Source organism: Electrona antarctica (assembly GCF_951216825.1).
Source record: "Electrona antarctica genome assembly, chromosome: 1".
Taxonomy (NCBI): Eukaryota; Metazoa; Chordata; class Actinopteri; order Myctophiformes; family Myctophidae; genus Electrona; species Electrona antarctica.
Genome location: NC_136806.1, coordinates 7734659 through 7786945, shown reverse-complemented (window position 1 = coordinate 7786945; position 52287 = coordinate 7734659). Strand labels below are relative to the sequence as shown.

General features: G+C 43.6%; 6 protein-coding genes and 1 pseudogene across 7 annotated transcripts; 2 read left to right on the top strand and 5 right to left on the bottom strand.

The window, feature by feature from the left end:
* Positions 1-15648: 15648 nt before the first annotated feature.
* LOC306927599 (histone H2A-like) lies at positions 15649-22684 on the top strand (the record flags this gene model as incomplete). Its single annotated transcript, XM_079507398.1, has 2 exons — positions 15649-15846; positions 22556-22684. The coding sequence occupies 2 exons, from the start codon at positions 15649-15651 to the stop codon at positions 22682-22684; spliced, it is 327 nt and encodes a 108-aa protein (XP_079363524.1).
* Positions 22685-23367: 683 nt separating this feature from the next.
* LOC306921808 (histone H2B-like) lies at positions 23368-23742 on the bottom strand (the record flags this gene model as incomplete). Its single annotated transcript, XM_079499113.1, has 1 exon — positions 23368-23742. One exon carries the CDS (start codon positions 23740-23742, stop codon positions 23368-23370), a length of 375 nt encoding a protein of 124 aa, XP_079355239.1.
* Positions 23743-24902: 1160 nt separating this feature from the next.
* Positions 24903-25231, bottom strand: LOC306921865 (histone H4; the record flags this gene model as incomplete). The annotated part of the gene is made up of 1 exon (XM_079499165.1): positions 24903-25231. Exon 1 carries the CDS (start codon positions 25212-25214, stop codon positions 24903-24905), a length of 312 nt encoding a protein of 103 aa, XP_079355291.1. The 5' UTR covers positions 25215-25231.
* A 988-nt stretch (positions 25232-26219) lies between these two features.
* Positions 26220-26840, bottom strand: LOC306921590 (histone H1-like; the record flags this gene model as incomplete). Its single annotated transcript, XM_079498791.1, has 1 exon — positions 26220-26840. The coding sequence occupies one exon, from the start codon at positions 26838-26840 to the stop codon at positions 26220-26222; it is 621 nt and encodes a 206-aa protein (XP_079354917.1).
* A 3203-nt stretch (positions 26841-30043) lies between these two features.
* LOC306921711 (histone H3.2-like) lies at positions 30044-30471 on the bottom strand. Its single transcript, XM_079498978.1, has one exon. The coding sequence runs from the start codon at positions 30458-30460 to the stop codon at positions 30050-30052; it is 411 nt and encodes a 136-aa protein (XP_079355104.1). The 5' UTR covers positions 30461-30471; the 3' UTR covers positions 30044-30049.
* Positions 30472-38113: 7642 nt separating this feature from the next.
* Positions 38114-38425, top strand: LOC306921883 (histone H4; the record flags this gene model as incomplete). Its single annotated transcript, XM_079499189.1, has 1 exon — positions 38114-38425. One exon carries the CDS (start codon positions 38114-38116, stop codon positions 38423-38425), a length of 312 nt encoding a protein of 103 aa, XP_079355315.1.
* Positions 38426-51340: 12915 nt separating this feature from the next.
* Positions 51341-51969, bottom strand: LOC306921585 (histone H1-like; annotated as a pseudogene). The gene has a single exon. The product of its transcript is annotated as a histone H1-like (transcript).
* Between the last annotated feature and the right edge of the window lie 318 nt (positions 51970-52287).

Below are 52287 nucleotides of genomic sequence, written 5' to 3'. Positions count from 1 at the left end.
TCGAAAATTTGACCGAAAGGTTTTACTTTTCTGAATAGCCCACAATATTAAGGACATCTTTAGTGATCAGAAAAACATAATTTCCCATCTCAGGCATTCAATTAATATTTTTATGTATTTGTATATAGAATAATATAATAACAGGGTTGTGTTGTGTCAACCCCATTATACACAGGGTTGTGATTTTTTACTGAAGATGGCCACTACTCTACCTGTGGTGATTAAGAGGAGACCACATGGCATGAGTTGAGCTGTTATGCTTTACGACCATATGTGAGAGTATAAATTACTCTAAAACATTGTAAAATAAGGTGTGATATTGCCTCTTTCTGTAGCATGTTGTTCAGAAGACTTGTAGAATGACACTTCCTGTTGGTGATGTCACTAAAGGGCCAGTTAATTATTGTTATGGAGGGGAGAATGACTTGTGTAACGGGGTTGAGTGCGATTGGGGGACAGAGATAATGCTATTTTAATGATTAATCATATATTTATTCAAAAACTAAACATGACCAGCAAAAAGCACCGATAAATGTACATGTGAATGGCATCATTTATGGATTTTTGTAAAATTGTAATAGTCATATCTCAAGTCCAATTTCATCGAAGGCCATTGGGGACATGAAAAAATTGACAAAATAGGGGGTGTCTACTGAAAGAAAACAAGATAATTTCTGATATGAAGATAAAGTCCTTTTTTTCACACAATATTAAAGGGAACATTTAAATTGATGAAAAAAGCTTTTAAAAATAAATTTTGGTGACTCAATCGATAAAATACACCTTAACACTTTGATTGCTACAAGATCTCGGCAGGCCTATTTTGATGTTGCTACCGTTTAACATTGCACAAAGGCCTTGTTCGGGGGCCCACAGCAAAATGTTCTCTTATAGCGAGAATCACACGCATACATCAAAAGAAAGCTGAACTTGTCCACTTCAATTAAAAAAAATACATTTTACCATGTTCCATTCTGGAGATATTGACCTTTTTGCAACACCTGCATTTGCCTGGAAGTGGTTATCTTGAACAGCGAGCAGAGTTATGGATGGTTTAAAGTCAGAGACATTGACAGGCAGATATAAAATTGAACCCAATAAATATCCTATACATCCTGTAAAATTTAGTAGCCTAATAGAGGCAGCAAGCTTGTCTATGTTTAGGGGGTGTATGATGCATATGCCCACCACAGGGCTCTGGTCAGGGAGCTTGGACTCAAGGATGACTCTTGATGGTGTTTATGAATTTTATATGTTGTTGATAGTAGTACAGACATACAGGGTTGCTTATAAGTGAATGGTATCTGAAATAGTGACAGAAGTACAAAATGTGGGATATAAAAGAAAGCCAAAATGAATACAGTTTATACTCAGTTAGCCTGTAGCTGAACAATGTAGGCCCTAGTGTAGGTACCAGGCTAGTAATGTAACATTAGCACACTGAACCACATACTATAGGAATTACAGACATATGCAAGTCATGTTTCAAACCTTAGCTTAAGTGGAGCCTCATGAAACTATGGGAAGCAGGAAGCTAATATTAGCAACTTTAGCATGGAAATAACTTAGCAAAAAACGATCTTTTGGACAATATATATATATAAATTCTTTCATCATAAATCTTTACAAATACATTTATACTGTAACCTACTTCTTCAAGAACACATTCTGTTGCTTCTGTTTGTCTGTATTATAGACTGTAAAGGTCTGTATGCATGTAAGATTCACAGTACACACAACTTGGGGTCCTGAACAACTGGGGGTGCCCAAACAGGAGCCTGAACTAAAATATTAGCTGGGTCCTAGAGAATTACTATAGGTGCCTGGAAGGCCTACACACAAAAGGGCAAAAATAAGTGTAACTATAGGGAATTTTCTACAGCCGCCCCCAGATTAGTAGGGCTAATATGAAAAACAAAAAATTCCCTAGTCCTTTAGCCGTCCTCGTCCAGCTTTATGAGGTGGTGCCAGTACGGTCCTTCACCTTCACTGCTGACCTGATACACCCGTCCGTACTGATGATCAATATATCCGCTCCATCATGACGGTGTGTACGTGGCAGTTGCTGGTCAATGGCCGTCACCACTGCACACTGGATAAGATCCTCGGTTGGCTGTTGCCACTTCTGACAAGCTTGTAGTTTAGGAAGGTGATGGCGGAGAATTTGTGACCGGAATTGATCTGCCATATTAGTCTGGCCGTGGTTCCAATGCCGTTTTGAGAATAGGTCTGGAGTATACTGAGGCAAGGAAGCATCTTGCCGCCCCATGAGCAGCATATTGGGTATCACGGGGTCTGTGTCGGCAACATCTGATGAGGCATACCTTAGGGGATTCATAATGCTCTCGACCTCCACTAGTGCAGTGAGCAGGACATCTCCGGCAACAGATTGTCCAGTAGTCGGATCAGGCTCGGGTGCAAGACGGCTACTGGGTCGTACAGGCGTTCCATCTGTAAGGGCTCTTACATCCTCTGGGGAGCAGTCTCTTGGACAGCTCTTCAGGGTGACTGCCTCTGCTTCCCTGTAATCTGGCCCAGGCAGTTTCCCATCTGGCGCTGCCGCCCCGTGAAGGGACTGATACACTGCTTCCACCAAAGCCTTCCGCGAGGTGAGCTGGTTGATTTCAGGCAGGGGGCGGTCTGGAGGAACTGGCCACTGATCCTGTGGATGTTGACGGAATGGTGGGTCCTTGCTCCAACGACTGTGTGTGTCTTTTTCGGTTAGGGTTTTCTCTCTGGTGAGGTCATGTGGTTGTGAGATAAGGGTCGTAAGGAAGCATTGTTGCGTAGGCACTTGGGACTGTAGCAAACTGTCTGGTCCCTGTAGGGCCCACCCGAGCCGAGTATGCACAGCTGCCGGACCTCCATTAGGGCCGAGTCTGATTGGCTCTTTGGCCGTGATTAGACTGGTGTAATCTGCGCCAATCAAGATGAGTGGCCGAACTCGTTCGAACGGCCGTAGGGGAATCGCTTCCAAGTGTGGATAGCGTTTCTGTAGTGCCTCCACAGGGTAGGACTGCTCAGCCAGGGCTAAGCAGTTAGCAGTGAATGCCCCTGTAATGCTGTAGCGCTCCTCTGGTCTGGCTATGGGAGACAGCTGGAAGTCGACTGATGAGCCAGTTAGGTGAGCGACGTCATGACGGATCGTCCTGAGGGCCAATGACTCCATTTTCCCTTGGAGGTTAAGGTGCCGTGCTGCGGCCGGGAGGAGGATAGTTCGCTCTGCACCATCGTCAAGGATGCCGTATGTCTCAAGCAATCTTTCTCCATTCCGCAACAGTACAGGTACAATCTTCAGGTAGACCTTTCCTGTTGGGTTGGGGTTGGTGAGGTAGACTTGGTCTTGTGCTGACGTGAGATGCAAGATAGTGGGGCCTCGTGAGGAGATGCTGTGAAGGACCCTGAGATGCACATCGTCACATTCTCCGCAGGGCTTCTTAAGTGTGCATTCTTGGTACTTATGATTGGTGCGTCCACATTTCCAGCATCGCTTGCCCTCTCTTACCCATTGAATGATCTGCTCTGGTGGACACTCCTGTATCGCCGGGCACTGAGACAAGTAGTGCTCTTCACTGCGGCAATAAACGCAAAGGCGCTTGGACTTCCCATCGTGTTTCGCTGCTTGGGTGGTCGAACTGGGCTGACTCTCCCAGACGTCGGTCTGCTCACCACCGTGATAGACTGCTGTAGGTTGACTCCTCGGCCTGGTAGTAGGCTGATGTTCCTTTTGTGGACTCTGTTGCCTTTCTGTATGGTACCGCTGCACCATCTTTGCGGACAGTCGCTGTGCTGCTGCCTTTACGCCTAACCACTCCGACAAGTCCTTTAAGTTGTAAGGGTTCAGGCAGTTGGTCTGCAGTCTCCCTTTAACCTGGAGATGCTCGATGAAGTTGTCTCTGGAGTGTTTAGGGAGTTTACTAAGAAGCCTATCTACGTGGCCCGTACAAGTCAATTCAGTGCCCTGGGGGCCCTCAAGTGATGTCAGCATACCAACTAACAAGTTGATGCTGAGGGCGAAACTCTGGAACGCCCTTGAGTCGCCATCTCTGACGTCGGGCAGGTTTAGGATGGTGGCTATTTCACTCTGGGCCAGTTGGTGCGGTTGCCCGTATTGACACTGCAAGGCTTTCATGGCTTCAGTGTATGGCTGGGAATGGTGGCGGCAGGCCTGCGCTATCAGCCGTGCTTCGTCCAATAACAAGTGTTCCAACAGTACTCTGTACTTGTAGTGTTCTGACAGCTCAGTGCGATTGTTCAGGAGGTGGTCTAGGGCCATCTTGAGGTCAGCGAACTCCCTTTCACTGTCTGTTGACAAGTTTGGAAGTGCTGGGACAGGGACTGGCTGGCCGGAGGGTAGACCACCTGGCTGGTACGCCTGGATGAAGTGAGAAGTTGGTAGAGGCTGGGTGAACATTGGATCAGAAGGTTGGGGTTGTGAAGAGGATGCCATGGGCCACAGTGACTGGTAAACTTGCGGTGCTGAAGCTGTCGTTGGGTGCAGCTGGTATACTGGTGGCGGTGCGGCTGTAACCTGGTGGTGCTGGTAGGCTGGCTGCACAGAGGCTGGAGACTGGTGATGCTGGTAGGCTGGCTGCGCAGAGGCTGGAAGCTGGTGATGCTGGTAGGCTGGCTGCGCAGAGGCTGGAGACTGGTGATGCTGGTAGGCTGGCTGCGCAGAGGCTGGAAGCTGGTGATGCTGGTAGGCTGGCTGCACAGAGGCTGGAGACTGGTGATGCTGGTAGGCTGGCTGCGCAGAGGCTGGAGACTGGTGATGCTGGTAGGCTGGCTGCGCAGAGGCTGGAGGCTGGTGATGCTGGTAGGCTGGCTGCGCAGAGGCTGGAGGCTGGTGATGTTGGTAGGCTGGCTGCGCAGAGGCTGGAGGCTGGTGATGCTGGTAGGCTGGCTGCGCAGAGGCTGGAGGCTGGTGATGTTGGTAGGCTGGCTGCACAGAGGCTGGAGACTGGTGATGCTGGTAGGCTGGCTGCGCAGAGGCTGGAGGCTGGTGATGCTGGTAGGCTGGCTGCACAGAGGCTGGAGACTGGTGATGCTGGTAGGCTGGCTGCGCAGAGGCTGGAGGCTGGTGATGTTGGTAGGCTGGCTGCGCAGAGGCTGGAGGCTGGTGATGTTGGTAGGCTGGCTGCGCAGAGGCTGGAGGCTGGTGATGTTGGTAGGCTAGCTGCGTAGAAGTTGGAGGCTGGTGATGCTGGTAGGCCAGCTGCACGGAGGCTGGTGGCTGGTGGTGCTGGTACACTGGTTGCATACTAGCTCCTGGCTGATGCTGTTGGTGGGCAGACTGCACTGTGGCTATCGGCTGAATCTGCTGGTAGACCGGCTGCACGGGGGGTAAGGTCGGTTGCAGCTGGTGCCACGATGGTGCTAAGGCTGGCATCGGGTGAGACTGGTACGCCGGCTGGGAGGCTAGCTTCAGGTGCGGCTGGTACGCTGGGGTGGTGTGCGTTGGCTGGTACGCTGGAGTGGCGTGCGCTGGCCGGTATGCTGGTATCGTGTGCGCTGGCTGGTACGCTGGTGACGTGTGCGCTGGCTGGTACGCTGGAATGGTGTGCGTTGGTTGGTACGCTGGTGTCGTGTGTGCTGGCTGGTACGCTGGAGTGGTGTGCGTTGGTTGGTACGCTGGAGTGGTGTGCACTGGTTGGTATGCTGGAGTGGTGTGCGTTGGTTGGTACGCTGGAGTGGTGTGCACTGGTTGGTATGAAGTTGGCATCTGGTGTTGCAGAGGAGAATGGGCCTGTTGTTGCAGAGGAGCAGAGGTCTGGTGTTGCAGAGGAGAATGGACCTGTTGTTGCAGAGGAGCAGAGGTCTGGTGTTGCAGAGGAGAATGGACCTGTTGTTGCAGAGGAGCAGAGGCCTGGTGTTGCAGAGGAGAATGGGCCTGTTGTTGCAGAGGAGCAGAGGTCTGGTGTTGCAGAGGAGAATGGGCCTGTTGTTGCAGAGGAGCAGAGGCCTGGTGTTGCAGAGGAGCAGAGGCCTGATGTTGCAGAGGAGCAGAGGCCTGGTGTTGCAGAGGAGAATGGGCCTGTTGTTGCAGAGGAGCAGAGGTCTGGTGTTGCAGAGGAGCAGAGGCCTGGTGTTGCAGAGGAGCAGAGGTCTGGTGTTGCAGAGGAGCAGAGGCCTGCTGTTGCAGAGGAGAATGGACCTGTTGTTGCAGAGGAGCAGAGGTCTGGTGTTGCAGAGGAGCAGAGGTCTGGTGTTGCAGAGGAGAATGGGCCTGTTGTTGCAGAGGAGAATGGGCCTGTTGTTGCAGAGGAGCAGAGGTCTGGTGTTGCAGAGGAGCAGAGGCCTGGTGTTGCAGAGGAGAATGAGCCTGTTGTTGCAGAGGAGCAGAGGCCTGGTGTTGCAGAGGAGAATGGGCCTGCTGTTGCAGAGGAGCAGAGGCCTGGTGTTGCAGAGGAGAATGGACCTGTTGTTGCAGAGGAGCAGAGGCCTGGTGTTGCAGAGGAGAATGGACCTGTTGTTGCAGAGGAGCAGATGTCTGGTGTTGCAGAGGAGAATGGACCTGTTGTTGCAGAGGAGCAGAGGCCTGGTGTTGCAGAGGAGAATGGACCTGTTGTTGCAGAGGAGCAGAGGTCTGGTGTTGCAGAGGAGAATGGGCCTGTTGTTGCAGAGGAGCAGAGGCCTGGTGTTGCAGAGGAGCAGAGGCCTGGTGTTGCAGAGGAGAATGGACCTGTTGTTGCAGAGGAGCAGAGGCCTGGTGTTGCAGAGGAGAATGGACCTGTTGTTGCAGAGGAGCAGAGGCCTGGTGTTGCAGAGGAGAATGGGCCTGTTGTTGCAGAGGAGCAGAGGCCTGGTGTTGCAGAGGAGAATGGACCTGTTGTTGCAGAGGAGCAGAGGCCTGGTGTTGCAGAGGAGCAGAGATCTGGTGTTGCAGAGGAGCAGAGGTCTGGTGTTGCAGAGGAGAAGGGGACATAGCTTCGATATTGATGGAGATCTCTTGTATATCTTCCTCATATTGCGTGCTTCCAGGTGACTGATTGTGTGACCGGGGGTTAGGATATGCCATGTTTTGGTTGATGTCAGTTAGGGGGTCTGGTCCACTCTGCCCACTTGGGTGCCTTGGCACAGCTGAGTATTGGTCTGCAGTCGGGGCAAGCTCGGCTTGCCCACTGATTGGCCACATCAGTGCTGTGCTGGTAGGGGCTGGGGGTGGCAGCAAGGAGTGGGGAAGGTCTACCCGGTACTGTAGTAGGTGGGATGGTAATTGGCGTATCCTTTTTGAGTCACCATCTTCTGCCATCTTGCTGTGGTGAGTGTAGCATCCGGCTCCGAAGGACCATGTAAAATTTAGTAGCCTAATAGAGGCAGCAAGCTTGTCTATGTTTAGGGGGTGTATGATGCATATGCCCACCACAGGGCTCTGGTCAGGGAGCTTGGACTCAAGGATGACTCTTGATGGTGTTTATGAATTTTATATGTTGTTGATAGTAGTACAGACATACAGGGTTGCTTATAAGTGAATGGTATCTGAAATAGTGACAGAAGTACAAAATGTGGGATATAAAAGAAAGCCAAAATGAATACAGTTTATACTCAGTTAGCCTGTAGCTGAACAATGTAGGCCCTAGTGTAGGTACCAGGCTAGTAATGTAACATTAGCACACTGAACCACATACTATAGGAATTACAGACATATGCAAGTCATGTTTCAAACCTTAGCTTAAGTGGAGCCTCATGAAACTATGGGAAGCAGGAAGCTAATATTAGCAACTTTAGCATGGAAATAACTTAGCAAAAAACGATCTTTTGGACAATATATATATATAAATTCTTTCATCATAAATCTTTACAAATACATTTATACTGTAACCTACTTCTTCAAGAACACATTCTGTTGCTTCTGTTTGTCTGTATTATAGACTGTAAAGGTCTGTATGCATGTAAGATTCACAGTACACACAACTTGGGGTCCTGAACAACTGGGGGTGCCCAAACAGGAGCCTGAACTAAAATATTAGCTGGGTCCTAGAGAATTACTATAGGTGCCTGGAAGGCCTACACACAAAAGGGCAAAAATAAGTGTAACTATAGGGAATTTTCTACACATCCTATACACCGAATGAAAGCCCTGAATGTGTACTTTTACGAGGAAAACAGTAAACATTGATCCCATCTACAGTTAGACAGTAATTGGTTATTGAATGCAGCTTGTGCCCACCAGATAACTTCAGTGAAGACATGGACGTGAACTCCTCAATATTCACAAAATAAGGCCTATAGCGACATATAAATACTATATACCGTATGAAACAGAAGACTCTCTGCTTTCATAAGAAAAAAACTTCTACTGTAGTAATAATAAAAATCACACCCATGTGAAGTGAGTGGTGCAACTCTGTCCCATATTCTGTTCTCTGCTTATTCAATACAGCTCGCTATATACGGACTGAGGCAGAAAGTCATGTAAACCTTTTATTTACAGTTTGGTCTGTAAACTTCTACTGTAATAATAAAAATCACACCCCTGTGAAGTGAGCGGTGCAACTGTTCTGTACTTATTCACTACAACTCGCTATATACGGACTGAGACAGAAAGTCATGTAAACCTTTTATTTACAGTTTGGTCTGTAAACTTCTACTGTAATAATAAAAATCACACCCCTGTGAAGTGAGCGGTGCAACTGTTCTCTACAGTTGCACCGCGCAACTATTGAATAAGCAGAGAACAGAATATGGGACAGAGTTGCACCACTTATTATTACTACAGTAGAAGTTTTTTTCTTATGAAAGCAGAGTCTTCTGTTTCATACGGTATATAGTATTTATATGTCGCAATAGGCCTTATTTTGTGAATCTTGAGTTCGGGTCCATGTCTTCTCTGCAGTTATATCTGGTGGGCGCAATGTGCATCCAGTAACCAATTTATGACTAACTGTACATGGGATCAATGTTTACTCTTTTCCTCGTAAAAGTACACATTCAGGGCTTTCATTCGGTGCATAGGATGTATAGCATATTTATTGTGTTTATTGTTATATCTGCCTGTCAATGTCTGACTATAAACCTTCATAACTCTGCTTTCTTTAGATGAGGATGATGATGATTGCCTCGCCTAATCTATCACTGCTTTCATTGTCTTGATCGCAGTAACATTGGGGGGGGGGGGGGGGGGGTCATGGGCACATTGGGCAGCAAAAGTCTTGATCGTACGGCTATAAAAAGTCCCATTCCACCGTTCGGTTCAGAACTATAGTATAACGGTGAGACGCGTTGTCATCATCAGCTGATTTTTTTTTCAAGCTAGTATAGGGGAACATGCCTGGGTATGCAGGTTGGGGGCGATGGAGAAAAAAAAAAGCTTCACCCGGCTGTGATGTCGACGACAAGGAAAAAATGACTTCCACAGATCACAACACCACGGTTTAGGACGCGGAAAAGTTCGTTATACATTACACCCGGGTCGATTAAGTCCCTGATGCGTTCATTGCGGTCTTATCACTGCAATTATAATGAATAAAAAGGCGTTACAATCACACGTCCGAGCGATCTCCGATTATGATGGCTCTGCATGGCGATACGTGATCCACCAACGGAACACTGTCTGTTGTCGTGGCGGCCCCTCGATACTGTGGTTAGTTCGTAGTATTGTAGGCTCGGGGATCGTTTGGTCGCTACAGTATGAAGACACAGAGCCCCCATCTCGCAAGATCCTCCTCCTGGAGAAACAGGAGGGGAGGGGGGAATCGAGTATTATAGTGTTGGGTGAAAGCCAATAGGTGGAGGAAAGCCTGGTGAGGCGAGGTTAGGTGAAATTTGATTCTTTTCACACACCGACTAGATCATTGCATGGGCGCGTCCATTTTACACTGGCTTCTACACGTAAATTGGCCCGCCCTCCTGTTTTCAGGAGGGGAGGGTTTTTATTTATTTTTTATTTTTTTTCTGATCACGTGAGCGGGACTAAGCAGCAATGACAGGGGGATGGTTCTTCATTGTCCGGGTGGGTAAAAAGATGAATGAAAGTATGCTATAAAAAAGTGATTAGAACGTATGGATACGTGGTTAGCACCGGACGTTTGATTAATTAATAACGTACGGATACGCGATTAGCGTTGGCTGTGTTAAAAGTTCAGAGGGACTGCAAATCGTACCGGTTTCGTGGAATGTATAATCTTCGACTACGCCACCTTGGGGAATTTAACCCAAGGAAATCAATTAAAGTGCTAAAGTATAAAGTGCAACACAGGTTTGCATTTTATTGTAACAAAAGCTAAAATATCAGTTTTAATTTAATCAAGTTATACAGTACAATTTAATATTTTAAAAGGGTAAACACAAGGTCAACAATCGACTAGGGGGAGGGGAGAAGAAGTTAGTGTGGTGAGGGTTCTGACTACTTCAATCCACAGCAAATCACACAAATACACCACAAAACCACTTGCACACACTGGTGGGTTAGGTGCACTCTAACACAGCCCTCCAGATAGAGCACCGAAGTCCTGACGTCACTGTCAGTAGAGGGCGTCAGTCCACAGGTTCATGTACTTTTTATTTGCATTGTAATCTCCATAGGGGGATTTTAGATCGCCTCATATAAGAACTGTGTTTGAAACCCTGGCCCGGCCTTTTCACTCATATGGATATGAAGCATCGACTGAAGGTGGAAATGTACAAATATACCCAAAGAGTAACAAAATAAGCGTTAGAAACGAGTCAAACAACCCAGAGACTAGATTTCCGGGTAGGCGGGTGGCTGCATCTGCCCGTCGCACAACAGAAACTGAATGTCAATTACGTTTATTTTTATTTTATTGATATTTAATGTTTTGTGGTGTATTGGTACGAGTCGAGTCACCACCAGCTGAGCTTACGTCAACGAGGAATCTCAGGAACGCAATGTGTTGACAGCTGGGCGTGACGTATATTAGCAGCGACATTGCCTTCATATGTAGTTTCAAGGCTTTTGCGGCCACATTAACAGTGGCGTGCACAGATAGACACTAGGGGGTGCTAGAGCACCCCCTGCCCTTTTGGCAATGTGCCCTTTTGAAAAAAAAAAGAAGAAAAAATACTTTTTTTTCTCTTTTTTTTTTTGATTTTTCAAAAATAGCAGACCTACAAGCTCATAGCGCGCCACTCGGTGGCGCGCTATGAGCTTGTAGATCTGCTATTTTTCAATAGCTAAAGCATAACATAATGCTAACACCAAAACGGATTCCCGCCCAAAATGGATTAAGGCAACCGGCCGGTTCCACGCGCTGCACAAGGTGCCCTTTTTTAACTTGAGCACCTGCCCCTCTAAATGTCTGTGCACGCCACTGCACATTAATTCAATTTTCCAGAAACTGGCTGTATCAAATATGAATGGACATCATTAACGACGCACAGCCACTCCCCTGACAGAAAGGCTGGGGTGGTCGGTTTATTTTTCAAACACAGTTCTTATATGAAGCGATCTAAAATCGCCCTATGGAGATTTCAATGCAAATCAAAAAATACATGAACCTGTGTATTGGTGCCCTCTACTGAAAGTCAGACTTCGGTGCTCTATAGATTTCCCCCACAGTATGACATTGCCTCCTGAACACCACAAGAAAGAACAATTAGTGTCAATTAATAGCTAATTGGCAGTTGAATGAGCAACAATTTAGTGGCAGTTGGGTTATCAAACAAAAGTAAAATACAATACAAAAAGATGAATACTAATCTAGAAAAGGGGCAAGCTAGCACAGCAAGGACTAAGCCTATAAAACTTAACTAAACATAACAGTTAGCTCCCACCATGTACCATAATCATACATCAAAACACATGATTAAAATACATACTGTTTTACCTCAACAATTAAGGTCTGGTACATGGCAGGGACTCATCTATAGAAGACATGGCAGGGGGCTCATGGAAGGACCATACGTAGTCTGTAGGCCTCTACACAAAGAGCCTGGTACAGCCTATACTCCCAAGTACAAAATGAACAAACCCAAATCATGACCAAATGAGTACAAAATAAATAGAACCACAATATAAAGTCATATACAAACATTACTTTGAAAATGGCTGATCGACAAGCTCGCGTGAAGCTTGTCGATCAGCCATCAGCCACAAGAACATACCTCCAGATAAGAGTGGTTTTGGCCCTAACTGGGTTACAAACAGCCTCTTGGTCCTCAACACTGGCCTCAGTTACATGCAAACATTAATTCGGAATGAATGGATTCATTCCAGTCATCAGAATAAAAATGCTCATGTAAACACCTCAATTGGAATAGAATATCCCATTCCGAATGAATTTTCATTCCGGTCTGGAGGGGTGGTATATACCGTTTGAATCGGTATAGATCACCATATAAACACTTTATTCAGAATGCTACTGGGAGTTTGGATTACATGTATTATTTTACACATGTCTGCCCTTAGTAGACAATAGTGCTTTATGCCCATGTCCAAGCAGGGATGGCCATTTGGAGTCATTTTATGCGCGCAGAAATGCGCTATTTTACCCATTCGAAAAACACCAGGTTTTTCCCCCCTTAATAAAATGCACTATTTACAAACCCATCGGTGAATTACAGTGCCATTGCCGATTGCAGTGTTTGGGTGTATGGATGCTGTGTTTTTTAGTTCTGGGTTGTTTTGGGTGGAGGTGTGGAATCTGGAAATCATAATTCTAAGTAATGTGTGCTACTGTGCTCATCTTGAAATGTTGGCATTTTGAGGTGTCTGTGACTGTCTTTCCCACACCCAGTCCCATGTGGTGAGGGCCTTGCCATTTGCTATGTGCCTTCCTGTGGCTATTTGTATGACAAAAGGAGTTTGTTGACATGAAGGAACAGACTGATTGATCAAAGGACTTGTCACTAAAATGTATGCATATTTCTGTCGACACCCTACACTCTGTAAACTGCTTAAAAGGTGAATCAAAATGGGACTCTTTGTCAGTCCGGGGCGTCAGTCCATGCGAGCACCAGCCATTTTGGCTGGCGTGAGCATTTAACCTGTATGCTGTGTTGCTGAATAAATCTCTGAGGAACATCTAATCTGCTCTGTCGTGCTGTCTCAATTCTCCGCTCTCCAGCTCTTTGGTTAAGTGTCTCTGTACAGTATTTTTGTATGGTTTCGTGTCTATCAGATACGACAGATGATGCCTTAGAAACCCGTCATGATGGCGTGTTTTTCACGTCAGATGAAGCAGTATCAGCGGCTTTTTTATTCAGTCTAATTAGCGAGTTTTTTTGTGGGCGACAACGACGTGTTCCAGCGGAACGAGGACGAGGATGGCGACGGACCACCGCGATGAGGAGTGTTGCGCTACGACGACATGCATCGCCGGGACCAGCCGCCGGACGGTTGGACAGCGGGGCATTCGACGACGACGCAACAGCCACACGGAGGGGCCTTCGGTCATCACCTCGGCACGGCTGACGGCGAGCAAGAGGAGCAACGCAGCGCAGCGCGGCGGGGACACCGGCGTTCCCGGGGGAGGGGAGACCACTCATCCCGACGCGACGCTTGGCGGGGCGGCGGTGGCTTCCACTTTCCTTGGCCGACTGACAACACAAGCTGAGGGCCTTCGCAGACAGGGGTCTGTGATGACGGTGTTCGGGCCTTTTCCCATCTCTGATGATGATTCAGAGCTGGGAGGGGGAAGGTGATTATGAGAACTTTCAGCGGAAACAGCGGTGAACGGACTCACTCACTTGATCTGCAGCTGAAGCGAACATTGAGGTAACGGAATGCAGCATACAGAAGAATTTCCTTGTTCATATCGGAGGGGAGATGCACATGCCTTCCTTCTGATTACAAATTGTGCGTTCGTTTTGTACTAATCATTTTACCATTATTCACTGTTTGGGATTATTTATTTGTCAGAAAAGTGATTTAAATTGCGGGATGGGAGTTATTAGTGAGGGGTTAAATTTCTGTTGGCTTCTGGGGAATAACGTGTTCTTCCTTATTTGTTCTTATTTTTCATGTGAATTCCAAAGAGAGTTCATGTGATTTGGTGTGTTATTGTCCTGTGAATCTCCAAAAGAGAGGTTCATGTGATATTGGTGTGTTGTTGGTCCTGTGAAACTCCAAAAAGAGAGTTTCATGTGATCTGGTGCTTAAACATGTTATCCTAGATTTGAGTAACAACGGAAATTATCCTCCTAATGATGTAACTTACTGTAAATGAAAATCATCAGTTGTGTAATCTTAAATGTCTGTGTTTGAAAACCATGTTGGGGAATTCTGTACTGTGGTGCTGTTATTCTGGTGTCTTGAATGTATTGTTAAGCTGAGGATCAAGGGGGGTGGTAAGAATTATGGTTCCATATTTTTTTGGTATGACAATCTTGGGATTGTCATAAGGGGGGTTATGTGGAATCTGGAAATCATAATTCTAAGTAATGTGTGCTACTGTGCTCATCTTGAAATGTATGTTGGCATTTTGAGGTGTCTGTGACTGTCTTTCCCACACCCGGTCCCATGTGGTGAGGGCCTTTGACATTTGCTATGTGCCTTCCTGTGGCTATTTGTATGACAAAAGGAGTTTGTTGACATGAAGGAACAGACTGATTGATCAAAGGACTTGTCACTAAAATGTATGCATATTTCTGTCGACACCCTACACTCTGTAAACTGCTTAAAAGGTGAATCAAAATGGGACTCTTTGTCAGTCCGGGGCGTCAGTCCATGCGAGCACCAGCCATTTTGGCTGGCGTGAGCATTTAACCTGTATGCTGTGTTGCTGAATAAATCTCTGAGGAACATCTAATCTGCTCTGTCGTGCTGTCTCAATTCTCCGCTCTCCAGCTCTTTGGTTAAGTGTCTCTGTACAGTATTTTTGTATGGTTATGTGTCTATCAGATACGACAGAGGTCTATGGAGTCATTATTCCATAGAGGTCGCGTGTGGTTGCAGGGACTGCGCTTCAAAATATATATTTATTTTATTTTATCAAATATAGCTGTTAGTGTTTGTCGGTTATTCATTTCTTAAGGGATAACGGTTATGGGTTGTCCATCTCTATAGTCCAAAGTTATATTCCGAATGAATGCTTTGGTCATGTATAAACAATTGAGGAATAGGAATACTTGTATTCAGGTTCCATGTAAACAGTTCCATGTAAACAATACTCATAGACCTCAGAACCTGAGGAACAATAGGACAATAAAATAAAGACCAGAAAAAGCACTAAGACATGCTTACATCAGGTATAAAGTAAAAGGAAAACGTGACAACCATATGGATGGGAGGCGGAGGCCTCCCATGCAGTATTACTTGCAGTATTACTTACAAGAAAAAGTTTATAATAAGAAGCGAGGCTTCTTAAACTTATTTACGAGCGGTCTGCTTGGTTCTTGCCATTTTCTCCCCAAAAGCGCGCAAACTGCTGCAATTTGTCTAATTGGCTCTGAGCAGAGGCTCTGAGACGCAGCACAGATATTTGTTTGTTTGTTGATGCGCGGTCAGGAACCTCCCTCTTTGGGAGGAGTCAGAGTTTAGACTGGGAGGAATCGATCACACCACTAGCAGTGATTGGTGGGAAACTCATACACACTCAGCCCGCGCTCTCATCCGTCTCTATGATTGGTGGGGCGCACAACCCCAAACAGAGTTTACTAAACTGAACATATAAAAGGTCTCGCACATCTCTCCTTCAGCAGCACATTATTTTCATCGAACTGTTATTACTCTACAAATAAATCTACAAAATGAGTGGACGAGGGAAAACCGGAGGAAAGGCCAGGGCGAAGGCTAAGACCCGCTCATCCCGTGCCGGGCTCCAGTTCCCCGTGGGTCGTGTCCACAGGCTTTTGCGTAAAGGCAACTATGCCCAGAGAGTCGGTGCCGGCGCCCCGGTCTATCTGGCGGCTGTCCTCGAGTATCTGACCGCTGGCTCCGTTCTTTTGGCAAATCTAGAACTTCCTGCCAGAGAGCTAGCAAATTTAAGACATCCGGTTGCTTTCAGAATAAAAGCGTGGTTAATTAAATAATTATTACATTACATTATTAGTATTGTTATTACATTACAGTTATTGTGAAGACACACATTATGTTTCTGTGTAAAAATAAGTAATTAAATGTAAAAAAGTTATCTAAATGGATAAATGCCCAAGTCCATGCACTGGAGTGCCCAAGTCCATTCACTGGAGTGCATGGACTTTATAAAGTGGACACTGGACAAAAATCCCTGCTATGTATCGACTAGTGTGACATACGCACATGTCCGGGGAGACCTCCTCTACAACACCACACTGTCCGCTAAGCAGCAGAGGTGTAAAACAAAAATTGGCACACCATACAGCGAGGTGAAAGGTCAAAAAATATCCCATTTCCAGACTAAAGTCAACTAAAGTGGACTCTGGACAAAAATCCCTGCTATGTATCGACTAGTGTGACATACGCACATGTCCGTGGAGACCTCCTCTACAACACCACACTGTCCGCTAAGCAGCAGAGGTGTAAAACAAAAATTGGCACGCCATACAGCGAGGTGAAACATAAAAAAATGTCCCATTTCCAGACTAAAGTCAACTAAAGTGGACACTGGACAAAAATCCCTGCTATGTATCGACTAGTGTGACATATGCACATGTCCGGGGAGACCTCCTCTACAACACCACACTGTCCGCTAAGCAGCAGAGGTGTAAAACAAAAATTGGCACGCCATACAGCGAGGTGAAAGGTAAAAAACTATCCCATTTCCAGACTAAAGTCAACTAAAGTGGACACTGGACAAAAATCCCTGCTATGTATCGACTAGTGTGACATATGCACATGTCCGGGGAGACCTCCTCTACAACACCACACTGTCCGCTAAGCAGCAGAGGTGTAAAACAAAAATTGGCACGCCATACAGCGAGGTGAAAGGTCAAAAACCATCCCATTTCCAGACTAAAGTTAACTAAAGTGGACACTGGACAAAAATCCCTGCTATGTATCGACTAGTGTGACATATGCACATGTCCGGGGAGACCTCCTCTACAACACCACACTGTCCGCTAAGCAGCAGAGGTGTAAAACAAAAATTGGCACGCCATACAGCGAGGTGAAAGGTCAAAAACCATCCCATTTCCAGACTAAAGTTAACTAAAGTGGACACTGGACAAAAATCCCTGCTATGTATCGACTAGTGTGACATATGCACATGTCCGGGGAGACCTCCTCTACAACACCACACTGTCCGCTAAGCAGCAGAGGTGTAAAACAAAAATTGGCACGCCATACAGCGAGGTGAAACATAAAAAAATGTCCCATTTCCAGACTAAAGTCAACTAAAGTGGACACTGGACAAAAATCCCTGCTATGTATCGACTAGTGTGACATATGCACATGTCCGGGGAGACCTCCTCTACAACACCACACTGTCCGCTAAGCAGCAGAGGTGTAAAACAAAAATTGGCACGCCATACAGCGAGGTGAAAGGTAAAAAACTATCCCATTTCCAGACTAAAGTCAACTAAAGTGGACACTGGACAAAAATCCCTGCTATGTATCGACTAGTGTGACATATGCACATGTCCGGGGAGACCTCCTCTACAACACCACACTGTCCGCTAAGCAGCAGAGGTGTAAAACAAAAATTGGCACGCCATACAGCGAGGTGAAAGGTCAAAAACTATCCCATTTCCAGACTAAAGTTAACTAAAGTGGACACTGGACAAAAATCCCTGCTATGTATCGACTAGTGTGACATATGCACATGTCCGGGGAGACCTCCTCTACAACACCACACTGTCCGCTAAGCAGCAGAGGTGTAAAACAAAAATTGGCACGCCATACAGCGAGGTGAAAGGTCAAAAACCATCCCATTTCCAGACTAAAGTCAACTAAAGTGGACACTGGACAAAAATCCCTGCTATGTATCGACTAGTGTGACATATGCACATGTCCGGGGAGACCTCCTCTACAACACCACACTGTCCGCTAAGCAGCAGAGGTGTAAAACAAAAATTGGCACGCCATACAGCGAGGTGAAAGGTCAAAAACTATCCCATTTCCAGACTAAAGTTAACTAAAGTGGACACTGGACAAAAATCCCTGCTATGTATCGACTAGTGTGACATATGCACATGTCCGGGGAGACCTCCTCTACAACACCACACTGTCCGCTAAGCAGCAGAGGTGTAAAACAAAAATGTAACAACAGACATTGTAATTACTGGTGTTGGAACACTAATGTCTGCATGAATGGTAATGGTAGTACTATTACTGTGAAGTACTATGTAGATCGACCATTAACAGTCATAGTTAAGTACTACCACTGGCCTATAACAGACTACTGATATGCAAAGGCTATGTAGATCACTACTATCACACGTGTGCCATACACATACAGTAAATTGATCAAAAGTTACTACTAAACTATTAAAGTAGATTCTCAGTCCACCTTAAGACAAATTACGTTTAAAAACAAATATTGTAGGGATTTGGAAACTTTTGAGTGAATTTTTCTTCTTCTGTGTAACAGTGAATGAGAAACACCGTAAGCAAACTGTATGCCTTTTTCTTTCCATTGAAAGTGTACAATGTTATATTAGCAATGATTAATTAAAAGGTATTTTTTGGTAACTTTCAAAGCCTTGTCTGTATTCTTTTATATTCTATTGTATTTTAGTCCACTTTTTGACCTTTCACCTCGCTGTATGGCGTGCCAATTTTTGTTTTACACCTCTGCTGCTTAGCGGACAGTGTGGTGTTGTAGAGGAGGTCTCCCCGGACATGTGCGTATGTCACACTAGTCGATACATAGCAGGGATTTTTGTCCAGTGTCCACTTTAGTTGACTTTAGTCTGGAAATGGGACATTTTTTTATGTTTCACCTCGCTGTATGGCGTGCCAATTTTTGTTTTACACCTCTGCTGCTTAGCGGACAGTGTGGTGTTGTAGAGGAGGTCTCCCCGGACATGTGCATATGTCACACTAGTCGATACATAGCAGGGATTTTTGTCCAGTGTCCACTTTAGTTGACTTTAGTCTGGAAATGGGATTTTTTTTTATGTTTCACCTCGCTGTATGGCGTGCCAATTTTTGTTTTACACCTCTGCTGCTTAGCGGACAGTGTGGTGTTGTAGAGGAGGTCTCCCCGGACATGTGCATATGTCACACTAGTCGATACATAGCAGGGATTTTAGTCCAGTGTCCACTTTAGTTGACTTTAGTCTGGAAATGGGACATTTTTTATGTTTCACCTCGCTGTATGGCGTGCCAATTTTTGTTTTACACCTCTGCTGCTTAGCGGACAGTGTGGTGTTGTAGAGGAGGTCTCCACGGACATGTGCGTATGTCACACTAGTCGATACATAGCAGGGATTTTTGTCCAGTGTCCACTTTAGTTGACTTTAGTCTGGAAATGGGACATCTTTTTATGTTTCACCTCGCTGTATGGCGTGCCAATTTTTGTTTTACACCTCTGCTGCTTAGCGGAAAGTGTGGTGTTGTAGAGGAGGTCTCCACGGACATGTGCGTATGTCACACTAGTCGATACATAGCAGGGATTTTTGTCCAGTGTCCACTTTAGTTGACTTTAGTCTGGAAATGGGACATCTTTTTATGTTTCACCTCGCTGTATGGCGTGCCAATTTTTGTTTTACACCTCTGCTGCTTAGCGGACAGTGTGGTGTTGTAGAGGAGGTCTTCACGGACATGTGCGTATGTCACACTAGTCGATACATAGCAGGGATTTTTGTCCAGTGTCCACTTTAGTTGACTTTAGTCTGGAAATGGGATAGTTTTTTACCTTTCACCTCGCTGTATGGCGTGCCAATTTTTGTTTTACACCTCTGCTGCTTAGCGGACAGTGTGGTGTTGTAGAGGAGGTCTCCCCGGACATGTGCGTATGTCACACTAGTCGATACATAGCAGGGATTTTTGTCCAGTGTCCACTTTAGTTGACTTTAGTCTGGAAATGGGACATTTTTTTATGTTTCACCTCGCTGTATGGCGTGCCAATTTTTGTTTTACACCTCTGCTGCTTAGCGGACAGTGTGGTGTTGTAGAGGAGGTCTCCACGGACATGTGCGTATGTCACACTAGTCGATACATAGCAGGGATTTTTGTCCAGTGTCCACTTTAGTTGACTTTAGTCTGGAAATGGGATTTTTTTTTATGTTTCACCTCGCTGTATGGCGTGCCAATTTTTGTTTTACACCTCTGCTGCTTAGCGGACAGTGTGGTGTTGTAGAGGAGGTCTCCCCGGACATGTGCATATGTCACACTAGTCGATACATAGCAGGGATTTTAGTCCAGTGTCCACTTTAGTTGACTTTAGTCTGGAAATGGGACATCTTTTTATGTTTCACCTCGCTGTATGGCGTGCCAATTTTTGTTTTACACCTCTGCTGCTTAGCGGACAGTGTGGTGTTGTAGAGGAGGTCTCCACGGACATGTGCGTATGTCACACTAGTCGATACATAGCAGGGATTTTTGTCCAGTGTCCACTTTAGTTGACTTTAGTCTGGAAATGGGACATCTTTTTATGTTTCACCTCGCTGTATGGCGTGCCAATTTTTGTTTTACACCTCTGCTGCTTAGCGGACAGTGTGGTGTTGTAGAGGAGGTCTCCACGGACATGTGCGTATGTCACACTAGTCGATACATAGCAGGGATTTTTGTCCAGTGTCCACTTTAGTTGACTTTAGTCTGGAAATGGGACATCTTTTTATGTTTCACCTCGCTGTATGGCGTGCCAATTTTTGTTTTACACCTCTGCTGCTTAGCGGACAGTGTGGTGTTGTAGAGGAGGTCTTCACGGACATGTGCGTATGTCACACTAGTCGATACATAGCAGGGATTTTTGTCCAGTGTCCACTTTAGTTGACTTTAGTCTGGAAATGGGATAGTTTTTTACCTTTCACCTCGCTGTATGGCGTGCCAATTTTTGTTTTACACCTCTGCTGCTTAGCGGACAGTGTGGTGTTGTAGAGGAGGTCTCCCCGGACATGTGCGTATGTCACACTAGTCGATACATAGCAGGGATTTTTGTCCAGTGTCCACTTTAGTTGACTTTAGTCTGGAAATGGGACATTTTTTTATGTTTCACCTCGCTGTATGGCGTGCCAATTTTTGTTTTACACCTCTGCTGCTTAGCGGACAGTGTGGTGTTGTAGAGGAGGTCTCCACGGACATGTGCGTATGTCACACTAGTCGATACATAGCAGGGATTTTTGTCCAGTGTCCACTTTAGTTGACTTTAGTCTGGAAATGGGATGTTTTTTGACCTTTCACCTCGCTGTATGGTGTGCCAATTTTTGTTTTACACCTCTGCTGCTTAGCGGACAGTGTGGTGTTGTAGAGGAGGTCTCCCCGGACATGTGCGTATGTCACACTAGTCGATACATAGCAGGGATTTTTGTCCAGTGTCCACTTTAGTTGACTTTAGTCTGCAAATGGGATAGTTTTTGACCTTTCACCTCGCTGTATGGCGTGCCAATTTTTGTTTTACACCTCTGCTGCTTAGCGGACAGTGTGGTGTTGTAGAGGAGGTCTCCACGGACATGTGCGTATGTCACACTAGTCGATACATAGCAGGGATTTTTGTCCAGTGTCCACTTTAGTTGACTTTAGTCTGGAAATGGGATGTTTTTTTACCTTTCACCTCGCTGTATGGTGTGCCAATTTTTGTTTTACACCTCTGCTGCTTAGCGGACAGTGTGGTGTTGTAGAGGAGGTCTCCCCGGACATGTGCGTATGTCACACTAGTCGATACATAGCAGGGATTTTTGTCCAGTGTCCACTTTAGTTGACTTTAGTCTGCAAATGGGATAGTTTTTGACCTTTCACCTCGCTGTATGGCGTGCCAATTTTTGTTTTACACCTCTGCTGCTTAGCGGACAGTGTGGTGTTGTAGAGGAGGTCTCCCCGGACATGTGCATATGTCACACTAGTCGATACATAGCAGGGATTTTTGTCCAGTGTCCACTTTAGTTGACTTTAGTCTGGAAATGGGACATCTTTTTATGTTTCACCTCGCTGTATGGCGTGCCAATTTTTGTTTTACACCTCTGCTGCTTAGCGGACAGTGTGGTGTTGTAGAGGAGGTCTCCCCGGACATGTGCGTATGTCACACTAGTCGATACATAGCAGGGATTTTTGTCCAGTGTCCACTTTAGTTGACTTTAGTCTGGAAATGGGACATTTTTTTATGTTTCACCTCGCTGTATGGCGTGCCAATTTTTGTTTTACACCTCTGCTGCTTAGCGGACAGTGTGGTGTTGTAGAGGAGGTCTCCACGGACATGTGCGTATGTCACACTAGTCGATACATAGCAGGGATTTTTGTCCAGTGTCCACTTTATAAAGTCCATGCACTCCAGTGAATAGCATTTATCCATTTAGATAACTTTTTAATTACTTATTTTTACACAGAAACATAATGTGTGTCTTATAGCATCATATAGCATCATTTAAATGCTTCATTTGTAGTTTTAATGTGCAAATTAAACTTTTTTTCAATACTCTAGAGGGTACTCTTATTTTGAAGAGATCGTCCACCGGAAGTCTTATATTTGCTCACTAGATTTGCCAAAAGAACAGTGCTCTGACCGCTGAGATCCTGGAGTTGGCTGGAAACGCTGCCCGTGACAACAAGAAGTCTCGTATCATCCCCCGTCACCTCCAGCTGGCCGTCCGCAACGACGAGGAGCTCAACAAACTGCTGGGTGGAGTGACCATCGCTCAGGGCGGTGTGCTGCCCAACATCCAGGCTGTTCTGCTGCCCAAGAAGACTGAGAAAGCCGCCAAGAAATAAATCTGCTTCATTTCGACTGAATAAACCCCCAAAAAGGCTCTTTTAAGAGCCACCCACTGTTTCTACATAAGAGTGATTTCCAATATTCTAAATGCGCACTTTATAGCTTAACTTTCTATTTATACTGTCTGACCACATGTCAGCCAATCATTAACAGCACAGCGGGTTATCGCTTTCTTCAGTAAATGGAAAAATAATTAGTGAAATGAACCTGTAATGGTGGTAGTTAATGCACTTTTTACCGCTCTATTGTATGGACATTAGGGTCTAAATATACATTTATGCTCTGGTCTAATTGTATGCTTGCATCTAGTAACTTCTATAGCAGCATTTAATTACAATACATGATCGTACGCTACGTATTCACATTGTCAGACTTGGACTAACGGTAGTGGTTTAGCCGACATGCATTGTAATGGCCATGTTGATACATTTAGGGTAAATGTAGTTTGTTTATTTGCATTGACATTCCCCCTTGATAATCCGCAGTCTATATCGACATGAGCGTTTAATCACAATGGGAACGTGCACGTTCACAAAATGAAACAAACCCATTTTAGGGGATCATGGACAGTCGTACTAATAGCCATTTGCCTAGACTAGAGTATTTGGATGAACTCTTTCTTGGAAAAGACGGGTGGTCCTTAAAAGGACCGTTGTGTTTTAATAGCAGATAGAACAGTTTACTTGGAGCTGGTGTACTTGGTCACAGCCTTGGTGCCTTCAGACACGGCGTGCTTGGCCAGCTCACCGGGGAGCAGCAGGCGGACGGCGGTCTGAATCTCCCTGGATGTGATGGTGCGGCGCTTGTTGTAGTTAGCCAGTTTGGAGGCTTCGCCGGCGATGCGTTCAAAGATGTCGTTGACGAAGGAGTTCATGATGCCCATGGCCTTGAAAGAGACACCGGTGTCAGGGTGGACCTGCTTCAGGACCTTGTATATGTAGATGGCGTAGCTCTCCTTCCTGGACTTTCTGCGCTTCTTGCCGCCCTTCACGGCGGTCTTGGTGACGGCTTTCTTGGAGCCCTTCTTGGGCGCTGGCTTTGCTACTTCAGGCATCGTGGTTGTATTCAAAAGAATAGTTCAGTTGCAGTGAGGATGAAGAATGTGTAAGAGGGCTCTCTCGTACCACTATTTATACAGAGCCAATGCAAATGAAGTGTGTGACTCCCAGCATATGATTGGATGATCCTGCCACAAAGGGGTCTTTGTTTTCTGTATGATGTTTTCCCGCTCGTGTGCTCTATTGTCCCTGTAACATTGTGAGGGGCTAAATATACATTTATGGTAGAATGTATAATTTAAAGCCACTTTTTTATATCATAATTTGTTTTGATTTTGCATTGATCCTCCTTTATGACACCCACATTTCCCCATGATAAAGGTATATCTATATCTGCATATTCATTGAGACACAATATTCCCGGCATTAATGTTAATGAATTGTTACTATTATGATAATAATTCTGCTCATCTGGGCTTATAAAGCCAAAATAGAGAGCTCAGGCAGCATGGTGTGTTCTTATGTAATTCCTAAAACGCCATTGACAAAGAGAATTTAATGTTCACCGATCAGCATTACATCACCTAATCATAGCAACATGAGTTAGATGATAAGAGCGCCCCTCACTTCACGGGTGTGATTTGTAATATACAGAGCGGTCCTCTTGTCTGGAATTGTAAGAAACATCAAAATGCAGTTATGCAATGATGTTTCCCAATAAACTTGAGGCTACTGTCTTCTTAACCTCTATATTTGGAAGGTTTATATTGTTCTCCTCCACCCTGTCTGCTCTTAATTCCATGTAGGCCTAAATCTGCTTCAATGTGTTGCACTGGCAGCTTGTAGATCTGCTATAATTGTTTTTATCCTAACTTGTATTCGTCACACCTCAAGGGGCAATGTGTGTGTGTGTGTGTGGTGAAACAGTTTAACAGAATGTAAACGCCTTCATTAAAGGCCGTACAGAGGATTTGTGTCAGTTTCAATCTTTTGCCAAATTCGTTGTTTAACACGAGTCTTTTGTAGGCCTACATAGAGGCTCCAGACAACCAAGTGTCTCACCACTGGATCCTGCACGACCACATGAACAGTAATACATAAATACAATACCAAGTTAACGGTAGCTCATTATAGTATAAAATTGAGTACTCTTTAAAGACAGTGTGGGCGGCTCTTAAAAGAGCCTTTGGGTTGTTGGTAGATCAAGTCAGCATCATTAACCTCCGAAGCCGTACAGAGTGCGTCCCTGTCTCTTCAGAGCATAGACAACATCCATGGCGGTCACAGTCTTTCTCTTGGCGTGCTCGGTGTAGGTGACGGCGTCACGGATCACGTTCTCCAGGAACACCTTGAGGACACCGCGGGTCTCCTCGTAGATCAGACCGGAGATACGCTTCACGCCGCCACGGCGAGCAAGACGGCGGATAGCGGGCTTGGTGATTCCCTGGATGTTATCACGAAGAACCTTGCGATGACGCTTGGCGCCTCCTTTTCCAAGACCTTTTCCTCCCTTGCCTCGACCTGACATTTTGAGTGGTAATGTAGTTGAAGATAGAAAATGGAATGAATTGAGAGCTCAGAGCCTTGCCTTTTATGTGTGTTCTGAGGACGTAAGGGAGGACAGGCAGACACAACTGCGTGGGCGTAACCACACACAAACACACTCCTCCCCCATGGTCACATCACCCTGCCCACACAGTTCGTTTTGGTCACATGATCACACCACATTCTCTATATTCAATATTTTTGTCCTTTTGCCTTTGACAGCATGACACATTCCATGACTTCATGGCTTGCTTATTTGTAATGTGATATTTCTCATTTAATGCACACTTAGATGAGGTGTACCAGGATTATCATGTATCCACTATTCAATGTTGATTTGAACCAAACAGTGATTTATGGTTTAGCAAAATGATGGACAAAGGACAACTTTAGAGAACGTTTTTTTTCAACCATGTTTTAGGTTGTTATTAGAGAAAGTAAAAGATGAGTGTTATTTGTTTTTCATTTGCTGCTTTCTTTCGTTTTAGGGATTGTAGCTGTTTTTACAGGGGGCCGGGGCATTCAAACATGGGCTAAATATGTATTTTTTTACACACTTTTATAGCGATTTTTTTTATATAATTTACTCTAATCCTACTAGACGCCAGGATATTACATATGGCCACAAAAGATCACAGGATCTACTGAATGTGAAGGGTACTATAGGGGGATCCCATACTGTGTTCAACTTGTCAGTTTGTCACTCCCTTGACGTTCAGTAGATCCCGTGATCTTTTGTGGCCAGATGTAATTTATACATGTTTTAATCTTTTACTTTCTCTAATAACAACCTAAACATTAACCTTAAGTGGAAAATAAAACTGTGTCCTTTAAGTAGTCGACGTTGTTATGAACTATGTGTGTGGCATTTGATTTATAATACACATACAGTATGTGACCATGGTGCAAAAAAGACGGATACTCTTATAAAAGAATGTGGTTGGCTCTTAAAAGAGCCTTTTGTGGGTATAAAGATGGAACAAACGGTTTACTTCTTTTTGGGCGCTGCCTTCTTTGCTGCCTTGGGTTTGGCAACCTTCTTGGCTGGAGCTTTCTTGGCTGCTGCGGGCTTCTTAGCCACTTTCTTGGGGCTCTTGGTGGCCTTCTTCGGGCTTTTAGCTACTACTTTCTTGGCGACAGGCTTCTTGGCTTTCTTGGGTGATTTCTTGGCGGCTGCGGGCTTCTTTGCTACCGCCTTCTTGGGCTTCTTAGCCGCTGCGGGTTTCTTGGCTGCTGCAGGCTTCTTTGCTTTAACTGCTTTCTTAGCAGCAGGCTTCTTCACCTTCACCGTTTCTGCCTTGTTAATCTTGAAAGAGCCAGACGCGCCGGTGCCTTTGAGCTGGACCAGGGTGCCTTTAGTGACCAGGCTCTTGACGGCGGTCTTTACGCGGACCTTGTTCTTCTCCACATCGTAGCCGCCAGCAGCCAGAGCCTTCTTGACCGCAGCCAGAGACACACCGCTCCGCTCCTTGGAGGCGGACACGGCCTCGACGACCAGCTCAGCAACGCTGGGGCCGGTCTTCTTGGTTCGGGGAGCAGGAGCTGCCTTCTTCTTGGCGGCCTTGGCCGGAGCTGGTGCTGGTGCTGGTGCTGGAGCTACTTCTGCCATTATTCTCTCGGATAGTAGGTTGCTGTTCCTTCTCTAAAGTAAACTCTCACAGAGTGATGCTGAACGCTCTGAAGGGGCTGGACTTAAACACCACATGAGAACCATGTAGACTCAACACACACAGCAGCAGCTCTTCTGTAGCTATCTTAATGTGACACTTGTGTTTTCTCCTCGATTAAAACATCATATAACTATCTACTGGATATATGATTTAATGCAACAAAGAGCTGACCAGTTAACACACCTGCTACTTTTTTACATTAATACATCTGAGATGAAAAAGGCACTCTAGTTTTTAAGTGATATGCTAAAAACATGACCCTTCCACAGTCCGACACCAGTGTTTCCGCTGTCATTTGTCTTTTAAAACATTTTAAACTACGATAAATTAGCAATGATACTCAAACTCATCTTAGCAGACATTCCTGGCGACGCAATAACATGAACTATACTTTTGTTTTGTCTTCCGTTTTTCTATAAACATAAGGTTTTCTGACACAAGTAAACACACTCCAGTTGACAACAGCATGGTGGAGTTGATACCACATTCCAATGACAGAGGTTGTAACACTTGGTCCATTTGTTGTCAAAAACGTATTGTGATGAAAATGCAGAAAACATGTTTGCATCTTCAATCAACTGTGGTACCGGTATCTGTATTTGGTTATGGCACACATACACTTTCACTGATACACTCCTTCCAATGCTTCCATGCATTACCACTGACAATAATGTGATGATATAGGTGTAGGCAGACAAATGTGACTTTGGAACATGATGTTGTATATTGGCATGAATTATTTTACTTAAACTGGTGTGTACAGTACTATACTTTTGTATTATTAATACAAAAGCATTTGTTGTAGTGTCACATTACGGACAACATGAAGATTGTAATGTATTTTATGTCTTCCTCATCACTGTAGTACTATAATTTTTGCACAACCCAAAGGCTCTTTTCAGAGCCACCCACACTTTCTTTCAATATGTATTCAGCTAAGTTTCATGATCAATGAGGCCGATAATTAACTACTTATATGTAACCCGTTCTCAACAGTGATATCAAAGTGTATTATAGTAGTAATGGATTAATTCATGACAGAGGTGGCAGTGCATATTTAGGTGAGGCGACTTTGAGACAAGCTTGGTTATGGTTATGGAGCCTCACACAGGACTCAAGATCAACATTATGAAATCATTGCAGTTATGTGCAGATCAAACTGCTTTCATTCTCCATTATTGCATGTGCCAGTTCAACATAAAAGTTGTGTACACATCTGAAAGGTTGTGATTCTGAGTCAGGATAAACAGCACCAACATCACTTTAACCATATTTTCAAATTATTTTAAGAATAGCAGATCTACAAGATCGCACGGAGTCGCAGGCCTCCAGTATTGTTATCTTTTGAGGGGATGTCGAAGCCTTTAGTGCAGTGGTTCCCAAAGTGGGGTCCGGGGACCCCCACAGGGGTACTTGAGGGAGTTCCAGGGGGGACCCAGCTAAATGATTATTTGTAACCAAATGGACCCTAGCAGGTCCATTTGGTTCCATTTGTACACTCTCAGAGTTAAATTAACAGTGGTTTTACAATATAAATTGGGGTACCAGAGATAGAAATGCTGTTAAATCGGGGATCCGTGGCATAATGCGTGTGAAACTGGGGGGTCCTTGAAATGTATGTTTCGGAATCACTGCTAGAGCCGTAAAACATGTCCCTTATCGGGGTCACTGGCATATGTTTTCAAATGGGGGGTCTGTGGCCTATCGGGTGGTCCTTGACACGAAAAAGTTTGGGAACCACTGCTTTAGTGTGCGTGTAAACACAAACTTTGTCCTAACACAAACATGACAATGAATGGCCAGTTCTGAGTGTTTGTGTTAATACAAACATTGAAGACGTCCAAGACTGGTGTACTCTGTCTCTCTCTGCAAGGGACAAGACGGACCCAGAACTCTCTTTGGAGACAACCTCCATTTATTCTGATGAAGAGATAACAAATATCACGTCTCCAGTTAATTATTTTCGTATTGCAACGACTCCTCTCTGTATAAATCATTTTGCAAGTACAACAATATTATTCTTATTATGTTATACAGAGAAGTCAACAAAGACACCAACCTCGTTCCAATACGGAAGTACACAAGGAAGAGGTGGAGGTGTGGCAGGGCATTTATACAGGGGCATAAGGAGACTTAAAAGGAGCTGTGACCACCAATGCACTATACACATGAACCATGGAGAATTAAGTAAGGTAAAAGCAATTATTTGTATCATATTTTGTGTAATTATAACACACTATTACACGAGGACATACATACATTGTGATTGGTCACTCAGAATGATGTAAAATGACATATGATGATAGGGCACTCTTATCACTTCACACAGGTGTGATTTTTGTTTGCATTGTATTCAGTATTCTACTGTGATTTCACAAATATGTTTCCTTTGCTTGGTGTTCTGTGTAAAGCACATTGAATTGCCTTGTTGAAATAAAAGTAGCCCCATTGTGTTAGAACAAAATGAGCCATGAAATTAAAATGTGATTATCAATTTACTGCTAAACTAATAATTGCATGTGAATAGGTGTCTGAGATAATAGAAAGCAGCAGTTTTACTGACTTAGTATAGCCATCACACAATGCCACTGATATTGTGCTATGGATCTCCCATTAGTCTGAAATAAAGATTGAATATACAATGCATTAGTCTCCCACAATTCAACCCTCCCAGTTACAAATTGATGAATAAACACTAAGAATTTTACGGTGCACATGTGAGTTAGCCAAATTGAAAATAAATGCACATTTAACACAACTTTAAACATTCCCCAAAAAATATTAGAAACATGCTCAACCCCCAACTCAACTTTCTGTTGGGTTAAACACAACGGAACAATGACTCTACTCCCCCACAGGGTGGAGCTGAATTATTCACGCACTATTAACAGTCTCTAGATACATGTACATGGTGAAGTTGCAGCGTTTGTGTATTGCAATAATGAAATTGAGTATGTACCAAAGAAGATACTGCAAGAGATGGCATGCAGACTTTGTCGGTATACATCATTTCAGCAGTTTTTGGCTCATTGTGAAGTTAGTTTAAAGTGCATAACTAGTCAATATCAAAGGATAATAGCTCTTTAAATAACACATTTGGGTGGCTCTTAAAAGAGCCGTTTTGGGGGTTTGACAGTAACAGATGAGTTTAAGCACGTTCTCCACGGATACGACGGGCCAGCTGGATGTCTTTGGGCATGATGGTCACCCGCTTGGCGTGGATGGCGCACAGGTTGGTGTCTTCAAACAGACCGACCAGATAAGCCTCGGCCGACTCCTGGAGAGCCATGACGGCGGAGCTCTGGAAGCGCAGGTCGGTCTTGAAGTCCTGGGCGATCTCCCTCACCAGGCGCTGGAAGGGCAGCTTGCGGATCAGCAGCTCGGTGGATTTCTGGTAACGACGGATCTCCCTCAGAGCCACTGTACCGGGACGGTAACGGTGAGGCTTCTTCACTCCACCGGTCGCCGGCGCGCTCTTACGAGCTGCCTTGGTGGCGAGCTGCTTCCTGGGCGCTTTGCCGCCGGTGGATTTACGAGCTGTCTGCTTGGTTCTTGCCATTGCTTCCTCTATCAAAGCTGTGAGTAGTAGAATATTTTCTGAAAGGCAAACTGGTGCCTTTTATTAGCGGCTCGGAGACGCCGTCGTCCTCTGGTTGGCCAGGGGACAGGAACCGCCTTGTTTGGGGAGGTACCATGCATCACTGGCACCGATTGGAGGGGAACTCTCTCTTCTGACTGGGGCTGCTGTAATAGCTAATAATAGATAATAATAATAATAGCTAATAAATACTATGGAACAGTAGTTTGCAGCAAACTGAAAAAAGAAAATAGGCTACAATGCTCTATGTTATGACACGGCGCAAATAAATAAACATTTCTACTTGTGACAATAACACATGACACAGGGATGTATGTGTGTAAAAATAAGTGGACGTTTCTTGTCTTAATGCATAATTAACACTCATATATTCACAACATATTAATGTGGTCAAACTTCCGCCATAGTCTGAAAACCCACCTTTTCAGACTCCATCATGGCCCGTAGCACTTGCCTTAGCCCCTTTTATAGCATTTTATAGACTTATAGCATGTTACATAGACAGCACTATAATTACATTTTATGTAGTCTTTACGCATGTTTCATGATAAGTACTTTTTATTTATTGATTGATTGATTGAAACATTTATTAACAGTTTGCAGAATTACAGTACATTTCAAGCACAAACTCAATACAACGAATGTTAACTGTGAGTGGACAACCCAATTAAGCATTACACTTGTTTACAAGAGGGTCCACCTTGTTCAATTCATCAAAACATTTAGAGACGTACAAATAGACACTTCTATATATAGTCAAAGAACAGAACAGGAATTCATCATAAGGGAGGTAAAAAGGGAAAATAAACATATACAGTGAGGGAGGCCAGTTTCGAATTGCAGCCGTCCGTAGGTGCCCTTTGAGAGCGGTTTTGAAGGAGTCAAGGGATTTGCATGTCTTAATGACTGTTGGTAGGGCGTTCCACATTTTGGTGGCATAGGAGCGAAAATAATTTAGTCCCTTGTTTGTGCCGAATCTGGGTTGTACATGGTTTGTTGCACTTCCTCTGGTGTTATGGGTGTGGACTTCGTTAACATAAGGAAGTATCTAGAGTCTAGATTCTTCCTTATGTTAACGAAGTCCACCTGTCTAGATTCTAGACAGGTACATGGGTATCTTGGTGGTGTATCGAATCTTGTGGACCAGACCCATTGCAAGATGCTGTACCCTGCTTAGGGTCGTCGACCCTAAGCAGGTGACCCTAAGGGGTGAGGCCAAGTAGGAGCCAGTTTGTTTTGGGAAGTCTGGAGCCTAGTTTTAAGGGCCTTTGAGGTGCTGTGGTACCAGGAGGTGCATGCATAGTCAAAGAAACCTTGTACGAGGGCTCCTGTTAAGGTCTTCAAGATGTTTTTGTTGACCAGTGAGGAGATCCTGTAAAGGAATCTTGTTCTTTGGTTGACTTTTTTGATTACGTTGGTGGCCATTTTATCACCGGAAAGATTAGCCTCCAGGATGGAACCTAGGTAGGTAATTTCATCTTTACGTGTGATAACCAAGAAGCCATTTGCCTTGCTGAGATTACTATTAGATCCGAAGAGAGGATTCAGTTTTTCCCAGGTGTAAAGATAGTTTGTTATCAGCGAGCCAGGTGCAGATTCTACCGAGTTCAGAGCTGAGGGCCTTTTCAACCTGCAGTTTGTTCCTGTCCGAGACTAGCCGTGCCGAGTCATCTGCGAACAGGAACAAGTTGCAGTCACAAGCTGATGTCTTGTCGTTTACATATATTAGGAACAGTAAAGACCCTAGTATGCTTCCTTGTGGAACGCCACAGCTCACTGGGAGGGGGGGGGGGGCAGTGTTCCATTCACCTCCACCATCTGTTCTCTCCCCTCCAGGTAGGATTGCATCCAGCTCACTTATGTGCTATCGAAACCAATTGCTTTTAGGTTGTTAACCAGTATGGAGTGGTTCACGGTGTCAAAAGCCTTTTGGAGGTCCAGCATGACCATGCCGCAGTATTTGCCAGCATCCACCTCATGTTTGATGTGGTCGCTCAAGTAGAGAAGGCATGTGTCAGTGGAGTGGGATGTTCTGAAGCCAGATTGGAACTCGTACATTAATTTATTTGTGGCAAGATACTTTTCAACCTGTTCATAGACTATTTTTTCCATCACTTTCGAGATGAAGCTTAGAATAGAAATAGGCCGGTAGTTGCCAGGGTCTAATTTACTCCCTTTCTTGTGCAAGGGGGTTACTTTGGCCAGTTTGAAATCTTGGGGGACCTGTCCCTGTTTGATGGAGAGGTTTACTATGTGGGTGATGATTGGAGCTATAGAGATGGCTGAGTCTCTGAGAAATTTGGAGGGAATATTGTCATGGCCAGTGGCCTTGTGGGGTTGGAGGGCACTCAATTACCTAAAGTACCTCATCAGTTGTTACCATAACTAGTTTAAAATCGTCTTTACAAACACCTAGGTTTCTGTAGAAGGTTTTAATGTGCTCTACACCAAAGAGCCCAGAGTGGGAGGGCAGTTTGTTAACCAGAGTTGTTGCTATGTTTGTAAAGAAGATATTCAAGTAGTTGGCCACATCAAGCTTGTCAGTGATGAGAGTGTTGTTCGATTTGATGTTTATGTTTGAAAACCTGGTTTTTAGTTTCTGACCACAGCCTAGTTGATTGTTTAGTAGCTTCCAGAGCTCACGAGGATTGTTTTTGTCTTCCTCTGCTTTATCATTTATAAAGTTACTTTTAGCTGATTTAGTCATGGCAGTTACAATGTTTCTTAGCTTGTTTCATTGGGTTTTTAGGTTGTCCAACTGAGCTTGGAGATCACTGTCGAAGCGCTTGGCAAGCTTTGACATTTTAGGAATACAGAGCCTTTTTTGTCTCTGGCTTTCATTGCAGTACATGTATGTGATGTATGTATGCCATGCTTTTTTGTTCTTGCTTAGTGTAAATCACTCTGGATTAAGAGCATGGACTAAATGCATAAATTGTAAACTTGTAAACACACAAAAGTGTTGATTGTGGACTAGAACTAAAATGTGCCTTGCACTTGAATAGCCAGGCACTGAAATCTATTCGATGTGACACTAAATGTAGGCTAAATGTAGATATGTTACATACATACAAGAATAATACTGTCAAGTCAGCTGAGGCTTCTTAATCTTATTTACGTGCGGTCTGGCTTGGTTATTGCCATTTACTCTCTCTCTGCAAAGGAGTTGTACTGTTGTAAATTGTACCAAAAAGGGCGCAAACTACTCCATTGTATCTCACTTGAGAGGCAGCACACAGTTGTCTGTGTTGTTGAAGATGGTTGTCAGGAACCTCCCTCTTTGGGAGGAGTCAGAGTTTAGACTGGGAGGAATCGATCACACCACTAGCAGTGATTGGTGGGAAGCTCATACACACTCAGCCCGCGCTCTCATCCGTCTCTATGATTGGTGGGGCGCACAACCCCACACAGAGTTTACTAAGCTGAACATATAAACGGTCTCTTACATCTCTCCTCCAGCATATTATTTTATTCTAACCGTTATTACTCTACAAATACATCTACAAAATGAGTGGACGAGGTGAAACACATAAATAAAACACTAGTTAATTTCATATGGGGAACCACTAGAGAAGTTACAAAGAGAAACCTATTGTATAAGAGTACAAATAATGGAGGCCTTGGGGCTGTGGACTTAGGACTTAAACTACAAATTTCGTTTTGTAAAAATGTAGCAGCTGGTTTTAAACGGAGGGCTATGTGGATAGGGGAGGCAAAAAGGACCAAAAAGAAGGGCCGGGCAAGAAGCTCAGTGCCTTATTTTAAAGTGATGTATGGTGATTTGTTGTTTAATTCTGCGCATCTGAGTATAGATTGGACAGAAATGTCAAGTAAATGCATTTATGGCAAAATATGTGATGACCTGTACGGTGGCATTTTCCCCTACAGGAACCTTGATGATAGCCAAAAGCGGGTATGTTTAAAAAATTTGAGTAGTAGAAACATCTCCGAAAAAAAGAGGGATGTGATGTGGCTGGTCTCTGTGAGGAGACTAGCAGTAAGGGCGGTGGTAAGATGGAGCTGTTTTGTTAAAACTATTAAATGCCCCGTTCTAAATTGTAATACAGATGAAACGTTAGAGCATTTGCTAGTAGACTGCCAGAGGTCTAGAGAGGTTTGGGGGGAAATGTCAATAAATGAGACGTAGCTTGCGAAGTTAGTTCATTCAGACAACCTCAAGGGGGTTCATGCCATGCTCAAGGCGCATACTATACCCAAGGGGTTAACATGCTGCATTACTATGTGGGTGTACAGTGTGTGCAGTCCCTCACGTCATTCGCCGATGCGGCAGTCAGCTGACCAATTGGGCGGGCTACTTAAGCTCACCAGTCTGCATGCTCTTCCTGCCTTCCTCTGCATATGGTCCCCGGTTCTATGTGATGTTTTTTCCCACCTCCTCCCCAGCACCACCGGTGGGTTCTGCTATTTATGTTCCCCATGGGGGGTTATTGTATATCTATCTCCCTGCTCTTTATATTCTGTGTTATTGCTTAACCATGCCGAGCAGGGAGAAATCCAGCAGAGCCGAACGCCAAGTCTAATATCATATGCACACTTGTTACTCATTCTGCAATAAATATTGGTTTAACTATTCGTGAGTTGTCTGACTGAATTGGTTTTAATGTTAGGTCACGTATAATGCAGTAATGTATGGTGTTTTTATGGAAAAAATGTCTGCCATGGAGAACGACTTTTATTGGTCTATTGTTTGCACTGTAGTTAATAAGATTTGGAACACCAGAAGTGCCATGGTGATTCACCAGGAGGTCATCACAGGAGAGGTGTTTAAACAGATACAAACTGAACTGAAAAGACAAAGAACTCTGGACTCAAAAAAAAGAAACTGACACCATGGCATTCATTAAGGTAACAAGACAACTCACCCCTAAAGCCACTTTTGGTGAGTTGTCCAGACAACTCACCCCTAAACGTGAAGACATCTCACCCCTGCTTTTTTAGGGGTGAGATGTCTTCACTTTCCGGGGTGAGATGTCTTCACTTTTGGCCACTTTCGGGGTGAGATGTCTTCACGTTTAGGGGTGAGTTTTTAGGGGTGAGTTGTCAGGACAACTCACCAAAAGTCTGACTGAATATGTAGCCTTTGAGCTATACTTTACTGAATATTTCACAAGAATATAACACAAGAGTCAAATGTACGGTCAAATGTAATGTAGTTTATTTAAATATAGAAACAAAGTTATATATATATATATATATATAATATATAAACAAAATATATAAACAAAGTTCAAACAGCAGTTTGTACAAAAAATATAAAAAAAAGGTAAAGTTTAGAAATTGTTGAAAATGTCTTTAAACAAAAGATCACCATGAATTCAAGGCTTGTGTGTGTGTGTGTGTGTGTGTGTGTGTGTGTGTGTGTGTGTGTGTGTGTGTGTGTGTGTGTGTGTGTGTGTGTGTGTGTGTGTGTGTGTGTGTGTGTGTGTGTGTGTGTGTGTGTGTGTGTGTGTGTGTGTGTGTGTGCACATTAATCTATTGCTTAAGGAAACACATAAAAAACACTGCAGTGTACAGAATATTCTGTCTGTCTGTCGTGCGTGTCTGTCTGTCACTGTGTGGGGATCCGAGTGGAGACTTTCTTCATCTTGTTTAAATATAAATACTTCAAAATTAAAACACATGTTTAGCTCAGCATGATCTATAAACTGTATAGCTAACATGGAATATGCATAATAATTGTGATCGGATCATCAATGGGACTCTGGGAGTAGGCTATCTATACTATTGTAAACTTCGGATCATTTTGCGCTCCCGTCTCCGCTGTGCCTCGTTCATGTGCCCAAAAAAAAGAACAGTGGCGCGCACACATACACACACACACACACACACACACACACAGTAAGTCTCCGACGACACACTGCATCCGTTACTCTCACTTTACGTGAAAAGTCTATTTTTTAACATCGGCTTCTGAACACATTGATAAAATTCCCTGCTACGTTTCCTTGCTGCGCCTGACACAGCCAGTGTGAAGGCAAACCGCATCAAATTAAATATGCAAGAATCCAAATTCTCCGCCCATACGCATTTGAGTCTACCGAAGTATTAGGTGAGAATGTGACCTAATTAGCAACTTTGTACAGCCGTCAGACTCTGCCTTTGAAGCGCAAACATTATCCACAAACGACCCCCCCCCCCCCCCTCAATGCTGCATAGAGAGAGAGAGAGAGAGAGAGAGAGAGAGAGAGAGAGAGAGAGAGAGAGAGACGCTCTACTCCTTACAAGTGTTTCACCGGATTTTACTGTTAAATAAATAAATAATTAGCCGTGACTGCGCACGTCTGTAGGAACCGATAGTTAGATCCGAAATTTAATTATGCCTACTGTAATGGGTGCCACGGAAAGTACAGACAACTCACCCCGCAATGTCAGAAAGTGAAGACAGCTCACCCCGGAAAGTAAAGACATCTCACCGGGGTGAGATGTCTTCACTTTCCGGGGTGAGCTGTCTTCACTTTCCGGGGTGAGCTGTCCGGGGTGAGCTGTCCGGACAACTCACCCCGACATGTCAAAAAGTGAAGACAACTCACCGGGGTGAGATGTCTCGTATTCGTCACATACTGTATGAGCCTGTGTATTATACATCAAATGCCACGCACATAGTTCATAACAACGTCGACTCTACTTAAATGACACAGTTTTATTTTCCACTTAAGGTTAATGTTTAGGTTGTTATTAGAGAAAGTAAAAGATTAAAACATGTATAAATTACATCTGGCCACAAAAGATCACGGGATCTACTGAACGTCAAGGGTGACAAACTGACAAGTTGAACACAGTATGGGATCCCCCTATAGTACCCTTCACATTCAGTAGATCCTGTGATCTTTTGTGGCCATATGTAATATCCTGGCGTCTAGTAGGATTAGAGTAAATTATATTAAAAAAAATCGCTATGAAAGTGTGTAAAAAAAAAACCCAACATATTTAGCCCATGTTTGAATGCCAGCTAAAATCCCTAAAATGAAAAAAAGCAGCAAATGAAAAACAATTACTTGTTTTACTTTCTCTAATAACAACCTAAAACATGGTTGGTTGAACAAAACTAAAGTTGTCCTTTAGCGATTACACAGATGGGGCACTTGCTAAAATATAATGCCGGTATATTTTCTAATCCTGCCATTTCTCTCACCTGACCTAATCCACATTGACATAATTTTGCTAAACCATAAATCACTGTTTGGTTCAAATCAACATTGAATAGTGGATATATCAGATACATGATAATCCTGGTACACCTCATCGAGAGCTAAGTGTGCATTAAATGAGAAATATCACATTACAAATAAGCAAGCCATGAAGTCATGGAATGTGTTAATGAATGCTGTCAAAGGCAAAAGGACAAAAATATTGAATATAGAGGAGTTGACATTTTTACTGTAAACTATCCGAATGTGGTGTGATCATGTGACCAAAACGAACTGTGTGGGTGATGTGACCATGGGGGAGGAGTGTGTTTGTGTGTGGGGGTGGTTACGCCCAGCTGTGTATGCCTGTCCTCCCTTACGTCCTCAGAACACACATAAAAAGGCAAGGCTCTGAACTCTCAACTCATTCCATTTTCTAACTTCGACAACTACATTACTACTCAAAATGTCAGGTCGAGGCAAGGGAGGAAAAGGTCTTGGAAAAGGAGGCGCCAAGCGTCATCGCAAGGTTCTTCGTGATAACATCCAGGGAATCACCAAGCCTGCTATCCGCCGTCTTGCTCGCCGTGGCGGCGTGAAGCGTATCTCCGGTCTGATCTACGAGGAGACCCGTGGTGTCCTCAAGGTGTTCCTGGAGAACGTGATCCGTGACGCCGTCACCTACACCGAGCACGCCAAGAGAAAGACCGTGACCGCCATGGATGTTGTCTATGCTCTGAAGAGACAGGGACGCACTCTGTACGGCTTCGGAGGTTAATGATGCTGACTTGATCTACCAACAACCCAAAGGCTCTTTTAGGAGCCGCCTACACTGTCTTTAAAGAGTATTACTCAATTTTATACTATAATGAGCTACCGTTAACTTGGTATTGTATTTATTTATTACTGTTCATGTGGTCGTGCAGCTCGCAGTGATGAGACACTTGGTTGTGGAGTCTCTGCCTGTACAAAAGACTCGTTGAACAACGAATTTGGAATAAGATTGAAACTGACTGAGCTATCTATTTTGGCTTTATAAGCACAGAGGAGCAGAATTATTATAATAGTAACAATTCATTAACTTAGTATTATACTAACGCTGGGAATATTGTGTCTCAATGAATATGCAGATATAGATATACCTTTATCATGGGGAAATGTGGGTGTCATAAAGGAAGATCAATGCAAAAATATGATATAAAAAAAGTTTGAATTTTGAATAAGATTGAAAGTTGAATCTCTGTAAGGCCTTTAATGAAGGGGTTTGTGTGCTGTTAAACATCACACACACACACACACACACACACACACACACACACACACACACACACACACACACACACACACACACACACACACACACACACACACACACACACACACACACACACAGTTTCAATTTCATCATGCTGTAAGTCAGTACGAGTAACATATTCAGTTTCTTTGTGAATATACATACACACACCACCACCATGCCTGTTTCTGTCGTTTCTGATCAAAGAATAGTTCTCTATTTCAACTTCTGGGTCTTTGGTTGACTCATCAAGTTTAGTTTCAGAGAAGCTAATGATGTTCGCCTTACCGCATTGAAACATATGCCTGATTTCAGCCATTTTGGGTCCAAGGCTGTTGACGTTCAGGTGAAAGATATGTAGTCCGTTGGCTCTGACTATGGTGCTTATTTCCTCCGTGGTGAAGTAGGGGAGCGGAGGGCCATTGTTGATGTCTGTAGTAGCCGCGGGTTGCCGTGGGGGGAGGGTGGGGGGTGCGTGGGGGTCGTCGTGGGGTGGCGGGAGTGGGGGATGGGGTCCCTCGTCCAGGTTTGTTGTGGGCTCTGGTGGGGTTGATTGAGCCATGGTGTCGACTGGAAAAATAGCAGGTAAAGTATCACGGTGTGGCCGATTGGGTCCGTCTCCAGCCGCGTTGTCCCCCGTGGTTGGATGTGGAGACTCGTTACGCCTGTAGATGGTGGTGTTGACCGTGTCTTGTGCCTCGACTGCCGCCGCCGTTAGATCACTCCTCCGCATCCTGCTGTTGCCTGGGACGCGCTCGGCTCTTGCGAATATAATATCCACAACCGGGACGTCAGCGTGTATATTCAGCATGGGTGTGCAGGTTGGCTGGTGAGGAAGGATGCCAGCGGAGTTGTTGTTGTTGGTCGTCGCCTGGCTGGTCGACATTGGTGTTTCCATTCCATTGTTCTCCACCGTTACCTGTCCACTCCGGAGCAGTCTTGTCATTTGTCGTGTGTTCACGGGACCAGGGTTACTTTCGATGTCGCCAGACAGTAACAAAATAATGAGACAGAAAGATCTCTTCTACTTCTACTTCTACTCTCTGGAGTTTGTTTCTTCGGGCTAATAAGGACTGAATAGCTCCTATGCCGTGTCCAGGACGCTTACCATTGTTCACGTTGTTTTCGTCACTGACCAGGTAAAAGTCGCTGTGAGAATCAGGTTGAAAATCCCCTTTTACGGTTTTGTTTTTCTCCATTTCACCTCGATGTAATCCCCTTGGTATATTAAGATAGGAATCCGTACACCATAGGAGGAGAAAGAGAAAATGTGGAAAAAACCGTGACTTTGAGTCAGAAGACGCGCACGAGCGAGAGAAAACACGTCTTGCCATGGTGAGAGCGGAAGTGGAGACGGAAGTGTACATGTGTGTAAACTGTGTTCAATGACAAAATAAAATCCATCCATCCATCCATCCATCCATTTTAGTTGATTAAATCACCTGTAGATTTAGCCGACTAAAATCTCATGACATTTAGTCGACTAAAACACATTCCAGGTGACTAAAATGTGACTGAAACTAAGTGAAAACTATTCAAGAGACTATGACTAAAACTAAAATAGAAATAATTTGCTGCCAAAAACAACACTGCTTGTGTGTCTGTTTTCCTACTAGATACACAGCCATATGAACCTGTGTTGTGTTCTTGTGTGTCTGTTTTCCTACTAGATACACAGCCATATGAACCTGTGTTGTGTTCTTGTGTGTCTGTTTTCCTACTAGATACACAGCCATATGAACCTGCGTTGTGTTCTTGTTCTGTTTGATTGATTGATTGATTGAAAAATGTATTAACAGTTTGCAGAATTACAGTACATTTCAAGCACAAACTCAATACAAAGGCTGTTAACTGAGTGGACGACCCAATTAAGCATTACACTTGTTTACAACAGGGTCCACCATGTTCAATTCATCAAAACATTTAGAGACGTACAAATAGACACTTCTATACAGACAAAGAACAGAACAGGAATTCATCATAATGGAGGTAAAAAGGGAAAATAAACATATACAGTGAGGGGAAAAAGGGGGGGCGGTGGGGGGGGGGATTCAGATTTTACGGGGGCCAGTTTCGAATTACAGCCATCCGTAGGTGCCCTTTGAGAGCGGTTTTGAAGGAGTCAAGGGATTTGCATGTCTTAATGACTGTTGGTAGGGCGTTCCACATTTTGGTGGCATAGGAGCAAAAATAATTTAGTCCCTTGTTTGTGCCGAATCTGGGTTGTACATGGTTCGTTGCACTCCCTCTGGTGTTGTGGGTGTGGACTTCGTTAACATTAAGGAAGTATCTAGACAGGTACATGGGTATCTTGGTGGAGTATCGAATCTTGTGGACCAGACCCATTGCAAGATGCTGTACTCTGTCGTCGACCCTAAGCCATGCCAGTCTGTCAAAGTGGGCAGGGGTGAGGTGGGTTCGGGGGGTGAGGCCAAGTAGGAGCCTGACCAGTTTGTTTTGGGAAGTCTGGAGCTACGTAGATACACAGCCATATGAACATGCGTTGTGTTCTTGTGTCTGTTTTCCTACTAGATACAGAGCCATATGAACCAGCGTTGTGTTCTTGTGTGTCTGTTTTCCTACTACGTAGATACACAGCCATATGAACCAGCGTTGTGTTCTTGTGTGTCTGTTTTCCTACTACGTAGATACACAGCCATATGAACCTGCGTTGTGTTCTTGTGTGTCTGTTTTCCTACTACGTAGATACACAGCCATATGAACGTGCGTTGTGTTCTTGTGTGTCTGTTTTCCTACTAGATACACAGCCATATGAACCTGCGTTGTGTTCTTGTGTGTCTGTTTTCCTACTAGATACACAGCCATATGAACCTGCGTTGTGTTCTTGTGTGTCTGTTTTCCTACTAGATACACAGCCATATGAACCAGCGTTGTGTTCTTGTGTGTCTGTTTTCCTACTAGATACACAGCCATATGAACCAGCGTTGTGTTCTTGTGTGTCTGTTTTCCTACTAGATACACAGCCATATGAACCTGCGTTGTGTTCTTGTGTGTCTGTTTTCCTACTAGATACACAGCCATATGAACCTGCGTTGTGTTCTTGTGTGTCTGTTTTCCTACTAGATACACAGCCATATGAACCAGCGTTGTGTTCTTGTGTGTCTGTTTTCCTACTAGAGATGAATATTTGGTATGAAAGAGATGTTCATTGTGATTAATTGTTAACCAGTGATGTGAATATTAATCATGAAATAAAAAGATGAGCAAAAGAAAAGTGCTTGATTGTTTGTTAGTCTATTTGTTTTTCTACTGCTCAGTTGAATCATTATACACTGATCAAAAGTTATATGTTCACTCTTCCCATTTTGGGCGGGAACCCCTTTTGGTGTTAGCATTATGTTATGCTTTTGCTATTGAAAAATAGCAGATCTACAAGCTCATAGCGTGCCACCGAGTGGCGCGCTAAGAGCTTGTAGGTCTGCTATTTTTGAAAAATCGAAGAACGACTGACATAGAAACATAGCTTTTTCAGAAAGCTGTCAGGATGTATACATTTTTTAGAAAATCAAGGTTAAATCGCTGGTTCTCACAGTGGGCTCCGGGAATCCTTGAAGGGGTTCCACAGGGTCCCCAGCTGAATGATAACTCTGTTAGTGTTATGGGTGTCCATATGGCCCTAATGATTATATACACCCATAACACTAACAGAGTTATGGGTGTCCATGTCCCTAATGATTATATACACCCATAACACTAACAGAGTTATGGGTGTCCATATGGCCCTAATGATTATATACACCCCTAACACTAACAGAGTTATGGGTGTCCATGTCCCTAATGATTATATACACCCATAACACTAACAGAGTTATGGGTGTCCATATGGCCCTAATGATTATATACACCCATAACACTAACAGAGTTATGGGTGTCCATATGGCCCTAATGATTATATACACCCATAACACTAACAGAGTTATGGGTGTCCATATGGCCCTAATGATTATATACACCCATAACACTAACAGAGTTATCATGCATAGTAAAATAAAATTGATTTTTGTAATTTAATTTCAAGACATTTATTTCAATTAAACATCATTAATTCCATCATGTACAGTTTTCTTTACAGAGCTCTACTTTAATCAGAATTGCTTTTTTTTACATACAAAATAATAAATGGTTCACTAGAACAATTTGAACAAATTGATATGCATGCATGATTTGATTGATTGATTTATTAACAGTTTGCAGAATTACAGTACATTTCAAGTACAACTCAATACAAAAACTGTTAACAGTGAGTGGACGACACCATAAAGCATTACACTTGTTTACAATAGGGCCCACCATTTTCAATTCATCAAAACATTTAGAGACGTACGAATATACACAACTATATAGTCAAAAATAAATCATCATAGGAGGTAAAAAGGGAAAATAAATATATACAGTAGGTTACATAAATGTATAGTTACTGTTACGAGGTTAGCAAAATGCTACCGTGATTCTAGATTTGACGAGGAAGCTATAGAAGTAGATAAAGTAGCCAAATCAAAAGTAAGTAACAACATTTCCCCTGGACTAAATGGACGTTAAGATCCACTGCTTTACAAGACCATGTTAATGTTGACTGTCCTATAGACCACAACACAATCATAAAGATTCTACACAACTGAGTAATAGTCACATTAAAAAAAATAGAGAAAAAAGTGTCAAATACCCTATAAACAAATGGGATTGTTTGTCCAAGCATCCTAAATCCTAATGGTCATCAGGACGCTCCACAGTGATATACTGACCTTCCGTGGTACTATGGTCAGAGGGAGACCATCAAACTTGTGGACGGTTGGAACGATAGGTGAAAGTGTGTGTGAAGGTGTGTGATGGATTTATAATTAAGATAAAACCCATTTGTTGCATATAAAATGCAGAAGGGACCAAAGATATAAAGGACTGTATTATACTGAATTACTGAGCCACACAGGGCTAAAACTATAAAACTACTCTTGAGAAAGTACTCAAAGAGTACACAGAAATACTCAGCACCACAACACTAGGCCGAGAGCCTATGACCAAGTTAACAATTAGTTTTAACAGGATTACTTTAAGCAGGAAATACTCTTTTAGAAAAATACCTTTAGTAGTCAATTAAAAAGATGAGTCCACCAGAAGAATGATTGTCGAGTCAGAACAATTATGGTTTAGTTAATTCATTTTCAGATCAGAGAGATAGAACAGATCCACACACAGCCAAATTACAAAAAACTCTCACCCTGTGCGACAAACTGCACAGGGTTCTCTCTCACGAACAATTCATTTCAAAGGCATTAATACTGTAGAATAATTATTGTTGATACACATTTCATTGGCTGAATAGACAGTTAATTTCCACTATGCCACGCTGGCACTGCTCATTGGACCAGCACATAGATGATGAGACGGATATTGTGACAGCTCCCTTAATTCCGTCATGGAAGGCATAGACCGGGAAAGCACTGAGGCTGGCGTTGCTATGGCAATCTGAAGATAACATTTCTTCCCGGCTCTTTACAGAGAGAAATACTCCCTGAGCAGCTATCTCTTTTCTCACTAGGCATCAAGGTCAAATACATGCAGTGTTTATCCAAATAGACCTCTCAATATGCCAGCTAACTTTTGTGGCTACAGGCAGACAGTAAATCTTAACTTGGCGTCAGGCAACCCATAATATAATATGATATAATAATATAGGTCTGAGATGATTAGGCCTGTGGAGGGTGACATGACATAAATAGGATAAGGAGAACACGGTCTGGGCCAAAAGGGAACATATTGACACAAGTCCACAAAAAATACCAAAGTAGCAGATCTACCAGATCCATCAACTCCATCACGTTTTGTGGATGAAGTGTCAAATGTGATCAATAATCAATAATCAATCTTCAGGGAATTAAATTTAAAATAATATAAGGGTCAATTGGGAGATGAGAAATAAAATTAACTCTATACTAAGGCTCAGGAGGGGAATAGAACAGGAACAATGAAAAATAAAAAATAGTTTTGACTTAAGACTAGGCAAACAATCACTCCTTATTTAGATGGTACTGTGGGAGAGAGACAGAATGACTTTTCTCTCTCGAAGTCTTCGGTCTTCGGGGTTCTCAAAGAACTCAGCAATGTTGCAGCGTTCCTACGCCGTCGAAAGTGTCAGAGTTTGACAATGTTCATTGTAGCTCATCAGAGCAGACACTGGATGGTTTGGCTCGTTGTCGGAGCCGAATCTTCGCCCCGCCCCCCGGATGGGCGACATAACAGGTGACCCATAGGTGACAATCTCAGCCTATACTTTCTCATTGACAGATACTTGATCTCTGTGATTCAAACGGGAGAAAACGGCCGGAGATGCACCTAACAGTTCTTATACCAAGCAGAGCTTGGAGAGGGGGGGACAGGGTAATTGATGATGTCGTGTCGCTTCCTGGCGAGTCCATTAGTACCATGAAGGCCAAATATAGAATCAAGTCTATCCAGGGGAGGATGTATGCCTAATCAAGTCAAACTCAAGGTGATGAAAACAAAATAATAAAATGAAATGGAAGGGAAAGATGTCCCTATTCTAAATATCTCAATGTAAGGTCAAGGGGTGGTTCGGGGATAGTAAAGGTTAAATGTTTACAATGGAGGGATATTCCAAATTCAGAGGTAAAATATGAATCAAATCTAAAATAATAAAAATATGATGAGGTGGGATAATGAATCCTAATGGAAGGAAATTTAGATTGTCCAAAGATGGGATAATTCAGTTTACATAATCTATATAATGAAGCAGATCTGGGATCTGGAAAATGAATAGTCAAAATACCATAGTAATTAATTGAGGGGAGAAGGAATGATCAAATGAATCCTAATACTAGGTAGGGAGGGGTAACAGCGTTTTAGCAAAATACAGTGTCTTAGAAAAGAAAAACATAAAACAATTATGTGCATGGTGAAACATGAGTGGAATTCTAATTTGTTCCCGATGGGAAATCTATGGGCAGATGGCATAAGGCCTATACTGTTCTAGGGGGTCGGGCCTAATACTGTTTTTTTAACGGTTCTGAGTGGGTCGGGGTCTAAGGGCAAACCCTAAACTTAAGGGAAAAGGGATCTCGAGGTCGACAACACATTCCTTCACTCTATTCTCCATCACTTCTTGTTGACCTCTAGATTACTCTGTCCCGGGTTTGTTCCCACCCACGAAACCACCAGAGATCCGTATCTGTGAGATAAAAACAGAAAGAGAAAAACAAACTGGTGAATGAAATGAAACCACAATTATAAACAATTCATCAACAGGGTAAACATCCACAGGGTATAGTTTAAAAAAAATGAAAATGACTGTTCTACCAACCGCGCATGTTACACAGCTATGGTGAAAGTAGGGCGTGTAGGTAGACAGGGTATGGTTTAAAAAATTAAAATTAAAATAATAATAAAAAATAATATTAATATTTGTACTTCTCCTGACCGTTCTTACAGTACGTATTTACACATTTATATGGAGGGAGGGTACTTAGAGAGACAGACGTTCTCACAGCACGCATTTACACATTTATATGGAGGGAGAGTACTTAGAGAGACAGGTCAAGGAGAGAGAGATAGAGAGAGAGAGACCCAGCGTTCTACGTACGCATTTACACAGAGATAAACAACTGGAGGGAGGTTACGTAGAGACAGGGAGAGAGAGAAAGATATCTCAAGAAGAAAACAAAGTATTCTATTTTTTTTCTATTTAATTCTTCTATTTAATTGTTTTCTATAATAATGTTGCAGTGATAAATCCGTTAACACAGGAAACACAGCTTGATGATGACAGAATAAACGCACAAGTCTATTTTGCCCTGTATTTGCACTGGACTTTAAGACTATCATGCATAATATGGCATGGCATTGCAAACACGGACAGAAATAAACAAAATGTAGGTCATCACTCCTAAAAAAACACATGTATGCTAATGTACTTATCAAATACGCTATTAATGACGTAGCTAATGTCGCGTATAAGACGCCAAAAAAGAAATTGTGAGATCACAAGTTCTACCTGTAGGAGCCTGCAGAACTCGTTCCAGGCAGAGAAAAAGAGAGAGTAGAGTACAAATAAAAATAAAATAATAAGTATTATAATAATAGGGAATTTAAAATGTCTTGGGAATGAATGGTTGACACCACTCAAAAATAAATGAAATTAAATAATACAAAATAATAAATGAATTTAAATCAATAAGGGGATTGGTTGAAATCAATAATAAATTGTCATGATAATGGGCCTTTAAATGGTCAAGGGGTCCTATCTAAAAATGAAAAACCATGGCACGGCCACTAGGCAATTATAAAGTGTATGAAATGATGATAAATGGCGGAACACGGAGCCTGACAGATAAATAAATCAATAGTAAATAGTCGTCACGCATCCCTAATATCATACTCTTCAAAAATACGTGTTTCACCTACACACATACGCACTAACACGGACAAACACATATGCACGCACACACGCACGAACGCATGCACACACATACATAGACAAGGGCAACATATCCGCCCACAGGACAAACGTACTCACTCAGTCACTCTAAATACAAATAAAATTATATACAATATACTAGGTGACATTGAACAAATGGCACGTTACACACACACCCACATCATTCAACTATTAAAAGAAGAATAACTGTTCTACGGGACAACACACACATCCATATAAACACAAGACAGTGATATACACACCTACGCACGAACACGCACGCAGACAGACAGAGAGGCCCACAGGCAGATAGAGAAAAAGGAGAGAAGGAGCCATGCGTTATCACACGCACGCACTCAGTCCCAGAGAGGGAGTGAGAGACTAAATTCCTTAGATAAGAAGCCTACACACTCTAAAAACAATGTAAAAAGGGGTGATAAAAAATAATCATGTGTAATGTAATGGTGAAAGGGCTCACAGACCTTTTACGGTATAAAAAGAACCTGCTCTACTCTCGCACCCCCGTCGAGGTTTGAGAGAAAGAAGACTATAAAAGAAGTAATATTTATGGATTCTTACAGCGATATATCAACAAGGGTGTCCTACGAATGATAACCGTATGCTGAAAGGCAAACATATTATAAATAGATAAGAAATCGAAGCAGATAGATAAAATGAAATTAGGACGCAGCGCCCGCGGAGCGTTGCCTCCTGAAAATAAAAGTGGAGGAAAATAATGTGACTGAGACATGTTCAGGGATTAAGTCCCAGACATGAATGTATGGCAATAAATTATAATAACAGTATAATCTAAGAAAGTTACAGAAAAGGTAAATTACTTAACTTCAGAAAAGCAAGCAGCTGAGAATCAGGCAGGCAGGAGGTGGTCCCGGACAGGGTCCACCGAAGCGGAGAGGAACCGTCGTACGGACAGACGATCCAGATGGGGGGGGGAAATCTGTGGAGGACCGTTCAAGCTTCATGCTTCGTCCGTTCGTCCACAGATCCGCGGCTTGTATGTTCCCAAAAATGGGGAGGATCGATTCCAGAACTGAACATGCATCGACAAAACCACTGCTCCAAAAATATGACTATGGACTTTGTTCTTCCGGCAGAAAAAAAATAAAAAAAATGAAAATGGGGGTTGGTGGCGGTTCCTTTTGTCGGAGAGGCTAATTAAATAAATTAGACTTATACTCGAAAAAGCCGGCTTGTATAGGACCAATTTGATGGATTTATAATTAAGATAAAACCCATTTGTTGCATATAAAATGCAGAAGGGACCAAAGATATAAAGGACTGTATTATACTGAATTACTGAGCCACACAGGGCTAAAACTATAAAACTACTCTTGAGAAAGTACTCAAAGAGTACACAGAAATACTCAGCACCACAACACTAGGCCGAGAGCCTATGACCAAGTTAACAATTAGTTTTAACAGGATTACTTTAAGCAGGAAATACTCTTTTAGAAAAATACCTTTAGTAGTCAATTAAAAAGATGAGTCCACCAGAAGAATGATTGTCGAGTCAGAACAATTATGGTTTAGTTAATTCATTTTCAGATCAGAGAGATAGAACAGATCCACACACAGCCAAATTACAAAAAACTCTCACCCTGTGCGACAAACTGCACAGGGTTCTCTCTCACGAACAATTCATTTCAAAGGCATTAATACTGTAGAATAATTATTGTTGATACACATTTCATTGGCTGAATAGACAGTTAATTTCCACTATGCCACGCTGGCACTGCTCATTGGACCAGCACATAGATGATGAGACGGATATTGTGACAGCTCCCTTAATTCCGTCATGGAAGGCATAGACCGGGAAAGCACTGAGGCTGGCGTTGCTATGGCAATCTGAAGATAACATTTCTTCCCGGCTCTTTACAGAGAGAAATACTCCCTGAGCAGCTATCTCTTTTCTCACTAGGCATCAAGGTCAAATACATGCAGTGTTTATCCAAATAGACCTCTCAATATGCCAGCTAACTTTTGTGGCTACAGGCAGACAGTAAATCTTAACTTGGCGTCAGGCAACCCATAATATAATATGATATAATAATATAGGTCTGAGATGATTAGGCCTGTGGAGGGTGACATGACATAAATAGGATAAGGAGATCACGGTCTGGGCCAAAAGGGAACATATTGACACAAGTCCACAAAAAATACCAAAGTAGCAGATCTACCAGATCCATCAGTGTGTATGTGTGTGTTGGTATCGGGGTCAGAGAAGGTGTGTATGTGTGTGTTGGTATCAGGGTCAGAGAACGACAGCGTTCCTCTGTCCCAGTCCAGCTCCACTCTGATCTTCCGAGGTTTCTGCTTCAAAGAGAGAGCAATGTGAGAGTCTGACCCTGGCCCTGGCCCCTGGCCCCTGGCCCTGGCCCTATGGCCCTGGCCCTGGCCCTGGCCCTGGCCCTGGTCCTGGTCCTGGCCCTGGCCCTGGCCCTATGGCCCTGGCCCTGGCCCTGGCCCTGGCCCTGGTCCTGGCCCTGGCCCTGGCCCTGGTCCTGGTCCTGGCCCTGGCCCTGGCCCTGGCGCACAGCACAGCCTGCACTGCATGCACCGTCGGCTAACTCTATTCCAAGATAAAAGTGGCATGTCTTCTGTGTCCTTGCAGAACATTTCAGACACGCCCACATGCCAGTCTGTATTGTCTCCGACCTCAATCATAAATTGTCTGTCTGTCTGTCTGTCTGTCTGTCTCTCTCTCTCTCTATGCAGCATTGAGGGGGGGGGGGGTCGTTTGTGGATAATGTTTGCGCTTCAAAGGCAGAGTCTGACGGCTGTACAAAGTTGCTAATTAGGTCACATTCTCACCTAATACTTCGGTAGACTCAAATGCGTATGGGCGGAGAATTTGGATTCTTGCATATTTAATTTGATGCGGTTTGCCTTCACACTGGCTGTGTCAGGCGCAGCAAGGAAACGTAGCAGGGAATTTTATCAATGTGTTCAGAAGCCGATGTTAAAAAATAGACTTTTCACGTGAGAGTAACGGATGCAGTGTGTCGTCGGAGACTTACTGTGTGTGTGTGTGTGTGTGTGCGCGCCACTGTTCTTTTTTTTGGGCACATGAACGAGGCACAGCGGAGACGGGAGCGCAAAATGATCCGAAGTTTACAATAGTATAGATAGCCTACTCCCAGAGTCCCATTGATGATCCGATCACAATTATTATGCATATTCCATGTTAGCTATACAGTTTATAGATCATGCTGAGCTAAACATGTGTTTTAATTTTGAAGTATTTATATTTAAACAAGATGAAGAAAGTCTCCACTCGGATCCCCACACAGTGACAGACAGACAGAATATTCTGTACACTGCAGTGTTTTTTATGTGTTTCCTTAAGCAATAGATTAATGTACACACACACACACACACACACACACACCTTTTGTTTAAAGACATTTTCAACAATTTCTAAACTTTACCTTTTTTTATATTTTTTGTACAAACTGCTGTTTGAACTTTGTTTATATATTTTGTTTATATATTATATATATAAGTATAACTTTGTTTCTATATTTAAATAAACTACATTACATTTGACCGTACATTTGACTCTTGTGTTATATTCTTGTGAAATATTCAGTAAAGTATAGCTCAAAGGCTACATATTCAGTCAGACTTTTGGTGAGTTGTCCTGACAACTCACCCCTAAACGTGAAGACATCTCACCCCGAAAGTGGCCAAAAGTGAAGACATCTCACCCCGGAAAGTGAAGACATCTCACCCCTAAAAAAGCAGGGGTGAGATGTCTTCACGTTTAGGGGTGAGTTGTCTGGACAACTCACCAAAAGTGGCTTTAGGGGTGAGTTGTCTTGTTACCTATGTGAATATGGTGCAAAAAAGACGGATACTCTTATAAAAGAATGTGGTTGGCTCTTAAAAGAGCCTTTTGTGGGTATAGGTATGAAGATGGAACAGACGGTTTACTTCTTTTTGGGCGCTGCCTTCTTTGCTGCCTTGGGTTTGGCAACCTTCTTGGTTGGAGCTTTCTTGGCTGCTGCGGGCTTCTTAGCCACTTTCTTGGGGCTCTTGAGGGTGGCCTTCTTCGGGCTTTTAGCTGCTACGTTCTTCCGAGGAGCCCTACATGAATATGAATCTAATAATGAATCTAAATGTGCGCGCGCGCGCGCACGCATATAAAAGTAGTTGCTTTTACCTACTCTTGCGATTCCTTGCGATTTCTTGGTGGCTGCGGGCTTCTTTGCTTTGACTGCTTTCTTAGCAGCAGGCTTCTTCACCGTCACCGCTTCTGCCTTGTTAATCTTGAAGGAGCCAGACGCGCCGGTGCCTTTGAGCTGGACCAGGGTGCCTTTAGTGACCAGGCTCTTGACGGCGGTCTTTACGCGGACCTTGTTCTTCTCCACATCGTAGCCGCCGGAAGCCAGAACCTTCTTGACCGCAGCGAGAGACACACCGCTCCGCTCCTTGGAGGCGGACACGGCCTCGACGACCAGCTCGGCGACGCTGGGGCCGGGCCGGTCTTCTTGGTTCGGGGAGCTGCCTTCTTCTTGGCGGCCTTGGCCAGAGCTGGTGCTGGAGCTACTTCTGCCATTATTCTCTCGGATAGTAGGTTGCTGTTTCTTCTCTAAAGTAAACTATCACAGAGTGATGCTGAACGCACTGGTGTTGTTGTTAATGTTGAACAACAGTATGGGGTATTTATAGGTTATGACGAGCCTCTGACTCTTAAGACACACCCACGAACCTATGCGATTGGTCCATTTTGAACTGAAAAGAAGGTAACACTTGCAGATAAGGGTCATGAAATAATGATTAACTCATGATTAACTAATACATTAGTTAAGCATTAGTTAATCATTATTTCATCATGAATTAATGATGACTTCATCATGAATTAACTGTAGTTAGT

Bases quoted from the DNA above. Each gene is read 5' to 3' on its own strand.
- LOC306921711 (XM_079498978.1), bottom strand. From the start codon at position 30,460: ATGGCAAGAACCAAGCAGACAGCTCGTAAATCCACCGGCGGCAAAGCG.